The sequence below is a fragment of the Mercenaria mercenaria genome, chromosome 8 (genome assembly GCF_021730395.1).
Source record: "Mercenaria mercenaria strain notata chromosome 8, MADL_Memer_1, whole genome shotgun sequence".
Taxonomy (NCBI): Eukaryota; Metazoa; Mollusca; class Bivalvia; order Venerida; family Veneridae; genus Mercenaria; species Mercenaria mercenaria.
This window is the reverse complement of record NC_069368.1, coordinates 18,916,773-18,988,861: the sequence shown is the minus strand read 5'-3', so window position 1 is coordinate 18,988,861 and position 72,089 is coordinate 18,916,773. Positions and strand designations below refer to the sequence as shown.

Genomic DNA, 72,089 nt, shown 5'->3' with positions numbered 1-72,089 from the left:
GTTTTAATGATTCTACATGTTCCGTCAATTTTAGATAGCTGGAAAGACATACCATGAATTATGCAGACGACAGATTATAAGGTGCTGACGACAGACATAAGGTGCAGACGACAACCGGGCAATGCGCGCATTTGTTCTATATTTTATTTGTGATTTTTGTTCTTTTTGTTTTGTATTGTTATCTTTAATGCTAGAGTGTGGGGTACTTGGAAAATAAAGACACAGACGGATATGGAGATGCATACCGAAAATTGTGCGTTTCTCAATATCATGAACAGGTTTGTTTATTGCTACTTATATTATCCTTTTTTGTATCAAAGAGCTATAAAAATAATATATACTTTAATACATATGTATTTTTATACTGCTTTGTTTGTATGTATTTCTCTGCAGATCAGAATTGTGCTGATCGTGTGAAGATATTATCATGTTGTAGATTTCACAATGGTTTCATGGGCGGTGCAGTTACAGTGACTGATGCTGACAAGGGCGTGCACGGACGTCAAGTTGTAGATTTCACAATGGTTTAGTGGACGAAGCAGTTTGGTCCTTTGTCGGGCGCAATGAGGTATATAATTTGTCTGCACATTGAATCAGTTTCTTTCTTTGGCTAGCTTTACATTAGGCGTGCAGTTTGCAACCAAGTTATGCGCATTCATTTTCATTTTAATAATTTTTTTAAAAAGTTGGCATTTCCTTGTCATAATGTAGGCCTTCATTCTTTCAGTGTTTTCTTTTATTGATTTGAAATCTTCATTGTAAATCGTTAAATAATGACTACCAGTATTCTGTCAGCAACGTAGGCCTATATCTTTAAACATTTAGAAAGCACAACTCGATTTTACTCCTGGAGTAATTCAAGACCACAGAAATGTGCATACAGTCTCTGGCTTTGGTGAAAAGAAAACTCGAAGTACCGGACTATTCGATGAGAAACGAGATGCACGAACAACCCGACGAGAAACAATTTCCTTGACGATGCACGTAAGGATTTGCTTTTAATTTGTAACGCACTTGAATACAAGTTGGTAATTCAGTTTCTTTACACTATGGAGTTTCAGAGGTTTTCATAATTGATGTGATTTGAGTGTTGTAGCCTAAATAAGGCAAGTGTTTGCTAGACGTGGATCGAGTCCGTGATCATCGATGTAAGTTTGAGTTTTTGTCAAACGTGAGATTTTAGTACAAAATTTTATTTTCTGTCAGGAAAAAGTAAACAGAGATAAAAGTGTCTATTTATTTTTTAAAGAAAGTTGAAATACTCCATACGTGACTAATGAAAGTTAGTATTTGCGAGAAACCTTGGAAAAACAATATGGCTGTTTTTGATTGTATTAACAGGAAGAAATGTTAGTTGATTGAACTGCAGTTGCAGTAGGACTGCCTTGTTGGTACCATAAAGAAGCCGATAACCAGTATCTGATGTGCACTGGTACCCTATCGATGCCAGACATCAGAGGTGCGCTGGACTACTTATGTCAACATAGTTATCAACTGTTTTCTACAAGGTAGGGTATTAAATTACTTAAGAATTGCCATTTACGCGGCGCGAGTTCGAGCCAGAATTGTATTGCACATACTGTTTCTAACATAGCAGTGTGCTTGGAGAGCTAAATTCTACTGGTTTAGGAACTAAATTCCAATCATCCTGAGGTTATTGACTTATCTGAAACAATTTAAAGTGTGACGGGCACATCGGAAGCCACTGTTGATATAGGCTGACATCTTGTTCATAACTTTATTTTCCTGAACATATTAAAAGATTTCTCAAGTTTTGTAACATAACTGAGTTATTTAAATTTTACAAAATAATTTCGGTAACTAAAGGATAATATCCATAAGATATAAGATGATTTATAACTTGACAGTCAATTGCTAATTATATGTAGCAGACGACACCAGTTGATTCTAGCAGACGACACCAGTGCCGTAAGTTATGCCTGTAGTTACCTTCCAATAGAAGACCTTGATAAAATATTTGAATTTAATTTGCGTCATTGTGCTTTTATGACATACTGACCCAAAAGGGGATGCAAATCAATATGACATTTGTTTCGAAAGTTTAAAAAACAGCAACCTTAAACTGAAGAGAGTGCTCTGTCTTAGAGTACATCACCAAGGAACTCATGGAACGTCTGCTTCGCAAGAATAACTGACTTTAAAAAATAATTAAGTGTCATATACTGTAATTTCAAATATTAAAAATAAAAGTTATTAATGAAGGATATAAATTTTCAGCACAGTTCAGTGAGCAAAAGTGATATTAGCGGAATTCAAGCCTTGATGGACACATCATCTGTATTTGTCTTGTCGTGCTGACGATAGAGGGCTCTTCCACATCTCGTGCACAAAACAAAAAACCCTTCATAGCCATGATGGCAGACGGAAACTTCATTCAGGTAATTAAAAAAAAATCATTACATTCATAAAATGGAGCCCGCCCGCTTAGCTCTATGGGCGAGCATTTACTTGCAGAGTATAGGATTGTATTGCTACAGAATCCAGGAACACTGGTTAGGTTAGCTACCCTGCGTTTCATAACTTAAATACTGTTGAAAAACGGCGTTAAACCCAAAACAATCAAACAAATCATTACATTTTAGCTTACCTGAGCCAAAGGTTCATGATGAGCTTTTGTGACCGATCAATGTCCGTCGTCCGTCGGTCAACATTTTCTAAAAAAGTCTTCTTGAAAATCACTGGGCAGAATTACACCAAACTTCACAGGAATGATCCTTGAGTGGCCCCATTTCAAAATTGTTCAAAGAATTTAATTCCATGCAGAACTCTGCTTGCCATAGCAACCGAAAGGAAAGACTTTTAAAAATCTTCTTGTCGAAAACCACAGTTCATAGGGCTTTTATATTTGGTATGTAGCATCAGCTAGTGGTCCTTTACCAAAAGTGTTCAAATTATCCCCCTAGGCTCAAATATGGCCCCGCCCTGGGGTCACATGATTTATATAGACTTATATAGGGAAAACTTTGAAAATCGTCTTGTCCAAAACCACAGGTCATTGGGCTTGATATTTGGTGTGTAACATCATCGAGTGGTCCTCTACCAAGATTGTTCAAATTATTCCCTAGGGTCAAATATGGCCCTGCCGTTGGGATCACATGGTTTACATAGACTTATATAGGGGAAAAAAACTGAAAATCTTCTTGTCAAAAACCACAGGGCCTAGGGCTTTGATATTTGGTATGTGACAGCATCTAGTGGTCCTCTACCAAGATTATTCAAATTATGCCCCTGGGGTGAAAAGAGGCCCCGCCCCGGGGGTCCCAAGTTTTACATAGACTTGTGTTTGAAAAAACTTTAAAAATCTTCTTGTCTTAAACCACAAGTCCTAGGCCTTTGATATGTAGCATTGCCTGGTGGTCCTCTACCAAACTTTTGAAATTATTACCCTGGGGGTGAAAAGAGGCCCCGCACCGGGAGTCCTAAGTTTTACATAGATCTGTGTTTGAAAAAACTTTAAAAATCTTCTTGTCTTAAACCACAAGACCCAGGCCTTTGATATTTGGCGTGTAGCATTGCGTTATGGTCTTCTACCAAGACTTTTCAAACTATTACCCTAGAGTGAAAAGTAGCCCCACCCAGGGGGGGCCAAGTTTTACATAGACTTATATAAGATTTAAAAAAAAAATCTTGTCTGAAAGTTTTATACTTTGTATGTAGCATTACCTAGTGGTTCTCTAACAAGAATGTTCAAATTATGCCCCTGGAGTGAAAAGAGGCCCTATAGTATATAAGCTATAAGTAAAACTCTTTAACATTTTGCAGTAGACATTTTGTCCAGCACTTATAGACTAGTGATGGCATCCGCAGGCGCGTGCTCTTGTTCTTGTTTACTTTGGCTTTGAAACATTTTACACTTGTTTATCATCATACGTTTATTATAATACGTTTATCAGCATACGTTTATCATCATATGTTTATCATCATACGTTTATTATAATACGTTTATCAGCATACATTTATCATCATTCGTTTATTATAATACGTTTATCAGCATACATTTATCATCATATGTTTATCATTATACGTTTATCATAATACGTTTATCAGCATACGTTTATCGTCATATGTTTATCATTATACGTTAAGTAAGCAGACCAGGACACTCTCACTTGCGTTGTGTCAGAAATTTGGCCGTTTTTTTGTACTGAGAAAATTGAAAGGTCTTGGATTATGTCCACTATTTTAACGCTATAGGAGTTATACCTTTGAAACTTTGTACATTTGTTTCTTCTCACTTGCATTTTGTCAGAATTAAGGCACCTAATCATAGAAAAATGGAATTTCGTTGTTGAAGTTTATTTGTTTAGATCCACTTTTCTTGAATATTATATGAAAGCTGTAGCTTTGAAAATATGTTCATTCGTTAGCTCGACAATTTTAACAATAGGTAGAGCTATTTCATTCACCCATTCATCGCTTTTTAGCTGGACTTTTCGAAGAAAAGGTAGAGCTATTGCACTCGCGCCGGTGTCGGCGTCGGCGTCGGCGACGCCGTTGGTTAAAGTTTTTTATAAAGTCAAATATCTTTGTTACTATCAAAGCTATTGACTTGAAACTTAAAACAGTTATTTACTATCGAAGTCTACACCAGGAGAAACAATCCCCATAACTCTGATTTGAATTTTGATGGATGGAGTTATGCCCCTTTTTCACTTAGAAATTTTGGTTAAAGTTTTTAGCTCGACTATTCGAAGAATAGTCTAGCTATTCTACTCACCCTGGCGTCGGCGTCGGCGTCACACCTTGGTTAAGTTTTTGCATGCAAGTACATACAGCTATCATTTAAAGGCATATAGCTTTGAAACTTATTTATTCTTTTTCTAGGTCAATTACCAACCTCACTGGGTCAAGTTCCATAACTCTAACATGTATTTTGAGCAAATTATGCCCCCTTTTGGACTTAGAAAAATCTGGTTAAAGTTTTACATGCAAGTTACTATCTCCAAAACTAATGCAGATATTGAATTGAAACTTCACATGTGTCTTCGGGGTTATAAAACTAGTTGATAGCACCAAGTCCCATAACTCTGACCTTCATTTTGGGCAAATTATGCCCCCTTTTGTACTTAGAAAATTTTGGTTTAAGTTTTGCGTGCAAGTACATACAGCAATTACTAAAAGGCATATAGATTTGAAACTTATTTTTTCTTTTTCTAGATCAATTACCTACCTCACTGGGTCAAGTCCCATAACTCTGACATGTATTTTGGCCAAATTATGCCCCCTTTTGGACTTAGAAAATTCTGGTTAAAGTTTTGCATGCAAGTACATACAGCTATTACTAAAAGGCATATTGATTTGAAACTTATTTTTTCTTTTTCTAGATCAATTACCTACCTCACTGGGTCAAGTCCCATAACTCTGACATGTATTTTGAGCAAATTATGCCCCTTTTTTGACTTAGAAAATCCTGGTTAAAGTTTTGCGTGCAGGTTCATACAGCTTTTACTAAAAGGCATATTGATTTGAAACTTATTTTTTCTTTTTCTAGATCAATTACCTACCTCACTGGGTCAAGTCCCATAACTCTGACATGTATTTTGAGCAAATTATGCCCCCTTTTGGACTTAGAAAATCCTGGTTAAAGTTTTACATGCAAGTTACTATCTCCAAAACTAATGCAGATATGGAATTGAAACTTCACATGTGTCTTCGGGGTTATAAAACTAGTTGACAGAATCAAGTCCCATAACTCTGACATGTATTTTGGGCAAATTATGCCCCTTTTTGGACTTAGAAAATCCTGGTTCAAGTTTTGCGTGCAAGTACATACAGCTATTACCAAAAGGCATATAGCTTTGAAACTTATTTATTCTTTTTCTAGGTCAGTTACCAACCTCACTGGGTCAAGTTCCATAACTCTTAACATGTATTTTGAGCAAATTATGCCCCCTTTTGGACTTAGAAAATTCTGGTTAAAGTTTTACATGCAAGTTACTATCTCCAAAACTAATGCAGATATGGAATTTAAACTTAACATGTTTCTTCGGGGTTATTAAACTAGTTGATAGCATCAAGTCCCATAACTCTGATATGCATTTTGGTCAAATTATTTCGAACTTAATACTCTTTTGATATTTAACATTTTGGGTAATAATTTCCTGCTTCTGTGACAATATTTCGAATAGTCGAGCTTGGCTGTCTTACGGACAGCTCTTGTTTATAAAGTCAAATATCTTTGTAACTATCAAAGCTTTTGACTTGAAACTTAAAACAGTTATTTATTATCAAAGTCTACACCAGGAGAAACAATCCCCATAACTCTGATTTGAATTTTGATGGAGTTATGGCCCTTTTTCACTTAGAAGTTTTGATTAAAGTTTTTTATAAAGTCAAATATCTTTGTAACTATCTAAGCTTTTGACTTGAAACTTAAAATAGTTATTTACTATCAAAGTCTACACCAGGAGAAACAATCCCCATAACTCTGATTTGAATTTTGATGGAGTTATGCCCCTTTTTCACTTAGAAGTTTTGATTAAAGTTTTTTATAAAGTCAAATATCTTTGATACTATCAAAGCTAGTGACTTGAAACTTAAAATAGTTATTTCCTATCAAAGTCTACACCAGGAGAAACAATACCCTTAACTTTGATTTGAATTTGAAAGAGTGATGCCCCTTTTTAACTTAGAATTGTTTGTTAAAGTTTTTGATAAAGTCAAATATCTCTGTTATTGTCAAAACTATTGACTTGAAACTTAAATATTTATTTACCATCAAAGTCTACACCAGGAGAAACAATCCCTATAACTCTTATTTGACAGAGTTATGCCCCTTTTTAGCTCGACTTTTCGAAGAAAAAGTAGAGCTATTGTACTCGCCCCGGCGTGGGCGTGGGCGTCGCCGTTGGTTAAAGTTTTTGATAAAGTCAAATATCTCTGATACTATCAAAGCTATTGACTTGAAACTTAAAATAATTATTTACTATCAAAGTCTATACCAACAGAAACAATCCCCATAACTCTGATTTGAATTTTGACAGAATTATGCCCCTTTTTAACTTAGAATTTTTGGTTAAAGTTTTTGATAAAGTCAAATATCTCTGTTACTATCAAAGCTTTGACTTGAAACTTAAAATGCTTATTTACCATCAAAGTCTACACCAGGAGAAACAATCCCCATAACTCTGATTTGAATTTTGACAGAATTATGCCCCTTTTTAACTTAGAGTTTTTTGTTAAAATATTTGATAAAGTCAAATATCTCTGTTACTATTAAAGCTTTTGACTTGAAACTCAAAATAGTTATTTACTACCAAAATCTGCACCAAGAGACACACTTCCCATAACTCTGGTTGAATTTTGACAGAATTATGCCCCTTTTTAACTTAGAATTTTTTGTTAAAGTTTTTTATAAAGTCAAATATCTCTGTTACTATCAAAGCTTTTGACTTGAAACTTAAAATACTTGTTTACCATCAAAGTCTACACCAGAAGAAACAATCCCCATAACTCCGATTGAATTTTGACAGAATTATGTCCCTTTTTAACTTAGAATTTTTGGTTAAAATTTTTGATAAAGTCAAATATCTCAGTCACTATTAAAGCTTTTGACTTGAAACTCAAAATAGTTATTTACTATCAAAGTCTACACCAGGAGAAACAATTCCTATAACTCTGATTTGAATTTTGACAGAGAAATGTCCCTTTTTATCTTGGATTTTTTTTACTGGCAAAGCTCTAATTCAGAGACAAGCACTGAGAAAAGCCGAGCGCGCTGTCTTACGGACAGCTCTTGTTAACTTAGAATTTTCTGTTAAAGTTTTTGATAAAGTCAAATATCTCTGTTACTATCAAAACTATTGACTTGAAACTTAAAATAGTTATTTACTATCAAAGTCTACACCAGGAGAAACAAACCCCACAACTCTGATTTGAATTTTGACAGAGTTATGTCCCTGTTTAACTTAGATTTTTTGGTTTAAGTTTTATAAAGTTTTTACTGGCAAAGCTCTAATTCATAATCACGCACTGAGAAAAGTCGAGCGCGCTGTCCTACGGACAGCTCTTGTTGTAAGTCTTTTTACATATCGTTACCCTTGTAGTGTATTGTCCAGTAGACTGTTTTAATGTAATTTCGTCTACATTTTGTAAGAAGGTCGGCAAAGACACCTGCAGAAATTACACAAGTACGGTACATGGCTATTGACAAGTAGGTACATAGCTTTTTACAGAGCTATTGAAACGTACGTACAGAGCTATTGAAAAGTACGTACAGGGTTATTGAAACACACCTGTAGTCTACTTGAGTTGTTTACTTTTTGTCAGATTACGACTTTTTATTAGCTCGACTATTCGAAGAATAGGGGAGCTATCCTACTCGCCCCGGCGTCGACGTGAGCGTGAGCGTCACACAAATGTAAAAGTTTGCGTACCACCCCAAATATTTTCAAAGTCCATTGAGATATTGCTTTCATATTTTGCATACTTGTTTACCATCATGACCCCAGTCTGTAAAAAGGAGGAGTCAACTCTATCAAGCATTTTGACTGAATTATGGCCCCTTTTCGACTTAGAATAAATGTTAAAGTTTGCGTACCACCCCAAATATTTTCAAAGTCCATTAAGATATTGCTTTCATATTTTGCATACTTGTTAACCATCATGACCCCAGTCTGTAAAAAGGAGGAGTCAACTCTATCAAGCATTTTGACTGAATTATGGCCCCTTTTCGACTTAGAATAAATGTTAAAGTTTGCGTACCACCCCAAATATTTTCAAAGTCCATTGAGATATTGCTTTCATATTTTGCATACTTCTTTACAATCATGACCCCAGTCTGTAAAAAGGAGGAGGCAACTCTTTTAAGCATTTTGACTGAATTATGGCCCTTTTTGACTTAGAATATGCTTATTGTAATGTTAAAGTTTTACTCATTGCTTATATTATACTATCAATCACTGAGAATAGTCGAGCGCGCTGTCCAATGACAGCACCTGTTAATATTATGCTGCATTTTGTCAAATATTTCCATTCCCATTTATTTATTTATTTATTTTCGTCTGCAGAGGAATGGGAAAGATAATAAAGTATGAAAGATTTACTTTAATCTGATTTGACCTTACATTTTGAAGTATTTTTTGTCTTAATTATTTATCCTCATTTTCAGATTGACACACATATGAGAAATATCTGCAGAAGGAAGAACCAAGAATGATGAATCCACGACAGACCCGACACAGGCCTATAAGCATGACATCAAAACAGAAGTTAAAACAAAATAGACATAAGCTGACATGTTTATAATCATACCCCCTAGTACAAAGTATATGGGGTTATATTGGAGTCACGCATTCGTCTGTCCGGCTATCCGCCCATCGTACCTGCTGGGAAGATTTTCATAAAAAACTGGAATCAGTTATTATTAATCTCAAGACGATAAGCAGAGCTCACAACCCAGGTCACTAGGTCAGAAGTCAAGGTTACTGTCAGAGGTCAAAGGTAAAATGGCTTAACTTGATGTCCGCTCCATATTGTCTAAACGGCTTTGATGATAATTAGCTGAACTGTTCGAAGAATTAGCGGGGTAATTGTACTCGCCCTGGCGTCGGCGTCACTGACAACGTTGCCTGAAAGTTAAAATTTCATATTGGCGTCACTATATCTTCTTAACTACTGCCCTATTAACATCAAACTTTACAAAAGAGTTAACTTGGTTAGGAGCAGAAATTCTTTTATTTAAGGTCAGGCGTCCTAAAAGTCAATGTCATAGGTGTCAAATATTGTAATAGCGTAAGTTTTATGACGAGCTTCTCAATTTCGCTTTATCTTCTTCACTGTTATCCTCAAACCTTACATAAGAATTGATCTTACAAAGGGACAGAAATCTTTTGTTTAAGGTTCAGTTAGCTGAAACGTCAAGGTCACTCGGGTCAGATTTTTGTTACTGTGTTGGTTAAAGTTTTTTTGTACACTTTTTAGTTTGATTTATAAATCATAGTGTTTCTTGACACTGGTATCCATCATACCCCACACTTTTAAGACCTACCCACATATCCTGTACCCCAAACCCCACAAATACCTAAAATACATTCCTTAAATTTTATTTAAACGCAACCACACATATACCTAAATACATTCCTTACAATTCCAGAAACCCCAACCACACATCCAGACTTCTACAGCTCTCACCCCCTTTCCCCGCTTTTTTGTAGTTTTGTACATCTTTGACACTTGCTTGTATCTCACGTGGAACCAAGTATCCCTCGTATTCTGTACCCTATCCCCACTCTCTCCCCCAATAGCTAGTATCTTTGAATAGTCGAGCACAACCCAGATCACTAACTCCAAGGCCAATGTCACATATGAAGGCCAAAAGTCATACAACATTTTACTTTATTAAAGCGTCGTTTTGGGGTATTAATCGCCTTCAGTGTTCATAAACATATTTGTGGCCGTAATGTGTAACATTTGCTCAGTTGTATCATTTTTGACAAGGTTTTGTTAAATTCGAATCTTTTTAGTTTGATTTCTTATTGGTCATGGAAATATATATCTTTATTTTTGTTGGGTTAATTAAAAAATGTTTTCATGAACGCAAAATGCCCACTTGACTACGATAGATAAAAACATGGACAGTCAATATTTATAACTTAGCTTGAAGCCACATAGAATACTGATATGTCTCTTCATTTTAAAGCGTCTCAGAATTTTACTCCTTTATAATAATTATTTTTAAACTGGGCAGGGTTAGTTTTCAAAAAATAAAAATAAAAGTGTGCGTGGATTAGATCACAAAAGGCATTTTCTCAAATTATAAATTTTGGGACGGGAGATTAAATCTGATAAGATCGAATTATCGAATCATTATAAATGCAGCTGATGAAAAGTGTAACCTCTTGTGTTCACAACTGAAAAAAATAATTCGATTTTATATAAAATAAAACAAATTTTATTGTATGCATTCAAATATTTTGTGCTCTAAATTGTACATATTTTACCAGTGTAACGTCAGACGCAATGCACAATCTTATGGCAATATATATGTTGGAAGTTATAAAGTTTTACGGGATTGAATTTTTTACATTTTAATATAGTTTTTTTTCTTCGTTAAAAACTATTCGATTATAAGTAATTCATATTCTTTCGCGTTAAATTGATGTTGCGTGCAAGTGAAAATAGTATTTGGATTTCCCACTTTCTGAAACAGTGGGTTTATCAGGGTATAATATATCGTTATATTTCAGTAATTTTTGAAAGCTTGACATGAAATTCCATACGCTAGTAACTGCAAAATGTACAGATAAAATAATGGCTCTTGTATTCAAACACACATTCTATCGTCCTTTGTTGGTTTCTTTTAGATATAGCCTTTCAAAGTCATTTTGGCCTCATTTCTTGTACACTGAATTTTACACTGTTTGGCATAACTCTTCACCAAGCACTAACATTAATCATTGGGGCTGAAATGACTTTCAAAGCAACCTTGTCCTTAATAGGAACAATGTGTTAAAATTTAGACACTATGATATATGTAGGAATAATGGGAAAAAAGATGCGCTGAGCAAAAGTTAAGTATGTTTGTGGGAAAATTTTTAGGTTTTTAGTTCAAACATTTAAAGGATTACTAGAAAATAACGTTCGGTTATATCATGCTAAATTCATTGTTTCAAACGGAGAGAAATCCAAATATGATATTCACTTGGACAGAACTAAACTTGAACGCGAAAGAATATGAATTGTAAGGACGGAAAATACTTCTGCTTCAAAATGACGATGTATAATAATGTTTACAAAACACTAAAATACACACCAAACCATTAAAATGTAAAAATATACATCTCGTAAACCTGTTAAGTTTATTTCCAACATAAGCAATGTGTCGTCTGCGCGGCTGAATAAGATAGGAATAGAAAAGACAAAAACAAGATGAGATAACTTTGTCTTAACTCTAAGATAAAATAAGATAAATGTATCTTAACTCTAAGATAAGATAAGATAAGACAAGATAAGATAAATGTATTTTAATTCTAAGATAAGAAAAGAAAAGTTAAGAAAAGATAAATGTATCTTAACTCTAAGATAAGATAAGATGAGATAAATGTATCTTAATTCTAAAATAAGATAAAAAAATGATGAGATTATTTTTTTTAAGCTTATGAACCGAATAATTTAGTTTAAATTGTAAGAAAGCTTGGAATTAAAATGAACGTGTATTACTGCATTATCTTTTATTCGTGAACACCAGATTTAAGTTTACTCGGTGAAAGATATTTCGATCTTATAACGAAACAAACAAATTTCCCCTTTCTATAAATTTTTAAAAACAGTAGAAGGTAACAAGCATAAATATTATGGAATAAATACTGCTGAAACAATAAGGTGAATGACAGAATCATTTATTATTTTGAAATGACAGAGTCCCATTATCAGTATAACTGTTGTTGGCTATTTTTGTTTCATAGTCCAAAGAAGAATAGATTTTATTAAGGCTTTCGACAAGGTTAGCCATGAGAAAGTCTTTCTAAAAATGCACGAATACAGAGTCGGAGGTAACACACTAAGATGGGTCAAAGGCTTCTTAGATAATAGGATTCAATCAGTAGTCCCAAATGGCACTACCTTTTATGCCATTCCAGTATCATCAGGTGTCCCACAGGGGTCTGTACTTGTACCCTTGTTCTTCCTAGCTTACATAAATGACCTCCCACAAAACTTCAGTTCCAAAGCCCGTCTGTGTGCAGATGACACGGCAAGATATTAAACTCTGACATCTGCATACCAATCTGTCACTCTCTAAAATGACCTCAAACTTCTAGAAAAGTGGGAGTTTGAGTGAGATATGGAGTTAAACCCCTCCAAGCGTCAAGTGATCCACGCCACTAGAAGGAAACATCCTATCCCTACCCAGTATTACCTACATGGAGTACAACTTGAATCGGCCAGCTCAGCTAAATACCTATGCGTGGATATCTCAAATGATCTATCATGGGACAATCGCATAAACAGGCCAACCAAAAAAAGCTAACCAAAGAAACATTACGGTCAAATCCCAACCCATTAAGACCATTGCTTACCAGACTTTAGTCCAACTCCAGCTCGAATATGCCTCCGAGGTATGGTCGCCCCACACCCAAAATCAAATTGAACAAGCTGTCCAAAGGAGAGTCGCCCGTTGGATCAAGACCGACTACGGCCGTACATTCAGTGTAACATGCTACACTCCCTAAACCTTCGTCGACTGGATTTAAGCGTATAGATTCTAGGTTATCACTCTTCTATAAGATTCATCATGATCTGGTTGCAATCCCAATCGTAAATTACCTGACCCAATGACCCGCTGTGTCAGCTTTTGCCATTCCCTAAGTTCTGGGTTAATTACTGGAACCACTGACTGTTACAAGTTTTCTTATTTTCCGGGAACAGTGTACCATTGGAACTAACTTTTCCCCAGTGTCGCCCACCTCCCTACCCTAAAGCAGTTCAGTGCTGCAGTTTACAGTCTACAACATGTATCGCCCTAGTTATCCTGCAAACTCTAGTTTTAACCTTTTTATATCACCAAATTTTTATTTTTAGTTTCTTCCACGCTAAATTTTTTTAACCATATATTCTTTCTCTTTTTGATTTTGACGCGCAAAACGTCTACGTTCCCGCAAGGGGTTTGACTTCAACGGCAGATAGATAGATAGAAGAATACCTTTTCGTATTTGAAAATATACTATTTTGAAATGATAGTCATAATCTTATTTTCTGTTAGAAATTATTTTGTTTATAATTCCAAAATGAAGGCATTTTTATTAAAAATAACTGTCTCCCTCATGTCTTACAGAACTTTTAATTATATAAAAAAATTATAGCTATGTATATATTTCCTTATTAACCATTTCTGTTTAAATATATTCGTAAGCTTACCCTTTTCCAAAAAGTTTTACTATTTGAGGTGAGAGCATAGTTCAATTCAATGAATGTATTGAATTTCTAAAAAAGGAATTAAAACTTTAACACTGCAATTATACTTTAAAATGTGATTTTTGACTATTTGTGCTATTATTGCTGTTTGAAATATGAATAAAAAACATCATACAATTGTGTTGATTATGTTTTACAATGTCGACTTTAAATATGACTTTCCATCCTTTATACCATTTGCAAAATGCAAGTATGTTCAGTTGGTCATGCTTTCTAATAATTTACAAAATACAGGAAAAGAGTATCATTTACCGACTTACTGTAAAATACTGGGGAGTTTAACCATGCCGATTTATACTTTCTCATCCAATGTTAATTCACCTTGACACCATTGCAAAATGCATTGAGGTTAGTCTGAAACGTACTTTCTCATCCAGTCACTTTCACTTACTCTCTTGGCACCATTGACAAAATAAAGGGCTGATTTTCATAGCCATCTTCTATAGAGTGAACATTTACTTCCCCTATCTGACGCCATTTGTAAAATGACAACTAGTACTAGAACTTTGTCATCCAAAGCTATTCCCGCTTCCTCGACATAAGGGAATATAAGCTTGTGATTCAAAGATACCCTTCCATCCTTGATGTCACCTACAAATTAATGGCAAGGTTACCAAAACTGACTGCATTTTCAATCCAGTTATCTGTCCTTCCTTGTCAGCATTAGCAAAATACAGGACACTAACCTAACCGAACACATTCTCTCCAATCCAATTATTTCCCTACATGACGCCATTTGCAGAACAAATGGGAGGTTACCATAACGAGGCATTTTCCCCATCCAGTTCCTTCTCCTATACTCTTCCTTTGACACAAGGTGCAAAATAAAGTTGAGTGAGATTACTATTTTTATTTCTATATTTTCAAAATTCTTTGACGCCACCCTAACCGACCCGTTTTCTCCCATCCAAAGTTACTTCCCCTACCTCCACCCACACCATTTGCAAAATTAAGGGGAGGCCACTCTAACATACCCGATTTTTTCCCATCCAAAGTTACCTCCACTACCTTCCGCGACGCCATTGCCAAAATTAAGGGGAGGCCACTCTAACCGACCCGTTTCTCCCCATCTAAAGTTATCTCCACTATCCCGACGCCATTTGCAAAATTAAGGGGAGGCCACTCTAACCGACCCGTTTTTTCCCATCCAAAGTTACTTCCCCTACCTCCACCCACGCCATTTGCAAAATTAAGGGGAGGCCACTAACCGACCCGTTTTTTCCCATCCAAAGTTTCCTCCCCTACCACCCCGACGCCATTTGCAAAATTAAGAGGAGGCCACTCTAACCGACCCGTTTTTTCCCATCCAGTTACCTCCCCTATCCCGACGCCATTTGCAAAATAAAGGGGAGGCCACTCTAACCGACCCGAATTTTTCCCATCCAAAGTTACCTCCCCTACCTCCACCCACACCATTTGCAAAATTAATGGGAAGCCACTCTAACCGACCCGTTTTTTTCCCATCCAAAGTTTCCTCCCCTACCACCCCCGACGCCATTTGCAAAATTAAGGGGAGGCCACTCTAACCGACACTTTTTTCCATTCAAAGTTACTTCCCCTATCTTCCCCGACGCCATTTGCAAAATTAAGGGGAGGCCACTCTAACATACCCGATTTTTTCCCATCCAAAGTTACCTCCCCTACCTCCACCCACGCCATTTGCAAAATTAAGGGGAAGCCACTCTAACCGACCCGATTTTTCCCCATCCAAAGTTACCTCCCATATCTTTCCCGACGCAATTTGCAAAATTAAGGGGAGGCCACTCTTACATATCCGATTTTTTCCCATCCAAAGTTACCTCCCCTATCTTTCTCGACGTCATTTGCAAAATTAAGGGGAAGCCACTCTTACCGACCCGTTTTTTCCCATCCAAAGTTACCTCCCCTACCTCCCCTGACGCCATTTGCAAAATTAAGGGGAGACCACTCTAACCGACCCGTTTTTTCCCCATCAAAAGTTACCTCCCCTATCTTACTGACACCATTTGCAAAATTAAGGGGTGGCCACTTGAACCGACCCGATTTTTCTCCATCCAAAGTTACCTCCCCTACCTCAACCCACGCCATTTGCAAAATTAAGGGGAGGCCACTCGAACCGACCCGAATTTTCCCCATCCAAAGTTACCTCCCCTACTTCAACCCACGCCATTTGCAAAATTAAGGGGAGGACACTCTAACCGACACGTTTTTTTCCCATCCAAAGTTACCTCCCCTATCTTTCCCGACGCCATTTGCAAAATTAAGTGGAGGCCACTCTAACATACCCGATTTTTTTCCCATCCAAAGTTACCTCCCCTATCTTTCTCGACGCCATTTGCAAAATTAAGGGGAGGCTACTCTTACCGACCCGTTTTTTCCCATCCAAAGTTATCTTCCCTACCTCCCCCAACGCCATTTGCAAAATTAAGGGGAGGCCACTCTAACCGACCCGTTTTTTCCCCATCCACAGTTACCTCCCCTATCTTTCCCGACGCCATTTGCAATATTAAGGGGAGGCCACTCTAACCGACCCGATTTTTTCCCATCCAAAGTTATCTCCCCTACCTCAACCCACGCCATTTTCAAAATTATGGGGAGGCCAGTCTAACCGACTCGTTTTTTTCCCATCCAAAGTTACCTCCCCTATCTTCCCCGACGCCATTTGCAAAATTAAAGGGAGGCCACTCTAACATACCCGATTTTTTCCCATCCAAAGTTACCAAAATTAAGGGGAGGCCACTCTAACCGACTCGCTTTTTTCCCATCCAAACTTACCTCCCCTATCTTCCCCGACGCCATTTGCAAAATAAAAGGGAGGCCACTCTAACATACCCGATTTTTTCCCATCCAAAGTTACCTCCCCTATCTTTCTCGACGCCATTTGCAAAATTAAGGGGAGGCCACTCTTACCGACCCGTTTTTTCCCATCCAAAGTTACCTCCCCTACCTCAACCTACGCCATTTGCAAATTAAGGGGAAGCCACTCCTACCGACCCGTTTTTTCCCATCCAAAGTTACCTCCCCTATCTTTCCCGACGCCATTTGCAAAATTAAGGGGAGGCCACTCTAACATACCCGATTTTTTTCCCATCCAAAGTTACCTCCCCTATCTTTCTCGACGCCATTTGCAAAATTAAGGGGAGGCTACTCTTACCGACCCGTTCTTTCCCATCCAATGTTACCTCCCCTACCTCCCCCGACGCCATTTGCAAAATTAAGGGGAGGCCACTCTAACCGACCCGTTTTTTTCCCATCCACAGTTACCTCCCCTATCTTTCCCGACGCCATTTGCAAAATTAAGGGGAGGCCACTCTAACCGACCCGATTTTTTCCCATCCAAAGTTATCTCCCCTACCTCAACCCACGCCATTTGCAAAATTAAGGGGAGGCCACTCTAACCGACTCATTTTTTTCCCATCCAAAGTTACCTCCCCTATCTTCCCCGACGCCATTTGCAAAATTAAAGGGAGGCCACTTTAACATACCCGATTTTTTCCCATCCAAAGTTACCTCCCCCATCTTTCTCGACGCCATTTGCAAAATTAAGGGGAGGCCACTCTTACCGACCCGTTTTTTCCCATCCAAAGTTACCTCCCCTGACGCCATTTGCAAAATTAAGGGGAGGCCACTCTAACCGACCCATTTTTTCCCAAAACAAAGTTACTTCCCCTATCTTTCCCGACGCCATTTGCAAAATTAAGGGGAGGCCACTCTAACCGATCCGTTTTTTCCTATCCAAAGTTACCTCCCCTATCTTTCCCGACGCCATTTGCAAAATTAAGGGGAGGCCACTCTAACCGACCCGATCTTTTCCCATCCAAAGTTTCCTCCCCTACTACCCCCGACGCCATTTGCAAAATTAAGAGGCCACTCTAATCGACCCGATTTTTTCCCATCCAAAGTTACCGCCCCTATCTTTCTCGACGCTATTTGCAAATTAAGGGGAGGCCACTCTTACCGACCCATTTTTTTCCCATCCAAAGTTACCTCCCCTACCTTCCCCGACGCCATTTGCAAAATTAAGGGGAGACCATTATCAGCAGGTGACAGTTAAATTTTTGGCTTATGTTTATTGCTTATAGTATTGAGAATAGATCTAGACCGTAAATTTCTTGGAATAAGTTTTATTCTTTGCGAAAAATGTCTACCTACGCGTAACTGCTAAACGGCTGTTTTCATGGGGGCATTTTTAGAGGGTGATGTTTCTCAGAACAGATTATTTTTCTTATATACAACATAACATGTCAATATTTATCTATTTTTGATAAGAATACATGTTATACTAAATGACCATATATGGTTTTCATATCATTGAAATGCTCTAAAGTGCTGAAAATGAGGTCTGAATGTTTTGTTATTAATATGAAATAAATAAGGAATTGAATTGGTAGAATGTGACCTATAGATCTATTCTCAATACTATAAGCAATAAACATAAGCCGAAAATTTAACTGTCACCTGCTCATGTCACTCATTATACCAGATTTCATCCATAGCATGGAATTACATTTTGGACTACTTCACAATGTAACACTGAGTAGTCACTTCCGGTTTGGTGTAATCCGTCCTTTACTAATTCTCGCAACTATGTCTATTGGATTTCAAGTTCACGATGCGAGAATTAAGAAAGACATGCGACAATTAAGACGATAATTATCGCCCTCTTAACCTCGCGAGGATTGTTAATTGTCGCATGTACATATGTTTTTGGACAGGGCGACAACGCGATAATTATCGCGTTGTCGCGTGTTGGCGAGGCGACAATTCAAGTGGCACGAACAGGATTCCGTATAGAAGGGATTTTTATTTTCTTTGAAAATATTTGATTTTTTTTTATTTACAATTATTTGTATAGACTTCTTTTTGGATTGGTATCATGGATTACAAACGGAGGACTACCGTGATTGTGTGTCTCTTGACTTTCGTTGAAATCTGGAATTTGATATCGTGTACTGATATAAGCTTCACCAAATACCATCATGAGTCCAATTTAGACGGATACAGGCGTGTACCTAAAGAAACTTCCTTTGAAATTGACAACGTGTTTGCTGTTGTACAATGTGCCAAGCTATGTCACCGTACAGACATGTGTGCGAGCTTTTTCTACCAATCGGATTCCTACAAGTGCATTGGATGTCGTTTTAATTCTGGAGTAATAACGACCTGCCACCAAACATACCCGACCTAAGTCAAGCAGCCACGAAGGTTGTTATTACATTATACCCATTACTCACCATTATTAAGAAAATCTGATGTAAGTCAAATAATACAATAGAAAGTTATATAAGTTTCGACAAAAAATGATTATGTAAAATATAATGGAGTGTGATGACATGACATTTGTCACTACAATTCTAGTTATTAATAGTAATGTGTCCGGTTTCTTTATTAATTGCAGAAAACAATGTTTGGCCAGTCTGTGCCACCGACTGCAAAGGTATTCGCGAGAATTATAACCGTATAAGATAGGCTTATGGAAGTCAAAGAAAATAAGACAAGTTTTCTGTGATATGGAAACAGCAGGTGGTGGCTGGACGGTAAGATTATTTATATGTCTACAAATTGACTGGGCTAGACAATGAATCTACTGTACTAACTTAAAGATTCGATCCTTTGTCCAGTTTTTAACAGCGCATATACATAGAATTGACAAAAAAAATCTTGAACGAAAGTATCATGCACCTGCTTATAAAAATATCTCATCCGATGCAAAAGTATCTATTGGTTCTGCCTTTGCAATCAGGGTAGATCATGATCCGTTGCAGTCTGATCATGATCTGCACTGTTCGCTATTTATGCAGTATCTTTTTGGTCCTGTCCAAATTCAAAGATAGATTATTTCATTATGAAATGTATTAGAAAACGTCTATAATTTGATTATTCTTTTATCTTTCTATATTATTATTGTATGTCATTGTCAATATGAAGTAAGGCAAAGCCTCGACCGGGAGTCGATATATCTTCAACTCAACCCCAATAAAATTTGACAAGAGCTGCCTACTGACATCGCGCTCGATTATTAGAAGCCCGTCGAGATAACACTTGTTTACATACGCTTCACAAAAGTTGAAAAGGGGCATAACTTTATACTGTAAGTAACTGTCTCAGAATGTTTATTCCATGCAACCGTAGATTTATGAAGAGTATAAAAGCATAAAGTACAATACATCCTGAAAAAGCTGCTGTCAAAAAGGAACATAGTTTTACTGGAATACATGCCAGAGTTATGAACCCTGCCATGTGTGGTCATCTTATGACACCAAAGACTTTAGTATGTGTAGCGTTTAAAAACATTTGGTCGAGTAGTCTCCTAGAAACATTTTATATGGAAAATTTTACACAATGTTTAATAGGGGCATAACTTTGACAAAATATAAGTTAGAGTTACGAAACCTTTTAAGGTCTTTCTCGAATTAAGAGGCACTAACTTGCGTGTTTCTATCCTTGGATCAGGTAAGTCGTAAACATTGTTACGAATTTAACTGAAACTGGTGGTGACACTATTAAATGCTGCCTTAAAATTTTCTAAAACAAGGAGTTGTTTTAGATTAATACAAAGTGACCAGAAAAAACGTAATTGGTTAAACTGTCAAAAATGCTCTCATGTATGAATAAGATTTTACAGTCCAAGGGAAGTAATCTGTGTTGCATGGTGATATTTTGAACCAAGAGCTGTCTGTTTAAAGTTTACAAAATTGACACAGGAATGTTGCAAAGAGGGAATGAAATAAGGGCTTGATTATTGTTAACCTTTACTCTGCTGTCTTTCTAAAATAGACTAGTCCATCATTCAATTTGGGAGCACAACTTATTATTCCAAGGAGTGTTAACTGAAAATTTACTGACTGAATAGCGAACTGTGCAGACTACGATCAGACTGCACGGATGTGCAAGCTGAGCTTGGTCTGCACTGGTCGGAAAGGCATAATCGCTTCCCGCCAGCAGGCTAATGGTTAAGGTGTTGTAACTATTTGTGTGTCCTTTTTGTCTAAACAGTTACTAGTCAATTCGAAGAAACAGTTATGTCTTTTGATGAAGATAAGGATTTTAACTACATTAGGAGCAGTGAGTTGTAAGTAAAAGCCAGTATTAGTAAGGCAGCATCCCATCCACTGACTCCGTCACCGGGAGTGGACGGGTTAAGTCACCCTAATAAAAGCCAATATTAATCGTCTATTCCTTAGTACACATTTTTTACTTATTAAGTACAATCATTACAGTCATATCTGTGCTAGAAATCAAGGATTTCCTTGTTCTTAGCCCTTATCCTGCTAAATTTCCACGATGAACTTGTCCTTCTTTCGATTTGGACAGTACCATTAACTGTTAACAGGAGTGCTTACAAAAAAGACACTGACTGAATAGCCAACCAGGCAGATCATGACCAGACTGCAGGCTGATCATGATCTACACTGATCGCAAAGGCAGCATCAGTCAGTCGTGTCCAGAATGATAAGGGTTAAGGCAATTTGATTCATTTCCAAATCACTATGTTCAGTTTATTTTAACCTGTGAGTAAAGACGCCTTGCATATAATGGCACATTTTGCCATTCTCATCCCATGATCTTTTTCATTTCACACATTCAACTGATAAGTGTTTTTGCAATCCGTATGTTGCTGTTCTGATGTTTAACATTTTTCCTGCTAAATTTCTATAATGAACTCGTCCATCTTTCAATTTGGACAGTACCATTAACTGTTAAAAGGGGTGTATACCAAAATGATACTGACTGGATGGCGAATGGTCGCAAAAGGCAGAATCACTTGCCACTTAACCAGCTTTTTAATATATCGTGTTACAGAGATGAATTTTATTTTTCTCACAACTAAAATATTTCTGATTAAAGAGAACACAAAAAATTATTTGTGGTTGGCATATCTTTATGTAGTGTCAGGCACTATAAACACACATTTTTTATGTTAGGCTTTTATACTAGTAAAAGAGGAATAAAGGTGCTCATTTATGACAATAGTTATGTTATAATATCAGAACAGTTTTTGTATAACTATTGTCGTGTTCAAAAGTTCAAAGGAAATTCTATTTCTCTGTCATTTACCACACTGTAAAATATTCAATTTAATTATATTAGCGCTTAAATTTTCATTTGCTGTTTTCATTTGCCTATGTAACAATATTATTGAAGAAGCTTTCCTGTGTACGGGCTCTCCGTAAGGATTTTAATTTACCCAACATACAAAACTTTTTCACCTTTATAGAAATACAATACGGCAACAAATGGAGGTTTTTAATGAGGTCGTAGAAATTTCGCAGTGTGCCGTAACCATGGAAACGGCTACAGAAGCTAGTAATCGCAGAAACTCAAAAACTTTCTTTTGCCATATTTCAAAAGGTGTAGTATTAGAAAATTGATTTTCTTTTCATATTTTCATTAACTTATGAATACCTATTGTTTTCAGTGATTATAGGGGATTTATCCACGGCGCAAAGCGCCGGGGATGAAAATCCCCAAGACGGTAACGTCCGTATAGTTATTCGTTTTTGTTGTCTGCATATACTGAGGCAATTTTTTCGATATTTTCCGGTTCCGGTTTATGTGCACGCCACAGACTGGTTGTCTGCATGAACATCCGAGCACCTCGAATCAGTCACAGAAATGGTAAAATAAACCAATGCGAGCGCAGAAAATCAATAACATACCCTCCGCTGTCTGCTGTTAGAGACACGCCCATACACGCTGGCATACTTTCCTATCCAACAGTGCGGTAACTAGCGTGCGGGTATTTAATACCTGCACACTTTTAGTTACAGCACCCTGCACTCAGTGTATACGATTTACATGCACCAAATTTGTTAAGAAAAAACACTGAGCTATGATACAATATTTATTTGTATCATAGCTCAGTGTTTTTTCTTAACAAAGTGGGGGGGGGGGGGGGGGTCCCAGTTAGGTGTCTGCGCAAAATGTTTTTTGATTTTATTTATTCTTTGTGGTAATATACCTACATGTATTAAGTTTCATTAACAAGTGTTACTGTTACCAGTTTTGACTTACTTTTATAGATATTTACATTTAAAGTGGGTGGGGTAATCTGACATGTGACCAGCCAGGAACACAATTTCTGTTATTTTTTTAAAAATGGTTCTAACTTTTTACCTGAAACTTTCATGATAAAATAACTATGCAAAGGACATTCACACAACATGTTGCATTTTAAATTGTACTGAATACTTTTTTCAGCACAGAGCCACAAAGTGGTCTAATCAAATTTACTGATTTTCAATGAACGAACTTCACCAAAAAGCTAAAACATTTTTTATTAGTTGAGATATTAAGGTGTTATTTTCAGCAGATATTGTAAACTAAATAAACATAAAAATGACAGTATATCAGTATATTCTGATTAATATTGGAAGAGTGGTACACTCTCAAACTGGGTAAAAGTGGGTGGGGTAAATAAATATTCGAAGCAACACTACAAAAATTGTGCAGTTGTTACGAAATGGCCTCAGATTGTCTATTACTATCTTAATTTTATCAAATACAGCATTGATTGATAAATTAACAAAAAATTTCCCACTGTTGTGTGAATGTCCATAGCATAGTTATTTTATCATGAAAGTTTCAGGTAAAAAGTTAGAACCATTTTTTAAAAAATAACAGAAATTGTGTTCCTGGCTGGTCACATGTCAGATTACCCCACCCACTTTAAATGTAAATATCTATAAAAGTAAGTCAAAACTGGTAACAGTAACACTTGTTAATGAAACTAAATACATGTAGGTAAATTACCACAAAGTATAAATAAAATCAAAAAACATTTTGCGCAGACACCTAACTGGGACCCCCCCTTTGGTGCAGGTAATTCGTATACTCTGAGTACAGAGTGCAGTAACTAAAAGTGTGCAGGTATTTAATACCCGCACGCTAGTTACCGCACTGTTGGATAGGAAAGTATGCCAGCCTGTCTGGAACAGTAGACAGCGAGGTGTATTTTATTGATTTTCTGCTCTAGCATTGGTTTATTTTACCTGGGCTTTACACATTTGTAAAGCAAGGATTTTAAGTACTCACTGAACTGCTGTATATGGCAGTGTGGAACGCCTACAACTACCATATATGGATGGCTATGATACAAAACAGAAAGAACATTAAAACCCTCGGGTAATTTACCCTCAAGTTTCAATGCTCTTTCTATTATTTATTTATCAATGAACAAAAGCAGTGAAACATGAAAAGAATTGCACGTTTATTGCACTATGATATTAAAAACAACTGTCTATTTTAATCATTTTCTATAAAATGTTATCAAAAACGTGATCATGTTATGATGGGATTGACAGTTTATACAAAAATGTACATACAAACACGAAGTGGCCTTGGCTTGTCTAAATATAGATGGAAATGTCATGGAATGTTTAGTCAACATACTACATGTGTAAACATATAAAATATTAGTTTTCTATTGGTGAAAGGCAGTAGTTTTCTATTAGTGAAAGGCAGTACTTATCTATTGGTGAAAGGCAGTGTAGTAAAACAAATAAATGCCATAGACTGACAGCTAAAAATAATCATTGAAAAGGAATGTTTTAGTTACATAAAGGTCACTAAAATCATTGAAATGTCAAAAACAAAAGCTGTTTAAAAAACACATATACCCTAACAACGGCCTGTAATTTTCAGTCTGAAGAACCTTTGACATAATACTCCCATCTAAAACAATCCCACTGGAGTTTCCCTACTGATCACAAATAAATAAATAACTACATGCCTAAGCGTTCTAAAACTAACTGAACATTTAAGTTCAAAGTCACTGTGACCTTAAAACTCCAAAACAACAAGTTTCATCTACTGACCAAAGATAACAAAGTTTTATTATCCAGACCACTGTGACTTTGACCTTTGACTTAGCGGCTCTTAAAACAACAGGACTCGTCTACAGACAGCAGACAATTTGGCAGTCATAGACCAAAGCATTCTTAAACCATTAATCTGGAGCTGTTTTCAGTCTTGAGGTTATAGTGACTCAGTATAGCAGGGATCATAAGACGATGCAATCATCCTAATTTTTGACTAGTGCAACCTCTGGTAATGTCCAGTTATTGATGGGGAACAGTTTTCAGTGTCAATGCCATTGTGACCTTTCCCTTCAACTTAATTACCCCAAAAACTATAGGGATCATCTTCTGGCAATGACTGGTGATCATCCTAGTATTAAGTTTGATCACTGTAGGCCCAAGCATTCTTCAATTACTGTCTAGAAACAAAACCACAATGAGCAAGAAAATATTAATACTTCGTAGGATCAGTTCATTTAACAGTAAAAACATACATAATAAAGTAGGGCTGGGACGATTTCAAAATTCTGAAAACCAGTTAATCATTTTTATGAAATCGAATCGGACCGGTTAATCGGCCGCCATATTTGAGATGCTGTTTTCTTTCCTGACGACCCTATCAAGGTACATCCAGCAGCTGACTTCATTAGGAACTTACTAACTTTATCGTTTAGATGCAGTGTGATAATAAGTCATATTTTGGTGTATTTTATTTTAGATTTATCACGACATGCAAATCCAAGACTACTGATTATGTTCAAGTTTATGTGTTTTTGCGAAAATTTACTGTGAACTATGTGCTGATCAAAGAAATGTATAAAGATAAAGTTACGATTCGTGATGTTTACAGTTTGACAGCAATTAGCGGTTTTGCAAAATTGAAACCGGTTTCACCTAGTAATCGAATCTGATCCGATTAACCGAGTAATCGTCCCAGTCCTATGATAATGTCATGAAAGGAGTCATACTTAACAAACAAGATGGCAATCCAAATAAGCTTTTTTTTAAATGTCATTATTTCCTCTCTAGTTATTGAACATCAATCAATCATCTGTCACAATACTTTCTGCTCTCATTTAAATCACACAATACTAGTTTTTTTTGCTTCCACTTACTTGTTTATTCACTTTAACTGCATTTTAAATCATACATGCAGCTACGGCAACTTGGATATCCTTCAACTTTAATGGTGAATGAAAACCTCTATATTCCTACTGGCATTGCTTCATACAAAAAAAGGAGCACTGACCTGCCGAAAGTAAAATGGCTTCCTCATGAAAGAATTAAGACTCCTGGGACAAGCCTTCAACACCTGCAGCAAGCCATTATGTTGAGCTCAATTAATTCTGAAATTTTCACAATGATCTTTTCCTTTGTGCCACAAATTACAACTGTACTCTCATTTGCAGATCTATGTTCAATCTGAATGAATGGGAGTTTTATCAGCCTCACCCAAACAGTGTTCACCTGGTAACATTTCTCTTCTGGTGGCTTTTACTGTCACATTTCTATCAAAACCAAATGAATTCCTACTTTTCAGCCTGAGATGTCACACAATTCCAGCACACTTCATCAGTGTTTGTAAGACATGATTTCTTTTCATCATCTGTACATTTTCATTCTGAAATTAACAAAAAGGTAAAGGTTTATTTCTTTTTACCACAAATATTTTTGAAATAATGGTATGCCTGATTTATATACTAAAATTGCTACAAGAAACCCTAGGATTTTGCTATCAATGACTTACTTAAAATAAAACTAGTATCTATTGCAACTGGTCTGAACTAAAACATTAAAATATCATTATCATCTTGTCCATAGTTTATAAAATATACTTGAGGTTAATTGTGAAACAAGTTTCAAACTTAAATAAATCACTCTCAACAACTCATTCCTTTTGGTATCAATAGCCTTGAGTGTATATGAAAAGAGAAATCAGTTTCCCTTCTAATTCTGAGCACCAAACATGGGACTTGTTCTGTTACTGTTGTTCATGTATTTGATATGAGGTGCAATGAAGCAAACATTACATAATAGACCCGCATAAAGACTTTTAACGATCAAAATACCAAAATTCATTTACTTTTGATGTACAAAAATAACATATGCGATAACTGAACAATAACAAGGGCTGTCACAGGAGACAGCACGCTTGACTACTAGTATTTCAATACTGGATAGTGAAACTGTGCACATCTAAGGAAGCTGGAGCTGTCACTGGAGTGTTTGATGACTCCATTGTGATGAAGATATTGGACAATAGCTTGTGCCTGTGTCAAAAGTATTAAGTAATAAGAGAGATAAAGATAAATGTATCAAAATATTACGAGTGATAACGCTGACCAACTATTTTAAGTTTGAATAAAAACCTCTGTGTAATAACAGAGATATAGTGAAAAAGCATCAACATTAAACTGAAATTCTCAGTTAAAGAGGGGCGTAATTCAGGAAAATTGGTGCCAGAGTTATGGACCTTGTGTCATATGATGTGGGTGATGATGTGGATCAACTACTTTTGGTTTGAATCAAATCCGTTTAGTAACAAGCAAATTCGATGAACTGGTATCCCCCGCCGAAAGGGTTTTGTGGTGAGCAATGGCAATAAAATATATCCGGCAAAAAGTTAAGGATGTTAATAAGAAGCAAATAATTTCATTAGTCAAAATCAATTTAACAGAAAACAAATGTTTAATTTAATAAATGTATGATACTTTGATCCTGACTAAAGAATTTATTTTGAATGGGATATGCTTACTGAAATAAGCTTACCTTTTAAAATTAAATGCAGTTAATTGAAATGCGAGGTGGGGGAATAGTACAACTTGCATGTTGATAAATATTCATAGAAGGTTTGAAAAAAATCTAAAATAATTATATTTATTTTTTTTAGCGGGGGAGGGGGGTTAGGGGGAGGGGGTGTGACCAAGGCAAGTGGGTGACCAAGTGTGGGTGAACAACTTCACATGTTAATAATAAATGTTCAGGGAAAAGAAATGAAAGAAATTTAATGAAATTCTGCCAAATGGTAAGTTTGTTATGTACAAATATGTGGATTTTTAGACAATTAAAGGGCAATAACTCTGAAGTTACTAAAGAAATCCGTATGAAACCACAACCACATTATAGTGCTCTAAATTCTGTTTAAGTTTCATAGTTCTAGGTCAAATATATCAGAAGTTATGACGCAGACATAGCCATATTTATAGTACCCTATATAGTTAACACTAGAAACTTCTAAGGGCCATAACTCTGGTGTTGCTTGGGCAATCTGACTGAAACTTGATGGGCCCCATAACCTCATAGTGGTGAACATGTATATGACGTTTGTTTGAAAAAAAATCTAAAATATATTTATTTTTTTTTGGTGGGGGGGGGAGGGAGGGGGACGGGGTGTGATCAAGGTAAGGGGGTGACCAGGTGTGGGTACACAACTTCACATGTTTACAATAAATGTTCATGGAAAAGAATGAAAGAAATTTAATGAAATTCTACCAAATGGTAAGTTTGTTATGTACAAATATGTGGATTTTTATACAATTAAAGGGCAATAACTCTTAATTTACAAAATAAATCTGAACGAAATTGTGTGTACACAACCACATTATGGTTATCTAAAGTCTGTTTAAGTTTAATAGTTCTAAGTCAAATATATCAAAAGTTATGATGCAGAAATAGCCATATTTATAGAACCCTATATAGTTAACACTAGAAACTTTTAAGGGCCATAACTCTGGTGTTACTAGGGCAATCTGACTGAAACTTGGCAGGCCGCAAAAACTTAAAGTGGTGAACACGTACATGAAGTTTTATATAAATATTCCAAACCATTTCCTAGATATGGCTCCGGATGGACGGACGGAAAGACGGACAGATGGACAACACCAAAACTATATCCCTCCGACTTTCATCGGGGGATAATATGTGAGATAGAGTGAAACTGCACCAAAACTTGAAATCCTAAGTTAAAAGGGGGGATAATTCATGAAATATTGGTGCAACAGTTATAGCCCTTGTGTCATATGATGTGAGTGATGCTGTTGAACAACTATTTTAAGTCTGAATCAAATCCTCTCTGTAATAACAGAGATGTGGTGAAAATGCATCAAATTAAAGCTTAAATTCTAAGTAAAAGGGGGCATAATTCATGAAAAAAGATGACAGAGTTTTGGTCCTTGTGTCATATGATGTGGGTGATAATGTGAAACAACTACTTTCAGTTTGAATCAAATCCATTCAGTAACTAGAGATGCTTTTGAGAAAAGCGCATGTCTCCCACAACTGCCCCTTAGATGATGAAAAATGTTAGTTTCTCTAGATGTTTTAGACGAGTGGATCCAATTAGATGGTCTGGATGAGTGGATCCAATCAGTAATTCAAGGGCCATAAATGAACAGTGCCTGGGCGGATTTGGCTAGTTATCGAACTTGGGTAAGGTCTTATGGCAAAACACATTTTGTTCAAGTTTGGTGAAGATAGGATGAGAAATGTTCGACTTAGAGAGCGGACAAGAGTAAACAGACGGATTTTTTCGGTAATTCAAGGGCCGTAACTCTAAAATGCCTGGACCGATTTGGCTAGTTATCGAACTTGGCCGAGGTCTCATGGTCAAACACATTTTGTTCAAGTTTGGTGAAGATCGGATGAGAAATGTTCGACTTAGAGTGCGGACAAGAGTAAACAGACGGATTTTTTCGGTAATTCAAGGGCCGTAACTCTAAAATGCCTGGACCGATTTGGCTAGTTATCGAACTTGGCCGAGGTCTCATGGTCAAACACATTTTGTTCAAGTTTGGTGAAGATCGGATGAGAAATGTTCGACTTAGAGTGCGGACAAGAGTAAAAAGGCCGATTTTTCGATAATTCAAGGGCCGTAACTCCAAAATGCCTGGACCGATTTGGCTAGTTATCGAACTTGGCTGAGGTCTCATGGTCAAACACATTTTGTTCAAGTTTGGTGAAGATCAGATGAGAAATGTTCGATTAAGAGTGTGGACATGGGTAAAAAGGCCAATTTTTCGATAATTCAAGGGCCGTAACTCCAAAATGCCTGGACTGATTTGGCTAGCTATCTAACTTGGCCGAGCTCTCATGGTCAAACACGTTTTGTTTAAGTTTGGTGAAGATTGGATGAGAAATATTCGAATTAGAGTGGGGACAAGAGTAAAAAGACCGATTTTTGGTAATTCAAGGGCCATAACTCTAAGACGCCTGGACCGATTTGGCTAGTTATCGAACTTGGCCAAGGTCTTCTGGTCAAGCACATTTTGTTCAAGTTTGGTGAAAATCGGATGAGAAATGTTCGACTTAGAGTGCGGACAAGCTTTGTGACAGACACACACACAGACAGACAGACTGGAGTAAATCAATATGTCTCCCACACCACTGTGTGGTGGGAGACATAATAACTGAGATAGAGTGAAATAGCATCAAAATTTTAACCTGAAATTCTAAGTAAAAAGAGGGGTAATTCATGAAATATTGATGTGAGAGCTATGGCCTTTGTGCCATATGATGTGGATGATGATGAGGAATAACTACTTTAAGTTTGGAACAAATCCATCAAGTAATTACAGAGATAGAGAAAGCTAATCAAAACTTTAACCAAGGTGCGGACACGGAAGGACGCCAACGCCAGGTCGAGTAGGACAGCTCTCCATACTTTGTATAAATGAGCTGAAAACTGTAGTAGCCAAGGTTTTTGAAGGGCTCATCAATTTTGACCAAAACAAGACAAAATATTGCTGGTTAAAAAAGAAGACAACTAATTTATCTTTCTGCGGATATAATTGATCTTTGTTTGTTACAGTTTCCTAGTTACTAGACTGTTCATATCTGCAGGCCATGGCAAACCTACATGTATCCGTTTACTGGTCAAATGATTTACAGTAAAATGATGAAGTTTAATATAACCCAATGATTATGTTTTCAATACAATGACAATATGCATAAATCCAACAAATGTCACTGAATGAATGTTATTAATAAGTTTACTTACATAATTATATGAAATGCAGGAATTGTTATATGAAATAAAGTCTGTGCAGACACACAGTTCCAAGGGAATCCCTAACTTTAGATTAAAACTTAAATACAAAGAGGACTTTAATACAAGATTACAGCTTACACATGAATTCTGAGATATTCATCCTATATTTGTATGGAGGCAGACATGTAATTGAAAATAAATTAATGTTTAAACCAAACTGTGATAATAATGTTCAACCTTCCAAACAATAACAAGTCCATCAACTCCACATGAAACTATGCTTTCTTCGTCACAATCAAGCAAAACCTGTTAAAATGACAAATTTATAGTAATAGATAAACATATATTTCTAACAATGGTCCCCTTTCCAAACAAGTGTGGCAGACTGTCACAAAATATGCCCGTCATCGAATTTGGCCTAATTCAAGGGCCATAATCCATGAGTGCCTGGGGCGATGTGGCTGGTTATCGAACTTGGCCGAAATATTATGCCCACAAGCATTGTCAGCAAGTTTGGTAAAAATCAGATAAAAACTGTTTGACTTAGATGGCGAACATGGCTAAATTTGCAAATTTTGAGTAATTCAAGGGTCATAACCCAAGATTGCCTGTGGCAATTTTGCTGGTTTTCGAACTTGGCTGAGATATTATGCCCACAAACATTGTCACCAAGTTTGGTGAAGATCGGATGAAAACTGTTTGACTTAGAGAGCGGACATGCTTTTGGACGCCACCCGCCTGCCCCCGCCACCACGGGTGTTCACATAATACACCCCACTCTTTCAGAGACGGGTGTTTAAAAATGGAAAAGCAAATTTTAGCACATACAATGTTATTCTAAGGTTACTTGCCATTGGAAGGCCATGACATTATTCTGTTCATGGACACTTCTCATTTTCTTTAAGTGACCTAAAATGTACTTTAATGCCTGAACTGATGTAATTAAAGAATTACATTTTGTATATGGTCTGCATTTGGCTATAAAGCAAAGACTTGCGATGAAAGCATATTGCAAAAGCATGCCTTTAATATTGTTAACACTTACCTACAAGCCCAACATGGACAACTACTGACCATGTTATTCATGTAATTTGAACTAGTTTACTTTCAAAACAAGAGGGTCATGATGACCCTGGATCGCTCACCAGATTAATATGTTTCAAATGTCAAACTGATGATTTTTAGAAATTTTTTGGAAAATTTTCCGATGTACAATCAAGTAACCACTGAGGCGGGGCCAATTTTACCCCGGGGGTCATGATTTGAACAAAGTTTGTAGAAGTCGACTAGGCAATGTTACATATCGAATATCTAAGATCTAGGCCTTCTGGATTATTTTAAGCAAATTTATGAAGATTTCCCTATGTACAATAAAGTAACCCCTGGGGCTGGGTCAATTTGACCCTGAGGGGGTCAATATTTGAACAAATTTTGTAGAGGTCCACTAAGCAATGCTACATGTTGAATATCTAAGCTCTAGGCCTTCTGGTTTATTTTTAGAAAATATTGAAGATTTTTCTATGTACAATCAAGTAACCCCATGGGGCGGGGCCAATTTGACCCCGGGGTCATGATTTGAAGAAATTTTGTAGAGGTCTACTAGGCAATAATACATGTCAAATATCTAAGTCCTAGGCCTTCTGGTTTATTTTTAGAAATTTTTTGAAGATTTTCCTATGTACAATCAAGTGACCCCTGGGGCGGGGTCAATTTTGACCCTGGGGTCATGATTTGAACAAATGTTGTAGAGGTCCACTATGCAATGCTACATGTGAAATATCTAAGCTCTAGGCCTTCTGGTTTATTTTAAGAAAATTTTTGAAGATTTTCATATGTAAAATCAAGCGACCCCTAGGGCGGGGTCAATTTTGACCCCGGGGGTCATGATTTGAACAACTTTAGTAGAGGTCCACTAGGCAATGCTACATGTCAAATATCTAAGCTCTAGAGCTTCTGCTTTTTGAGAAGAAGATTTTTTAAGGTTTTCCTATGTAAAAACAAGTGACCCCTGGGACGGGGTCAATTTTGACCCCGGGGGTCTGATTTGAATAAATTTTGTAGAGGTCCACTAGGCAATGCTACACGTGAAATATCTAAGACCTAGGCCTTCTGCTTTATTTTTAGAAATTTTTTGAAGATTTTCCTATGTAAAATCAAGTGACCCCTGGGGCGGGGTCAATTTTGACCCTGGGGTCATGATTTGAACAACTTAAGTAGAGGTCCATTAGGCAATGCTACATGTCAAATATCTAAGGTCTAGAGCTTCTGGTTTTCAAGAAGAAGATTTTTTAAGATTTTTCTATGTAAAATCAAGTCACCCCTGGGGCGGGGTCAATTTTGACCCCGGGGTCATAATTTGAAAAAACTTGGTAGAGGTCCACTAGGCAATGCTTCACACCAAATATCTAAGCTCTAGGGCTTCTGGTTTTTGAGAAGAAGATTTTTAAAGTTTTTCCTTTCGGTTGCCATGGCAACCAGAGTTCTGCATGGAATTCAATTCTTTGAACAATTTTTAGAGAAGACCATCCAAGGAACATCCCTGTGAAGTTTCATCAAAATTGGCCTGTTGGTTTAGGAGGAGATGTTGTTTAAAGGAAAGTGTGGACGGACGGACGGACGACGGACGGACGCCGGACGGTGAGCGATCACAATAGCTCACCCTGAGCACTTTGTGCTCTGGTGAGCTAAAAACACTGTATGCATTTTTGGGGGTTTAACGTCACACCAACACAATGAAAGGTCATATCAGGTTACAATCCTGCTTTTCACAGTGGAGGATGTCACAAGGTGCCCATCCAAGCATTATTTCAGGCATGGGCAGACACTTTAGTAGAACCACCGACCTACAATCCAGATGGATAGCTGTCTCAAATTCAAGACTTTTACACCCGAAGTGAGGTTCAAGCCCAGGGTGGTGGCCCCTATACTGTATGCGAAAGACTCTCCTACTAATCCAATCGAACTGATTCACTAACATTAAAACTGTATGCAAACCTGAACGGATCCAGAATGAGCTAAACATTCTCCTACTAATGACATCTTTAAGTTGTGACTGTCAGCTGTGTACCACTTTTCTAGCATGCTGTAATGACAAATGTGTATTTCCTCTAATATTTCTAAACTTCATACAGAGACATACTGTGAAATCATTAATATTCGTGGGGGACTAATTTTCGTGGATTTCGTGGTTGAGTCAATCCACGAAATTTAATCCCAATGAACAAGTACAATTCCCATTCATTTTATATTCAAAAGTTGAAATCCACGAATTTATATCCCCACAAAAATACCGTTTTGACCAAAACCACGAAATTTCATGCCCACGAAATTAAATGATTTTACAGTACTGGAAATGTTCTAGAATATTTCTGAACATGAGGGTCAAATTTCCAGTACTTTCACCAATACTGTGCATTATTTTTTTTATAATTAAGGAGATTTAGTATTTTGAACTACCAGTCAAAATAAGACCTATGAATTACTTTAGATCTGCTCCCTAGATATATGTATTGCATCCCATAGTATCAGTCAAAAAATAAATGGTATGTCCAACAAAATGATAAGCGTATAGGAGAGATCGTGTTTGTAAACAAATCCATTATATTTTCTATTTTTAGAACTGATAAGATAAAGACCGGGTGGCAGACGCCGAGCGTCCATGTTTTTTTTGTAAACAGTGATGTTTTTCTAACGGCTTAAACTTTCTTAAAACACAAATAATATCAATAATTTTTTGATCAATGGAAAAAGTATAAAACAAGCAATTTATTGATTACTTTTGATTATAATTTCGAAATTAAATGGATTAATTATGAACGCTTAACTTACAGTGTTTTTTTTCAAAAAGTTTCGAGGATCGCTACGCCGCTATTAAAATCTTATGTCATTTAAAACGGTTACTCATTTTAAAAAGATATTTAAATGGGAAAATATGAAAATCGTAAGCATTTCAAAACTTTTTGAATTTTTAAAATCCATAAATGAGCGAAAAAGTTATTAAAAATTAAAAATTCAGATCCCATACACAAACGATGTAAAAACATTTGTTTTACCCACCACCAGATAAACAGGTATTTATGCGTGACGTCATGGCGATCTCTCCTATACATATATGGGTGAAAAATCAAAGCTTATGCGAGGTGAAGAAATGTCTTTGTCTGCAAGGTCTTTAATTTAATACAGATTACAACATAACGCAGATGTCTAAAGTCTATCATGTACTCAGTGACCTTTAGTCAGGTGGTCTCTGTTCACAGATGGTCTTTAGAACAGGTTTAGATGTAATCTGTGTTAACCTTAACCCTGCTATATTTCTAAAATGGACTGGTCCATCATTCAATTTGGGCAGTACCATTTATTTTTCAAAGGGGTGTTTACTGAAAATTAACTCAATGAATAGTGAACAATGCAGACCATGATCAGCCTGCACAAACATGCAGGCTGATCATGGTCTGCACTGGACGCAAAGGTAAAATCACTTGCCACCAGCAGGCTAACGGGGCTAATGGTTAAAGTGTTTAGCAATTGCAGAATTACTAGTTTTAACCATTTTAGAAAACTCTGCTAATTTTTATCTTTCAGTACATAAACCAGGATGATAATCTGAATGAAGCACACTAATTTGTTTCTTTACATCTAGCCAATGATGTGTCTGGCACTGGAAGAATTTCTTTTTCTGATACAATTTTATATTCAAGCTTCAGAATTGAAATAAAACAGTGGTGGTCTAGTTGGATAAGGTGTCAGCTGCTCAATCCAGGGGTCGTGGGTTCGAGCCCCACTGGGGTCACGACCATGACTTCTCATATACCGGTAACACCAGAACTGGTTTTTCCAGGAAGCAGACTCAAGAGTGGTTCCAATAAGTTTGAAGCTTTCATCACAATCGAGCTAAAACAAGCAAATTCGATGAATTGGAATCCCCCGCCGAAAGGGTCAGAGTTGAGGAACGGCAAAAAAATATATCCAGCAAAAAGTTAAGAATGTTACCAAGAAGCAAATAATTTCATTAGTCAAAATCAAATTAAAAGAAAATGAATGGTTTGTTTGGGTGGGGCTGGGGGGGGGGGGGGGGGGGGGTGAGGACACAACAGTTTACATGTTGATTATAAATATTGATAGAAAATGAAAAATGAAAAAAAAAAAAAAAAAAAAAAAAAAATGGTTGGGGGTGGGGGGGACCAAGGTAAGGTGGTGACCAGGTGTAGGTACACAACATCACATGTTTATAATAAATGTTCATGGAAAAGAATGAAAGAAGTTTAATGAAATTCTTCCAATTGGTTGGTTTGTTATGTACAGATCTGTGGATTTTTAAACAATTAAAGGGCAATAACTATATGGAAAATTGACCAATCGAAAAAAACCTTGAAGGGCATCGTCGCAGTATCTTGGTTCATGTCTGTTTCAAGTTTGATGAAATTCTACCTGCTAGTTACTGAGAAATGGCTGCAGACGGACATTTTTCATTAAATCAAGGGCAATAACTCTGACGGAAATTGACCTATCAAAAAAAAAACTTGACGGGCATCAGCACAGTATCTTGGTTCATGTCAACTTCAAATTTGATGAAATTCTACCTGTTAGTTACTGAGAAATAGCTGCAGACGGACATTTTTTATTAAATCAAGGGCAATAACTCTGAGGGAAATTGACCAATCAAAAAAAAAACTTGACGGGCATCATCGCAGTATGTTGGTTCATGTTTATTTCAAGTTTCATGAAATTCTACCAAGTAGTTACTGAGAAATGGCTGCGGACGGACGGACGGACGGACGGACAGACTGACGGACGGACGGACGGACGGACTGACGGACGGACAACGCCATTTCAATACCCCCCTCCCGATTTCATCGGCGGGGGATAACAAGTTAGTATGAACTAAATAAAACACAAAATTAGTACCACTAACCCATCGGATAAACTTCCGGATTTAGAATTTCCTTGTATACTGTCTCTGATCACATCTATAAAACTCCACAGTCGTATAGACCCATCCACAGCAGCTGTTGCCAAATACAAGCTGAAATAGTTAAGGTGAATCTGAGTAGATAGGACAAATAGGAATTCAACTGAAGAGTTGTAACAAAGAATTAAGTACAGAACAGTCAGTAGCAGCATTAAAGAGAGAGGGTGATCCTCAGAAGGGCAAAACTAAACATTACTAGAAAATCTGTTGATTGAAACCAAGAAAAGAGGAATTAACTGCTAACATGAACAAGAGGGCCATGAAGGCCCTGTATTGCTCACCTGACCTATTGACCTGAAGATCATCAAGATTAACATTCTGACCAAGTTTCATAAAGATATGGTCATAAATGTGGCCTCTAAAGTGTCAACTAGCTTTTCCTTTGAATTGACCTGGTGACCTAGTTTTTGACCCCAAATGACCCAGATTCGAACTAGACCTAAAGATCATGAAGATTAATATTCTGACTAAGTTTCATAAAGATACAGTCATAAATTTGACCTCTAGAGTGTTAACAAGCTTTTCCTTTGATTTGACATAGTGACCTAGTTTTTGACCATACCTGACCCAGATTTGAACTTGACCTATAGATCATCAAGATTAACACTCTGAAAAAGTTTCATTAAGATATGGTCATAAATGTGTCCTCTACAGTGTTAACTAGCTTTTCCTTTGATTTGACCTGGTGACCTAGTTTTTGATCTTACATGACCCAGATTCAAACTGGACCTTAAGATCATCATGATTAACATTCTGACCAAGTTTCATGAAGATATAGTCTTAAATGTGGCCTCTACAGTGTTAACAAGCTTTTCCTATGATTTGATCTGGTGACCTAGATTTTGACCCCGGATGACCCAATATCGAACTCATCTAAGATTTAATTGAGGGTAACATTCTGACCAAGTTTCATTAAAACTGGGCCAAAATTGTGACCTCTAGAGTGTTAACAAGCTTTTTCTTTGATTTGACCTGGTGACCTAGTTTTTGACCCCAGATGACCCAATATCGATCTCGTCCATGATTTTATAGAGGGTAACATTCTGACCAAGTTTCATTAAGATTGGGGCAAAATTGTGACTTCTAGAGTGTTAAAAAGCTTTTCCTTTGATTTGACCTGGTGACCTAGTTTTTGACCGCAAATGACCCAATATCAATCTCATCCAAGATTTTGTTTAGGGTAATTTTCTGATCAAGTCTCATTAAGATTGGGGCAAAATTGTGACCTCTAGAGTGTTAACAAGCTTTTCCTTTGATTTGACCTGGTGACCTAGTTTTTGACCCCAGATGACCCAGTATCGAACTCGTCCAAGATTTTATTGAGGGTAACATTCTGACCAAGTTTCATTAAGATAAGGCCAAAATTGTGACCTCTAGAGTGTTAACAGTCAAATTGTTGACAACGACGGACGACTGACGATGGACGACTGACGACGGACACAGGGCGATCACAAAAGCTCACCTTGAGCACTTTGTGCTCAGGTGAGCTAAAAACCCAGGCATCACTATCACCATCAAATAGTTGATAAAACTTACCCATCACAGGTGAAAGTGAGATCATTAATCTTGGAAAGGTGGGCATGTTCTTTTCTTAGTAAAGTCTGACCAGTTTCTGTGTCGTATAAGGTAAACCCTGAACCCACAGAAGCCACTATGTATCTCTGGAATGTGAAATTTTCTTTTTTATGTAATCATCAAATATTCAAAGCCTTCACATTATATATTAATAGATTTACCAGTGTTCAGAGGTCAGATGCACAGGACTTTAACCATGAAGGGAATAGCTGTAGCAGTTAAATATACTAGCATGAAAGATGAGGAAGGTCATGTTTATTATCGTTCTAACATTTATGCTCAATGAAATATTATGATAAAAACTATGCTGAACTTCATTCATTTGTGTAATGATTCAGACATCATACATGCTGAACTTCATTCATTTGTGTAATGATTCAGACATCATACAGGCTGACTTCATTCATCTGTGTAATGATTCAGACATTGTACATTCTGAACTTCATTCATTTGTGTAATGATTCAAACATCATACATGCTGAACTTCATTCATTTGTGTAATGATTCAGACATCATACATGCTGAACTTCATTCATTTGTGTAATGATTCAGACATCATACAGGCTGACCTTCATTTATCTGTGTAATGATTCAGACATTGTACATTCTGAACTTCATTCATTTGTGTAATGATTCAAACATCGTACATTCTGCACTTCATTCATTTGTGTAATGATTCAGACATTGTGCATTCTAAACTTCATTCATTTGTGTAATAATTCAGACGTCATACAGTCATTTGACATTATAACAGACATCATAATATTTTTCCACCAGTCTTCAATCATTGTTTATTGAAGAATATACAATGCCTGACTTCCTTCTTTGTTTTACTGACAGAAAATGATTTTTTGCAAAAAAAGTACAGTCTCCATAAATAAGAAGAGCTGTCCGTCAGACAGCACACTCAACTTTTCTCAGTGCTTGACTCTGAATTAGAGCTTTGCCAGTAAAAACTTTATAAAACTTTAACCAAAAAAATCTAAGTTAAAAATGGGCATAACTCTGTAAAAAATTAAAATCAGAGTTATGGGGATTCTTTAATAACTATTTTAAGTTTCAAGTCAAAAGCTTTGATAGAAACTGAGATATTTGAATCTATCAAAAACTTTAACAAAACAATTCTACATTAGCTAGAATGTGTCTGTAGGACACAGGGTGTGCCCCCCACTGGTATATTTGTCACAAATAAGGGGAAATAATTTAAATGTTTGCAGTCTTAATGGGGTATAGCCTCAACAAACATTTTATGAAAAGGATTCATTATTCTAGGTCATATACTTTTTGAGCTATGAGCATCACAAATAAAAAATCTACTATTTTGGCTATTTCAAGGGCTGTAACTCTGTAATAAGCGCTAAGATTCTCAAGAAAAATGCCAAGTGCCCAAGGTCACATCATAATAAAGACTCAAACAAGGTTTCATGAATTAACATCAAATACTTTTTGAGCTATGCACATAATTAGGTGAAAATGTTCATTTTTTGACTATTTCAGGGGCTATAACTCTGAAAATAGGGGGCGGAGGCAGACAGAAAAAAAGGAGGTTCGCAAGTTCATATCATAATAAAGACTCAATCAAGGTTTAATCAATTTATATGTAATACTTTTTGAGCTAGGTGTGTCACAAGGTGAAAATGTGCATTTTTTACTATTTCAGGGGCCATAACTCTGAAAATAGGGGGCGGACCCAGATGAAAAATAGGAGGTGCGCAAGTTCATATCATTATAAAGACTCATGCAAGGTTTAATCAATTTGCATGCAATACTTTTTGAGTTAGGCGCGTCACAAGGGGAAAAGGTGCATTTTTGACTATTTCAGGGGCCATAACTCTGAAAACAGGGGGCGGACCCAGATGAAAAATAGGAGGTGCACAAGTTCATATCATTATAAAGACTGATGCAAGGTTTAATAAATTTATATTAAATACTTTTGAGCTAGGTGCGTCACAAGGTGAAAATGTGCATTTTTGACTATTTCAGGGGCCATAACTCTGAAAATAGGGGGCGGACCCAGATAAAAAAATAGGAGGTGCGCAAGTTCATATCATGATAAAGACTCAAGCAAGGTTTAATAAATTTATATTAAATACTTTTTGAGCTAGGCACGTCACAAGGTGAAAATGTGCATTTTTGACTATTTCAGGGGCCATAACTCTGAAAATAGGGAGGGGACCCAGATGAAAAATAGGAGGTGCGCAAGTTCATATCATGATTAAGACTCATGCAAGGTTTCATGAATCTGTATCAAATACTTTTTGAGCTACGCGTGTCACAAGGTGAAAATGTGCATTTTTGACTATTTCAGGGGCCATTACTCAGGAAATAGGGGGCGGAGCCAGACGAAAAATAGGACTTGCGCAAGTTCATATCATGATAAAGACTCATGCAAGGTTTCATCAATTTATATCAAATACTTTTTGAGCTAGGCGCATCACGAACTTCGGACGGACGCCCACCACTTAAGGAACAAAAGAATTAAGTGGTTACAGAATGAATACAAAGGATTTCTATTGTCCTAGGCCACACCGCCTACCACCTAAGGTACCAATAGTGTGCTCGGATGGACGCACGCACGGACAAGAGCAAATCTATATGCCCCCACCACTCATGGGGGGGTGGGGGGGCACAAAATGGGGCATAACTCTGTCAAAATTCAAACCAGAGTTATGGGGATTGTTTCTCCTGGTGCAGACTTTGATAGTTAATAACTATTTTAAGTTTCAAGTCAATAGCACTGATAGTCAAAGAGGTATTTGACTTTATCAAAAACTTTAACAAACAGCGATGGCGATGCAGGGGCCAGTGCAACAGCTCTTCGAAAAGCCGAGCTAAAAAGCATAAAAGTGTGCAATTTCTAAAAAATATTTAATATTTTTTTTTTTTTTAAATAATGCTATCAAAGCTTACATTTGCTAAACAGAGCATAGTTTCTACACTGTATGGGAATGTCTTTTCTGGTCCTTGATACTCTTCATTCACAGAGTTAAAATAACGATATGACAGCAAGCTGTCTGTTTTCCATAACTTTACAGTTCCATCAAGTGATGCACTTGCAAAGATGTCATCTGTAACAAAAATTGTAAGAATCCAAGATTTTAAAATTTTACAATTACTAAAGGGAGCTTATCAGATTTTTTTTCATTGAAGTGTTTTATAAGGGAACTACTTTTTCAACCAAATTAGTTTTTGTGTCTGGTTGCAGAAATTCACAAATTTGATTTTTGAGGAGCATTCTTTGTTTTTGTTTTACTGGGTTTAACATCACATTGACATAATTATAGGTCATATGGTGACTTTCTAGCTTTGATGGTGGAGCAAGACCCAAGGTGCCATACCGTGCATTATTTCATCACAAGCTTCTACCTGAGTAGAACCACCAGCCATCCGTAAGCCAGATGGATGGCTACCTCACATGAACAATTCAACATCCTGAGTGAGGCTTGAATCCACATCGGTGAGGAAGTGAATCGATCACATTTAATCACTGTTTGGTTTGCAAATGTAGGCAAAACTGTGTGTACATACATAAAATCCTTAAAGAGACATTGAAGGATTTTGTCTACATATGCAGAAAATGTGCACCAATGATAAAAGAGATGTATGTGTTTGCATACCCACTCAAAGACCTCTAAACATTTCTATTATAACAAAGAAACAAGACACATTCTACACTGACCTGCTATGCTGATAAGACACATGAATGGCTGTATGATAACAGAGAAATAAGATATAGTTTTGTTTGTATGTAACCTTAATTGTAGTCGCCACCAGTAACTAACCCATATAGGCAACTCAACCATGTAATTCAACAGAGAAACAAGAGCCATGTTAGACATGGCCAATCCCCCCGCTGGGCATATTATAACTGAAGGCTAAAGTTCCTGGCAAGTTAGTGTCTGAAAGTAGTAATTTTGGGGAAAGCTTTGAAGAACCATTTAGTTGTGGTCCGCATCAGGGGTTTTAAAGATGTGGAAGAAAGAATAAGTCAGTGGTGAGGTAGTTTACTGCTAAATTTTATTAATTTTCATGAACAGTATAGCTATGATGTTTTTCTATATGGCTACTGTAAAAAGAAGGAATGGAAAGCTAACAGGGAACACGAGTGCCAGAATGTCACAATATATGCCCGTCACAGCAAATTTCTTTACTCTTGCAGCTGTATTTGCAAATGGAATTTTAATTTTGTGGTTGTTTAGTAATCATTGTAAGTCTTTTGTTTTTCTTAGTCCACAAAAAACTCCTTACCAGGTAGAGATATCTTAAAATACACGTAAAATTGGAAAGTAACATCCATGTTGTACCACAGAAAAGTGGTCTTGTTTTTTCCCTATGGTCAACTATAAAAATGTTACAATATAAGTTATTTATAGTAACAACTAAGGGAAGTTAATCTTGAAAAAAAAAAAAAAAAAAAAAAAATTGCAAGTCCACAAAAGAATCTTTACCAGGTAGAGATTGGTCAAAAAACACCTCAAAATTGGAAGTAGCATGCATGTTTTACTACAGAAAAGTGGTCTCGATTTTTCCCTACGACTAGTAATGAAAAAGTTACAATAAAAGCTATTTAAAGTAACAACAAAGGGAGGTAATTCTAAAGAAGGGAACTGCGCATGACACTTCGTCTCATGATGGTGTATAATTGTGCCAAGTTACATCAAAATCCCTCCATGCATGAAGAAGAAATGCTTCGGACAATGTCATTCTTGTATCTGACCTTTGGCCTCTAAGTGTGACCTTGACCTTAGACCTAGGGACCTGGATCTTGCGCATGACATTCTGTCTCGTGGTGGTGAACATTTGTGCCAAGTTATATCAAAATCCCTCTATGCATGAAGAAGAAATGCTCCGGACAATTTTTTTAAGAAAATATGATAAAGGGGAATAACTCAAAAAATAGGCAAGGCAGAGTTATTGTTCTTGCACACTGCACTTCCTCCCAATGTGTTCTATCAGTGTATGATGTTTGAAGAAAATCCCTCCAGTACTTTTGGAGTTATGCTCCAGACAAAATTTTTTAAGAAAATAAGATAAAGGGGAGTAACTCAAAAAATAGGCAAGGTAGAGTTATTGTTCTTGCACACTGCACTTCCTCCCAATGTGTTCTATCAGTGTATGAAGTCTGAAGAAAATCCCTCCAGTACTTTTGGAGTTATGCTCCGGACAAAATTTTTTAAGAAAATAAGATAAAGGGGAATAACTCAAAAAATAGGCAAGGTAGAGTTATTGTTCTTGCACACTGCACTTCCTCCCAATGTGTTCTATCAGTGTATGAAGTTTGAAGAAAATCCCTCCAGTACTTTTGGAGTTATGCTCCGGACAAAGATCGTTGCGGACGCAAGCACGCACGCACGGACGGAGAGCATTTCTAATATCCCCTTTGCCTTTGGCCGGGGGATAAACAAGACACAGTCTACACTAAGAAGACACAGTCTACACCGACCTGCTTTGCTGATAAGACATCTGACTGGTTCTACATCAACAGAGAAAGAAGACACAGTCTACACTGACCTGCTTTACTGATCAGACATCTGACTGGTTCTACTTCAACAGAGGAACAAGACACAGTTTACACTGACCTGCTATATTGATCAGACATCTGACTGGTTCTACATCAACAGAGGAACAAGACACAGTCTACACTGACCTGCTATACTGATCAGACATCTGACTGGTTCTACTTCAACAGAGGAACAAGACACAGTTTACACTGACCTGCTATATTGATCAGACATCTGACTGGTTCTACATCAACAGAGGAACAAGACACAGTCTACACTGACCTGCTATATTGATCAGACATCTGACACTGGTTCTACATCAACAGAGGAACAAGACACAGTCTACACTGACCTGCTATATTGATCAGACATCTGACACTGGTTCTACATCAACAGAGGAACAAGACACAGTCTACACTGACCTGTTATATTGATTAGACATCTGACTGGTTCTACATCAACAGAGAAACAAGACACAGTCTACACTGACCTGCTATATTGATCAGACATCTGACTGGTTCTACATCAACAGAGGAACAGGATGCAGTCTACACTGACCTGCTATATTGATAAGACATCTGATTGGTTCTACATCAACAGAGGAACAAGACACAGTCTACACTGACCTGCTATGATAAGACATCTGACTGGTTCTACATCAACAGAGAAAGAAGTCACAGTCTACACTGACCTGCTATATTGATAAGACATCTGACTGGTTCCCTGTGAGGTGGAAGCTTCTTCACGAGAGAAATATTAGCATCCTCTCCTTTCACCTGCTGTATTGTATATACAGCTGAAAGTATAGTAACTTACATATGTATTTTCATCTTTTTTCAACCTTTGACTGATGCTGGTGACTTCTCTTGTTTCTAAAGTGTTGCTATAGTTTTTGTAGTTTATGCTAAATGTGTGTTCCCATTTTTAGAATTATTTTGCCCTTTAAACTTTGCAAATAATGGCAAATATCACTGTCAATATTACAGTAACACATGTACCAGGCTTTAAAGGTGTTTTTTTCTTCGTCTTCTCCGTTTCTGTACCAGTTTAATATAACACAAAATATGGCACTATTTAATGTTTCATTAGGACAAAACATAGTGAATTTTAAAGACAAAATAAATGAATTATACTTTTGATGGGTATTTATTCCTGGATTGCTGCAACCATGAAAATTAGTCCTCTAAAAAATTAAATTGATAATGGTGTTCAAAAGTCAGAAAAAGAATCATGAAAGGAAATATGAAAGAAGTTTCATACAGCTACAGATATATATCTTTAGTGATTTTACAGCATCTTTGAGCTGAAATGAAACCTACCTAAATATTTATCCATGGAAGCGACAATTCTTTCATTTCTTATTGTAATCATCTTACTAATGTCACCTGGAAAATAGTAACAATGTACATATTGTATGTTTTTCATCTAGGGCCAATCAGTGAAATAACTTCTTGTGGAATACATGTGCCGTTGGCATAATAAGAAACAACATAAATTTCATCAGTGCTAGAAAACTCCAAATAACACACTGAGATGTACGATGACTCTTGTGCTGTAAACAAAGTCTAACAAACTACATATGATGAACATTACGCATTATTAATTTTCTTAACTTTCAATGTACGGTTTTGTCTGTTCTGTGTTCAACATCATTTTCCAACTACACAGTATTTCAGTTATGTAATGGTGTGCAGTTAACCTAGCCATCCCCCTTGATTCTGTTCCAGTACTTATGTTCTCTGTAAGTAACTGCCAATTTCCACCCAAAAAAATCAGAGGTGGAGGACAGTGATTTCAGACACAATGTCTTTAGCAAATTGGCAAAGAGTACATAAGAGGGTACACTGACAATGTATGGTACTTAGACCCTAGAATGGCCACCAGTTTTGTCAAGAAAGGTAGCTCTTACAAAAATTTGAAACCGTCAAAGAAAAATGCTTACTTTCAGTTTCCTCAGGTAGGTAGGATGCTAGGAGTTGACCTTTCTTTGACCAGAGACATACAACTTCTCCTCCAGAACAGAAACTTCCATTGACACCAAATAACAGCAAACACTGAAATATTTTTTCTCTCTATTTTATATTTTTGTCTTCTTGAGTTTAAAGCTTCACAATTCAGGAGGGACTGAACATTTTCAATATTCTCAATATTTGATATTCACAGATGTATTTTTTTTTTTATTTGCAAATGGAGTGAGCATTTTCAATAAGTATTTTTAATATTCACAGATCAAGTTAAATTTTTCATTATTCCCAATGTTCACAAATGGGGTGAAAATTTTCACTATTATCAATTTTCAATATTCACAGATTGAGTGAAAATTTCAATATTCTTAATTTCAATTTTTCAATAAATGGAGTGAAAATTTTCACTCTTCTTTCTCAGTATTTTCAATATTCACAAATGGAGTGAAAATCTTCAACATTCTCAATATTCAATATTTAAAATATATAGTTATTTTTTCAATGTTCTGATGGTGTTAAAATCTTCACACATTCTTAATATTCACAGATGGAGTGACTGTTCAATATTCGAAATGTTTACTATTCACAGATGTAATGAAAATTTTCACAATCTGACATCACTGTGTAGTTCACCGACATACATGTCAAAAAAAGATGCGAAGAGAAACTGGTTAGATAACAAAAGAATACTGATGCAAAAAGTTTCATTCATAATTTAATGGCTATTGAGATGTAGTAGTGGTCACATTAAATTCCTATCATCTGCCATAGGAAAAAACTTATTTCAGAAAATATCCAACCTTTACTGAGGACTCATGTTGAGTGAGAACATTCAGACAATCACCGGTATCCACATCCCATATCTGAAAATATTTATATTTATTTCATATTTTTCAGTAATTCAATAAAATATTATGGTAGATTACCTTTGTACTTTCAAAGTTTAAGACAGAGAGATTATCAAAATGACACCTTCACTATTAAGGAATCACACTTGAATGAGAAAGAGCACAACTTGTAAATACAACAATATAAGCACAATGGCTCAAGTTTTGGGATCTCTTGAAACATGAGAATTTTGCTCATCCCTTGACCTTGAGTAATCTGTGTTTTATTTTTATTTTTTATTTTGTTGAGTTTAAGGTCACACAGACACAATCATAGATTATAAGGTAACTTTCCAGCTATTCATGGTGGAGGAAGACCCTAGGTGCCCCTCCGGCCATTATTTCATCATCAGTGGTGATGGTGGTGGTGGGGATTAAAGGGTGGGGGTGGGGGTGGGGGTCCAAAATAGTCCTTCTATATGAAAAATACTACAAGTTTCCTATATAAGCCCAATCCTTGTGTTTCTCTGCAGGTATGTCACTGACCATTACAAACATCCGGGTCATGTTCACAACCAATTGAAATCATATCACTGTTGCCATTGCACCTAAACTTTGACTTATATAACAACTTTACCCTGTCATTAATCTAGGTAAACAAAATTAGTCTTGTTCAAAGTTGCGCGATTAAAGAAAATTACCCTGATTTGTTTATCTGAAGATCCCGTGACCAATTGTTTTGGATTGTCTCCCTTTGAGCAAAGGTTTAACATACATGTAATAGGTCTGGTGTGTCCACTCAAGGTGACCAGCTTGTATCCAAACTGTATATCCCAAACAACAGCTAGGTTATCATCTGCTGCAGACACACATCTTAAATATATAAAACATTAGATACACTCAATTTATTGGCACAGCATGACACAATTGCTTCTATTCATTGGATCAAAGCTTATTCAAAGCTTTCTAACATTCCATTTGGCTATCAAAATTTTTAGTGAGATTTCTGTAGACCTGCATATTTTTATGAGACTTCAGATCTTTCATCTAGCTGATTCAGAATCTTACTGCACCTTTCTGAATCTTACTGCACCTTTACCAATCTTACTGCACCTTTTGTATGCAACTGCATCGTTTAGAATCTTACTGCACCATTTTTTAACCTCATTGCACCTTTCATAATTTTACTGCACCTTTCGCAATCTTACTGTAATGTTTAGAATCTTATGTACTGCACCGTTTAGAATATTACTGCACCTTGTTAAAACCTTACTGCACCTTTCATAATCTAACATCACCTTTTTAGAATCTTATTACACCTTTTATAATTTTAATGTACCTTTTTTTTAGAATAAATCTACAATTTTTAGAAAGTTACTGCACCTTTTAGGATCTATCCTGAGTAAAAGTCGTACAATATCATTGTGCTGCTCTAGAAACAGAAGTTCTGTAAATGGGTTGTAAGGCTGAAATTCTGATATCTCATCCACTACTTCGACTTTCTGAAATGGAATTATTTTGCATAAGTTATCAGTGAATATTTGCATAAGTTATCAGTGAATATTTACATATGTTATCAGTGAATATTTACATAAGTTATCAGTGAATATTTACATATGTTATCAATGAATATTAACATAAGTTATCAGTGAATATTAGCATAAGTTATCAGTGAATACTTGCATAAGTTATCAGTGAATATTTGCATAAGTTATCAGTGAATATTTACATAAGTTATTGGTGAATATTTACATAAGTTATTGGTGAATATTAGCAAAAGCAATGGCACAGGTTATAAATATTGAAAAATTAAAATAAAGATACATGTATTACGTCTTATCAACTATATCTAGTTCCGGAAGTGATGTAATAAAGAATAACTATAAATATTACAGAATAATGATAATGATATAACCTTGACTTGCATTTATTTTTTGTCATCATTATCATGTTGATATCATAAAATACTGAATCTTTCTTTGATTCTTTGTGTTTCAGGGTTTCTCCAGCATTCAGTATTTCTATTTGTTACTTACCTTTTAAGTGTCTTTATCATATGATTATTTCGTCCAAGATGACTTGATCATGAACTCAAACAAGAGGACCATGATGGTCCTGAATCGCTCACCTCTTCCCACATGACCCAGTTTTGAGTATGACGTCGTTTTTTTCTATTATTTGACATAGTGACCTACTTTCTGAGCTCATGTGACCCAGTTTTGAACTTGACCTAGATATCATCAAGATAAAAATTCTGACCAATTTTCATGAAGATCTATTGAAAAATATGGTCTCTAGAGAGGTCACAACGTTTTTCTATTATTTGACCTACTGACCTAGTTTTCGAAGGTACGTGACCCTGTTTTGAATTTTACCTATATATCATCAAGGTGAACATTCTCACTAATTTTCATGAAGATCTCATGAAAAATATGGCCTCTAGAGAGGTCACAAGGTTTTTCAATTTTTATACCTACTGGCCTAGTTTTTGACCGCACATGACCCAGTTTCAAAACTGACCTAGATATCATCAAGGTGAACATTCAGATCAATTTTCATGAAGATCCATTGAAAAATATGGCCTCTAGAGAGGTCAAAAGATTTTTCCGCAGTTGACCCAGTTTCAAACTTGACCTAGATATCATCAAGGTGAACATTCAAGGGTATGGCCTCTAGAGAGGTCACAAGGTTTTTCTATTTTTAGACCTACTGACCTAGTTTTTGACCGCACATGACTCTGATTCGGTCTTGACCTAGATATCATCAAGATAAGCATTCAGACCAACTTTCATACAGATCCCATGAAAAATATGGCCTTTAGAGAGGTCACAAGGTTTTTCTATTATTTGACCTACTGACCTAGTTTTTGAGGGCACGTGGCCCACTTTCGAACTTGACCTAGATATCATCAAGATGAACATTCTGACCAACTTTCATACAGATCCCATGAAAAGTATGGCCTCTAGAGAGGTCACAATGTTTTTCTATTATTTGACCTACTGACCTAGGTTTTAAAGGCACGTGACCCACTTTCGAACTTGACCTAGATATCATCAAGGTGAACATTCTGACCAATTTTCATGAAGATCTCATGAAATATATGGCCTCTAGAGAGGTCACAAGGTTTTCCTATTTTTAGACCTACTGACCTAGTTTTTGACCGCACGTGACCCAGTTTCGAACCTGACCTAGATATCATCAAGATGAACATTCAGACCAACTTTCATACAGATCCAGTGAAAAATATGGCCTTTAGAGAGGTCACAAGGTTTTTCTATTATTTGACCTACTGACCTAGTTTTTGACCCCACATGACCCATTTTCGAACTTGACCTAGATATCATCAAGATGAACATTCAGACCAACTTTCATACAGATCCCATGAAAAATATGGTCTTTAGAGAGGTCACAAGGTTTCTCTATTATTTGACCTACTGACCTAGTTTTTGAAGGCACGTGACCCAGTTTCGAACTTGACCTAGATATCATCAAGGTGAACGTTCTAACCAATTTTCATGAAGATCTTTTGAAATATATGGCCTCTAGAGAGGTCACAAGGTTTTTCTATTTTTAGACCTACTGACCTAGCTTTTGATGGCACGTGACCCAGTTTCGAACTTGACCTAGATATTATCAAGGTGAACATTCTGACCAATTTTCATGAAGTTCTTATGAAATATATGGTCTCTAGAGAGGTCACAAGGTTTTTCTATTTTTAGACCTACTGACCTAGTTTTTGACCGCACATGACCCAGTTTCGAACTTGACCTAGATATCATCAAGATGAACATTCTGACCAACTTTCATAAAGATCCCATGAAAAATGTGACCTCTAGAGTGGTCACAAGCAAAAGTTTACGGACTGACGCACGCACGCACGGACGACGGACGCTGCGCGATCACAAAAGCTCACCTTGTCACTTTGTGACAGGTGAGCTAAAAATCAAGATTGTTGTTTTTGAAAAGACCATACATCTCCTAAAGCTAAACATTTAAGTCAGGTTTCTTTTATGAACAAAACATGGTAGTAAATGTTCACTTATTACATAGAAACATACTAAAAATTATGAATGGTGCTACATGTATATAGATTTTATGTATAAAAATCAAAAGGCTATAACTCTAAAATTATTCAAATGTAAAATCAATAATGTGCAAAAAGGCTTGCTACTGATCATGTCTATGAAGTTTCATTCAAATACCACCAACAGCACAGGAGAAGTAATCAGGACAAATTTTATTAAAAAATGACATATAAGGGGCAATAACTCTAACTCCACATCCAAACAGGAAGTTTCAGTTATATGCATTACTTGACTTTATATGAACCACTCCTGTGAAGTTTCATTGGAATCTTAAAAGAAGTTTTGGAGAGTAAGGGTGGACAAGAATCACTACATAGAATTCATGTATAAAAATGAAGGAGCCATAACTCTGCAGTTGAAAATCATCTAACCATACAACCAGTAATATAAGGATAACAGCTTGGTACTGAACATTTCTTTGGAGAAGAAGTAGAAGAAACTTTATTTAAAATGACCTTTAGCCAGCCATTAATCTGCAAAAAATAACCTCGATAATAACAAACATAACAAACTTCATACCAATGGCTCCTGTGAATGTTCAATAAAATTGAGCCAGTGGTTATTGAGTAGTGCGAACAAAAATCTCTAAACAGACTTTTTTGTATAATAACCAAAGGACCTCAACTCAGTTAAAATACATTCAACCTTAATAAACCACATGCTACTAGCACAACAAACCTTAGTATTGATCATTCTAAGAAGTTCCAATTAAATCCCACTAAGTGAATGGGAGAAGTATTCCTGATAAATTCTATAAAAACAATTATTAATCAGAGGCAAAAAGTAATCCAAGTTGGATGTGCTGATGACATGCACAACTAAGCTTTATACAAATCACTGCTGTGAAGTTTCATTGAAATCCATGGTTAAGCTAAATGCGGACAGAAGTAAGGGTGTAACGATATATCGAAATTTGCTGTATTACGATGCATAAGTCTGGTGATACACGTATCGTATCATAGGCCTGTTTCACGATACAGTGAAAAGTAGAAACATTGAATGAAAACTTTCATACAATCAATGTTAAAGATAGTAGCTAAACAAATGTATCATTTCTAACAGTTTCTTTCACTTTTAAGCAAAATTTCAAATACTTTCCAAGTGTAGGAACATGGTTTTTTTTCATTTTGTCAATGAATGCTTACTTATGATAAAGTACTCAATTTGTATCACGATATGTACCGTTTCATCTATAACCCGATATGTATTTTATTTTGAGACTAGCATATCGTTACACCCCTAGACAGAAGGCAAAGACAGTATGTCTCCGATTAAATACACAGACATATTAATTAAAACAATTAGCAGATAAAAGTTTCTTTTACATACTGATTTACTCCCGCCTCTCTCAGTTCCACTCCATAGTCTCTTAAATACAGACATTTCCAAGCCTCAGATGAATCAAAATAATCTGAAATTTCAAATTACAAGCAAGGACTTAAATAAACTGCATATTGAGAACTACAAGTTTCTGTACAAAATTTAAGTAGGTGGAGTAAATTAAAATTGTGGAGTGTTCTGGCAGTGTAAAAGACATAACAAAGACCTGTATAATGACAATGAGCTCAACTATCAGCTTTTGCTTTTCCCCACTCTCAGAGTTGGGAGGCCTGACCTCTATTGACCCCCATTACTCCTACGCCTATGAAAATGATGTGGCCACCAACATCGATGAAAGGGTGACAACAAAAGCTCTTACATTTAATAATACTTGAAAAAATTCAAACAGTTGATCTAACTCCTGGCTACTCCTATCACGCCTATTGCGGTGTGTCTTTCGGCAAGGCACTTTATCACAATTGCCTCAGCTGACCTAGCTGTAAATGGGTACCAGCAAATTGCTGAGGTAAAGGTTTAATTGGTTTTAACTGTGCTCTTAAAATAGGGTCACTCAAAAGCTCTATAGAGCAGCTTATGTTCATTGTTTCACAAAGCGATGTTAAATTTTACCTTCACCTTTAAAAATGGTCTTGTTGACACCCTTTCTTGGCACTCAGTATATAAATGGGGTCATCCCAGCTGGAAAAATAAAAACTGGTACATATCTTTTCCTAGATGCCTTGCTTGTCAAACAAACATTTTGCAACTCACTATATGTTGTTCTTTAGTTGTTAATTTTAATTATGTGTACTTTTTTACCTTAAAGTTAGAGTCATTAAAATGATTTATGTCTCATTTCAACTGTGAATAGTCAGTACTCACAATATACATAACTAGTACCAACGACTGAAAGTAGAATAGCTTACTTATCTATTTCATTAAAACAATTTCAATGGAGTTAAAAAACACTGTTCTACAAAATTAACCTTTACCCTGCTAAATTTCTAAAATGGACTATTTTGTCATTCAATTTGGGCAATGCTATTTATTATTCAAAGGGGTGTCCACTGAAAAATTACTGACTGAATAGCATGATAGGCTGTCGGTCTGCACTGATCGCAAAGGATTGTCCCTGCATGTTAGTTTACAAAGTCTGTACATGTAGAATGGCAACTTAAATAAACTAGATGCCACCGGGCAACATGTCAAGCCCGCCAGCTGTCAAAAGGACTAGGAGTTGCACATGACACCCTGTCTCATTGAGACAAAGATTCATGCCAAATAAAAATCCTTACCAGTAGAGATAGGTCAAAATACACCTCAAAATTGGATGTAACATGTATATTGTACTACAGAAAAGTGGTCTTGATTTTTCCGTACGACCAGTAATAAAAAAGTTACAATATAAGCTATTTATAGTAACAACAAAGAGAAGTAATTCTAAGTTCTTGCACATGACACTCCGTCTCATGATGGTGAACAATTGTGCCAAGTTACATCAAAATCCCTCCATGCATGAAAAAGAAATGCTCTGGACAGTCATTCTTGTATCTGACCTTTGACCTCTAAGTGTGACCTTGACCTTAGACCCAGAGTCCTGGTTTTTGCGCAGGACACTCCGTCACATGGTTGTGAACATTTGTGCCAAGTTATATCAAAATCCTTCCATGCATGAAGAAGAAATGCTCCGGACAAAGCCATTATTGAATTTAACCTTTGACCTCCAGGTGTGACCTTGATCTTTAAGATAGGAACCTGCGGTTTGCGCATGACACTCCGTCGCACTGAGGTTAACATTCATGCCAAATATAAACCAGATTGCTCCATGCATGTCAAAGTTATGGTCCGGACAAACAAATCCGGACAGACACACGCACATACACCAAACAGCCATTTGGACAATTTTGTATTCGCTTCCGCAAGCAGGCTCCACAAAAATCGAATCTGAAATCCGAGCTGTTTGTTACCAAGGATGACAAAATGTCTGACAAAATAAATACACCCAACCAACGTGTCTCCTCAATTACGTATCCGATTCCGAATTTCAACATACCCGTTTACACGGTAACTTATGGAATTGGCAGTAACTAATTAACAAATTTGAGTGATGACATGTTTTTGTAAAAAAAAAATCATATCTTAGTGTATAAAATAACACATAAAAAAAAAATAAAAAAATAAATGTCCTTACACTGACAACAAATTATTCCTAAAAACAAAAGGACCAAAACAAAAAGATAATCAAACCCGGAAGTGATTTCTAACCGGTGTCGAAGTAAATGTCGTTGGAAATATTTTGAGACAAATTTGAATACATGTTTAAGAACAATAAGTATATTTCTTCATGACAGGTAAATATATATGACTTTAACGACAAAATGCTTTTGGCATGCGATGTCATTCCATAATTACTGCTAAATATAAGATTTTCACGAAATGTACCAGTGTACTTGTGTAAAGATAAAAAATGATGGGGCTAATTAATCCTACGTTAGAGTGAACAGTCGAATATTATTATCTAATATTCACGGTATTATCTAATATTCACGGACAAAAAGTGATATTGACCGAGGTAAAATGTTCTGTCACCAGATAATGAATTTATGTTGACATTATAAAGCATGAAATTACCCTAGTCCAACTAATTTGATGGATCCCATGAAATATTGAGATAATTTTTTCATAATTGGGCAATATCCCCACTCGCGTCAAACACTCGAAAGACCAAAATAGTTGAAACAATTTCCGATGAAGTTTTCATCGCTGCCGACGCTTTACATGCTTTAGGTTTAGATGCCGATTATTTCACGATTTGGCCATAAATTCAAATAAAACTTGGCAGTGGCTAGGTAGCCGGTTCCGGCTACCTAGACCAAAGGTCTACGTAGCCGGTTCCGGCTACCTAGACTAAAGGTCTAGGTAGCCGGTTCTATTATATATGTACATATCATATATGAACACAGAAGTCAAGGTAGCCGGCTTTAATAAACTTTGTTATAAAGGATCATTATATAAGTTAAATAAATTTACAATTTTGTGACTTTTGTGTGAAAAATATGTGATTTACCTGTTTATTTCGCCGTATTTACGCACTCATATGATATCGGCCGATATTATGTTATGTTATCATTAAATGATCAAAGTGTCGTTATCGTCGTCGGCGTGTTTAAAGGGCATGTTTATTAATTGAGTACATTCTAACATAACAAAATTTCCGCCAATATGATATAAGTGCGTAAATACGGCAAATTAACAGGTATTTAACACAACTAATAAACAATAAATCACAAGAAATGTATTTTATTTAACTAATATAATGATCCTTATAATCCTTTATAGATACAATTTATTAAAGCCGGCTACCTTTACTTACATGTTTCATATACGATATGTATATAGAGACGGCTACCTAGACCTTTAATCTAGGTAGCCGGAACCGGCTACGTAGACTAAAGGTCTAGGTAGCCGGAACCGGCTACCTAGCCACTGCCATAAAACTTACATGTATCAAAAGGGGATTCAATTCCTCATTGATTTATGTAAAAATTATCAAATAATATCCAAAATTACAAACTTCCTGGTGATTTAAACACATGTATGTACTGTACACAATTAATGTTTAGTGTATACACGCCAATATATGCGCAAGCGATAAAACCAATAACTGTACCTGACTGTTTACTGTGATTCATCCTCCATTATTTTGGTCCTTCAAAGTATTGACATTAGATTTCCAGTCACAAATATAAAACAATCTGAACGTTGATCTTTTTATGCCCCCCTTCAAAGAAGAAGGGGTATATTGTTTTGCAGATGTCAGTCGGTCTGTAGGTCGGTTGGTCGGTCTGTATGTAGACCAATCCGTTTACGGATGATAACTCGAAAACGCTTGGGCCTAGGATCATGAAAGTTGATAAGGAGGTTGGTCATCACTAGCAGATGACCCCTATTGATTTTGAGATCAGTATGTCAAAGATCAAGGTCACAGTGACCCAGAACAGTTAAACGTTTTCCGGGCGCTTGGGCCTAGAATCATGAAAATTGATAGGGAGGTTGGTTATCACCGACAGATGACCCCTATTGATTTTGAGATAAGTAGGTCAAAGTTCAAGGTCACATTGGCCAGGAACAGTTAAACGGTTTCCGGACGATAACTCATGAACGCTTGGGCCAAGGATCATGAAAGTTGATAGAGAGGTTAATTATGGCCAGTAGATGACCCCTATTGATTTTGAAATCAGTAGGTCAAAGGTCAAGGTTACAGTGCCTCGCAACAGTTAAACCGTTTCCAGATGATAACTTAAGAACGCCTGGGCCTAGGATCACGAAACTTGATAGGGAGATTGGTCATGACCCCTACAGATTTTGAGGTCAGTAGGCCAAAGGTCAAGGTGACATTGATCCAGAACAATTAAACCCTTTCCGGACGATAACTTGAGAACGCTTGGGTCTAGGATCACGAAACTTAATAGGGAGGCTTATCATGACCAGCAGATGACCAGTTGATTTTGAGGTATTAGGTCAAAGGTCAAGGTCTCATTGAACCAGAACAGTAGAACTTTTGTTTACAGTGAGCAAATAATTTCTGTTCCTTGTGCAATTACTGAATGCATCAAGGGGGGCATTTCGTGTTCTACAAGCTCTTGTTTTAATGTTTATTTTCGAGATTTGTTTCTGCAATTTAATCTCATCTACAGTCCGTTGTGTATTGAAACCGGTGTTGTGGTAGTTATCCCCTCACATCTGTTCATAGATTTTAAGTATATTATTTAAAATTCAATTGTGTGTTAATTATTTAGCAGTGTAACGATACAATATACATCAGGATACAGATGCAGATGCAATGATACGTACATATCGCAATACAAATTGAGTAACATAATTAAGTCAGCATTTTTATGAAAAAATGAAAAAATAAATGATGTTCCTACACTTGAAAAGTACTTGAAATTTTGCATTAAAGTTAAAACTATTATAAATGATACATTTGTTTTGTTACTATCTTTAAGACTGATTGTCAATGATTCTACTTTTTACTGTTTTTACTGTATCATGAAATAGGTCTGATACGATACGCATATTGCCAGACTAATGTATCGTGATATTGTGAATTTCGATATATCATTACACCCTTAGTTATATTCAACTCATTTGAGATTTCTACATGAATATTAGTGTTTAATTTATTGGAGCAGGTTAATCTGACCAATACTTTATGACTTTTTAGCTCACCTGTCACAAAGTGACAAGGTGAGCTTTTGTGATCGCGCGGTGTCCGTCGTCCGTCGTCCGTCCGTGCGTCCGTGCGTCCGTCCGTAAACTTTTGCTTGAGGTCACATTTTTCATGGGATCTTTATGAAAGTTGGTCAGAATGTTCATCTTGATGATATCTAGGTCAAGTTCGAAACTAAGTCACGTGCCATCAAAAACTAGGTCAGTAGGTCTAAAAATAGAAAAACCTTGTGACCTCTCTAGAGGCCATATATTTCAAAAGATCTTCATGAAAATTAGTCAGAATGTTCACCTTGATGATATCTAGGTCAAGTTCGAAACTGGGTCACGTGCCATCAAAAAATAGGTCAGTAGGTCTAAAAATAGAAAAACCTTGTGACCTCTCTAGAGGCCATATATTTCATATGATCTTCATGAAAATTGGTCAGAACGTTCACCTTGATGATATCTAGGTCAAGTTCGAAAGTGGGTCACATGCCATCAAAAACTAGGTCAGTAGGTCAAATAATAGAAAAACCTTGTGACCTCTCTAAAGGCCATATTTTTCATGGGATCTGTATGAAAGTTGGTCTGAACGTTCATCTTGATGATATCTAGGTCAAGTTCGAAACTGGGTCACGTGCGGTCAAAAACTAGGTCAGTAGGTCTAAAAATAGAAAAACCTTGTGACCTCTCTAGAGGCCATATATTTCATGAGATCTTCATGAAAATAAGTCAGAATGTTCACCTTGATGATATCTAGGTCAGGTTTGAAAGTGGGTCACGTGCCTTCAAAAACTAGGTCAGTAGGTCAAATAATAGAAAAACCTTGTGACCTCTCTAGAGGCCATATTTTTCATGGGATCTGTATGAAAGTTGGTCTGAATGATCATCTTGATGATATCTAGATCAAGTTCGAAAGTGGGTCACGTGCCTTCAAAAACTAGGTCAGTAGGTCAAATAATAGAAAAACCTTGTGACCTCTCTAGAGGCCATACTTGTGAATGGATCTCCATAAAAATTGGTCAGAATGTTCACCTTGATGATATCTAGGTCAGGATCGAAACTGGGTCACGTGCCTTAAAAAACTAGGTCAGTAGGTCAAATAATAAAAAAATCTTTTGACCTCTCTTGAGGCCATACTTTTCATGGGATCTGTATGAAAGTTGGTCTGAATGTTTGTATTGATGATATCTAGGTCAAGTTCGAAACTGGGACAACTGCGGTCAAAAACTAGGTCAGTAGGTCTAAAATTATTAAAATCTTTTGACCTCTCTAGAGGCCATATTTTTCAATGGATCTTCATGAAAATTGATCTGAATGTTCACCTTGATGATATCTAGGTCAGGTTCGAAACTGGGTCACGTGCGGTCAAAAACTAGGCCAGTAGGTATAAAAATAGAAAAACCTTGTGACCTCTCTAGAGGCCATATTTTTCATGAGATCTTCATGAAAATTAGTGAGAATGTTCACCTTGATGATATCTAGGTAAAGTTCAAAACAGGGTCACGTACCTTCGAAAACTAGGTCAATAGGTCAAATAATAGAAAAACCTTGTGACCTCTCTAGAGACCATATTTTTCAATGGATTTTCATGAAAATTGGTCAGAATTTTTATCTTGATAATATCTAGGTCAGGTTCAAAACTGGGTCACATGAGCTCAAAAACTAGGTCACTATGTCAAATAATAGAAAAAACGACGTCATACTCAAAACTGTGTCATGTGGGAAGAGGTGAGCGATTCAGGACCATCATGGTCCTCTTGTTTAAATATTGTAATGTCTTCGTTTTCCTAACAGTAAAATGCTGATACTGGTTAAGCTAAGAGGAATAGGATTGTAAAATTAGGCATACCAATTAGCCCTTACCCTGCTAAGTTTCTGTAATGAACTTGTCCATCTTTCAGTTTGGACAGTACCATTAACTGTTCAAAGGGGTGCTTACCAAAAAGGTACTGACTGAATGGCAAACAGTGCAGACCATGATCAGACTGCACGGATGTGCAGGCTGATCTTGGTCTGCACTGGTCGCAAAGGCAGAATCACTTACCACCAGCAGGCTAAGGGTTAGCCGAACGAATAAGGCTACCTATTAACATGGTTCTTATGCTTTGTTTTATTTAAAGCATCCAGCACCATCTACTTTATATGTGATTGAAAGCTTTTCATAATTATCTTGTAAATGGCAATGTTTCATAAAAGAAAATTTTCAATCATATTAATTGCCCTACTTTTTACAGCCAAAAAAAATAGGACGTTTTGATGCAGTGTGATAACTACTGACTGTTGTTGCCCTGTCAGAGATGACAGAGATGAGGTGTAAGAGGGATGATAACTACAAAAATCCAATCGTAAAATAAACAATTTTGATTAAGCCAATCAATGTAAGGCTACCAGACATTATGAAACACTCCTACAACCAAGAAGTCTAAATAATAGGACGTTTAGAACCTGCATGATAATTTTAACTGTCAAAATTGACAGATGAGGCATTAGAGGGTTGGCAACTACAACATGTACTAAAAATCAGATCATAAAATAAGCCATCCCAATTTATAAGCTAAATGAGTAAAACTAGAGGGATGGTAACTATAAAATTGCAGTCCATACCAATAAGCCAAGCAAGTAAGGCAGTATATAATAATACACGACAGTCACAAAAATGCCCATAATATTATAAGCCTTGCACAGAAGCTTGACTTATGTTGGTTCTTTGATATTAACACATTGACTTTGTTCAAAATAAGGAATCAGTGTACTTCCAGTATTATCAGACTGTTATCTTCATATCAAAATTCATTAGTTTTTATAAATGATGAATGATTATTCATGGATGGTGTTATATATGGATGATGAGGATAATGATGGTAAATGATGATTGAAGGTGATTATGATGATGAATAATTGAACAGTGCTGATAAAAGAATGTATACTGAGGAATGATGATAAATATAAGGTTAGATGATGATGAATGTTAATGTTGATGTTAAATGGTATTGAAAATTGTAAATGATATAGATATTGCTGATAAATGATGATGATAATGGTGATGCATAATGATGAATAATGATGATTAATATCAATTGTTAATGACAATGGTGATAAAGATGAATGATGATGATGTTGGTGACAAAAAATGATGATGCCATGAGTGATGATGATGATGATGATTATAATAAATAATATGATTTTAAATGATGAATATTTTGTAATGAATGATAATTGTAGATGAATGAAAATAATGATGCTGATGAGTGATAAATAATGTTGTTAATGATAATGTTGCTGACGTATGATGTGTAGTAATGATTAAATATGATGAATGATGATAATAATGACATTTGGGTGATGAATTATGATGGTGAATAATATGCATAATTATGAGAGTTATTTGTGGAAAAAAATAGGATACTTGTACTTGGAAATTCACATAAATGAAGCTCTTTAAAATGTGTGTGTGGGGGGGGGGGGGAATCATGGAATATAACATAATTGTATTTTGCTTTGTCAGTCCTGGTCTGAACAAGTAGAATACTATTCATTTATGCTTCCTTTATAATTATGAAATATATCTAATTTCAGACTGTCTCTGGAATATGACAAGAATATAATAGAACCATGATGAAAGGATTTTACGACTGAAATAAAATAAAAATGTTCATTAAGATTGAAGATGTGAGCAAACAACTGTCTACGTCCCAACAAGCAGGAAGGTAGATAGAACACAATACCTGCATGAAAACATACTTTTACACTGTTAGACATGAATCAAAATGGTAACCAAAATGCATATACTTTTGACTTCTTTATTCTGTTTGAGGAAAATAACGGCCAAGATACAAGGTACGCTGACAAGATTGTAGAATATTTGGAAAGTGAACATAATTTAAAGGGATATATGGAGACTCGGAATGGCACACCAGGACAGAGTGTTTTCAAAAATTTTGAGTATGCCTTGAAGAATTCAAGATTTGTTCTTCTGTTAATTTCTATGGAGTCTATAAAGGATGGATGGTGGGATAAACAGATGGAAACAACATTGTATCACCACATTAACAGTGTTCGCCAGGATAGAGTTGTACCAATTTACCTTCCAGATCTGAATATTGATGACTTGCCAATGGCTCTTAGTATATTCACTGGAGTGCATTATGCCGATGACCCAAAAAGTCAGTTTTGGAGAAAACTTTCACGAGTTTTTGAGTGATCAATGATGAGTATGTTCAACTAATTGTTCAAAATTTGAAACTGAGAGCAAATTTCTTTGGTTGTGACAGCTCATTGGACAAAACATTTGGATGATAACATGTCAGAGTATTATATGCCTCTATGCTTAATGATATTTTGTTCCTTTTCTGTTTAGAATAAGTTTTACAGCGAAGAATCCCACTGGTAGATGTTCGAACCTTTAGCCAGCTGGCGGCAAGTTATTCTGCCTTTGCGACCAGTACAGACCAAGATCAATCATGGTCTGCACTGTTCGCTATTCAGTCAGAAAATTTTCAGTGCACATCCTTTTGAATAATAAATGGTATTGGCCAAATTGAATGATGGACCATTCCATTTTAGAAATTTAGCAGGCTAAGTGTTAAAGTTGTTTGTCTGGTGATGTACGTTACAATATCCCATTTTATCGTTTGTCACGCTTTTACTCCAGCTAAACTGTCTCCATTATAAATATCTATATTTTGAAGTCATTATTCACTTCTTCAGCTATAGCGCTATTGGTTACGGAGACGGGAAAATGTCTTTATTGCCGCGGCGGTCCAGGGTTCGATTCCCGACGCGGTCATCTTTTTTTCTTGATTTGGAATTTTTAAGATATTTTAGAAACAAAAATTCATATTCTAATGTTCATAATATGACCAAACTTCAATTTGAAAGAAAGATTATTTTTTTAGCCAAATCTGGAAGTCAGTGCCTTTAACAGTATTATTTTAGATGTGGTAGTTTATTTTTATATGTGATATAAAGTACAACTAAATTCCTTATGTCTAATATATATTTTTAGCTCCCCGAAGTGGAAGCATATAGTCACCTCTTCATCTTTTCTCTGTCCATCCTGCAATTCTTGTCCGTAGTATTTCTGAACAACCAGTTTGGAACTTAGCGAAATTCATAGGAAGCTTCACTGTCAAGAGGACATGAGCACTTTATCTCCATGTTACGTTCGGATGAATTTTCAATGAGTTACTGCGCTTTGATTATTCTACATTAGTATATTAAAGTACCATTTCTTGTCTGCAGTATTCCTCAACAACCACTTGCTGGAATTTAGTTAACTTTCACAGGAAGCTTCACTATCAAGAGGAGATGCACATATCTTCTTGTTTCGGTCCTTTGATTTTCACTGAGTTATTTTCCTTTGATTATTTAAGTAAGAAATAATGTACAGAAAAACCAAGTTTTAAAATTATAATTATTAATACACGGAAAGAGGTTATTCGTCTGCGAAATAATTTCACAAAGGTGTAGCCCGAGTGAATTATTCTGGTGCCTTATAACCGATTTTGAGTGTACTGATTTAGGTAGAACACGATTTTGCTATACATTATTTCGATTCTAATATGCCCTTAATCTAAAACAGTAGATAAAATATAGTAGTGCTCTTTCTTGGTCGCAACAAAAACATTGAAGTCATTGCATGTTAATGTGACGTCATTTTAGCATAAGTGGGTTTTAACAGAATTAGAATATAGAATACTATAGTACCATTTCTTGTTTGTAGTATTCCTCAGCAGCCGCTTTCTGGAATTCATGGAAACTTTGTACGAAGCTTCATTTACTAGATGAGTTGGGCATATTTTCTTCATATTCTGGTTGGATGATTTTTAGCTTGACTATACGAAGTATGGGGAGATGTCCGACTTGACCCGGCATTGGCGTCCTTTACCTTCTGCACCTTGGTTAAAGTTTTGATGCACTTTTTCTTTATCTCTGTAATTACTTGACAGATTTGTTTCAAACTTAAAATAGTTATTCCTCATCATCACCCACATCATATGACACAAGGGGCATAATTCTTGCACCAATATTTCACTTAGAATTTTAGGTTAAAGTTTTGGTGCACTTTCACACAATCTCAGTTATTACTAAATGGATTTGATTCTAGCTTAAAATAGGTGTTCCACATCATCTACCACATCATATGACACAAGGTCCATAACTCTAACTCTGGCACCAATTTTTCATGAATTATGCCCCTTTTTACTTAGAATTTTAGGTTAATTTTGATGTATTTTCACTATATCTGTGTTTTTACAAAAGGGATTTGATTCAAACTTAAAATAATTGTTCAGCATCATCACCTACATCATTTGACACAAGGGCAATAACTTTGAAACCTATATTTAATGAGTTATCCACCTTTTTTACTTAAAATTTCAGGTTAAAGTTTTGATGCACTTACACTCTATCTTTATTATTACCAAACAGATTTGATTCAAACTTTAAACATCATCACCCACATCAAATGACAAAAGGACAATAACTCTCACACCAATACTTTATGAATTATCCCCCTTTTTACTTAACATTTCAGGTTAAAGTTTTGATGCACTTTCACTGCATCTCTGTTATTTCCAAACAGATTTGATTCATACTTAAAATCTTTGTACAATATCACCACCCACATCATATGACACAAGGGCCGTAACTCTTGCACCAATATTTCATGACTTATGCCCCCTTTTTACTTAGCATTTCAGTTTTATTGTCGTGCACTTTCACTATGTCTTTGTTATAATCAGATGGACATGTTCATTAGGCATAAAAAACTTATTTGTTTCCAGTAACATGCTCAAAATAATTAGGGTAGGTAGATGAGTAAAATTTTTTTTTTGTGGAATATTTTTTATTAAGTGGGACTTTTCGGAAATCATTTTTGCGTCAGTAAGTTGATTTCTAACATCACTGACCATGTTTAAAGCATAAAAAGTGCAGTTTTGTAACCTTTCGTTAAAAAGTTGAAAAAAGATTTCTCCAAGGCCATAAAAACATTTAGGGTCGGGTCAGAAATTTAGGGTAGGTCGGGATACCGGGAACAAACAATTTTTTTACGCCTCATAGAAATTTAGCAGGGTAAGGGTTAAGTAATAAGTTATTACTTAACACTTACCCTGCTAAATTTCTATAATGAACTTGTCCATCTTTCAATTTGGACAGTGCCATTAACTGTTAAGGGGATGCTTATCAAAAAGATACTGACTGAATGGCCTACAGTGCAGATCATGATCAGACTGCATGGATCTACACTGGTCACAAAGGCAGAATCAATCGTGTCCAGCATGAAAAGGATTAATGAATTTGATTAGATTTTAAATAAGTTCTTCCACATCATCCTCATCATATGGCACAAGGTCATTAACTGGTGGAAATATTTCATAAATTATATCCCTTTTTTGCTTAGAATTTTAGTTTAATTTTGATGCTTTTCCGCCATATCTCTATTGTTACTAAATGGATTTCATTAAACGGAAAATGATTGTTCCACATCTTCATCCACATAATACAACACAAGGTCCATTATGCTGGCACCAATATGTTATGAGGTATGCCCCCTTTTTACTAAAAGAATTGGAAGTGATTATTCTTACGGTCCCGTAGGAATAGCCTCGCAGGCTATTCTTACGACTCTCCCATAAGAATAGTGAAAAGCTTGCAGGTGGTTATTCCTATGGCAGTTTTGTACTACAATACATTGTACTGAAGTCATTCAACTGATATATTTTCAACTTGGTCATTGTGTTACAAATAAAATGTCAGGTCTGAATTGATGCAAACATATCAAGCTGATGTGTGACAAACGTCAAGTATAAAACTAAATTAAAGGGCAATAAACATCTTTAGAGTGGTAAGAGACTGTTTGTACTGTTGTGAAAAACTTGCATGTATGTACACGAAACATAGATCAATAATACTCTAACTGGTTTAGTTGAAAACACTTGGTCAATATTTTTTAGTGTTTCAATATTAATAACGTATGTATTTACATCTACAGTACAACTGTACAACCAACAATCGTTTTCTGATTTATTTAGAAGATAAATTTCTGTTAAATAAGTATTTTACACTTAAGATAAATTTGTTGTATTAAAATTGTCTGTTTATGTAACAAATGGAAGTAATAAAATGTGTTATACCATGGAGGTAATATAGAGATTTTACCTCCATGGTTATACTAGGGGAAATAACTTCCCTTTTTTGTTTTTTGTCTTCTCTGGTTTCCATACCTCATGTTTTTATTTCGATGTAAATGAGATGTGAAACCAAAATTTGTAGTCCTGTTTGGCGCCATATAACCTATACTGTGTTGGTGCGCCGTAAAACCCAAATAAATAAATAAATTGTCTTCTCTGGATTTCTTACAGAAAAGCAAAGAAATTGGGTGAAATTTTATCAGTCGAATAAATTCAGTACGATGTGTAACACAAAACTGCCGTAGGAATAACCACCTGCGGGCTTTTCATAATTCGTACGGGAGAGCCGTAGGAATAGCCAGCGGCGGGCTTTTCACTATTCTTATGGGAGAGCCATAAGAATAGCCTGGGAGGCTATTCCTACGGGACCGTAAGAATAGCCACTTCCAATAGAATTTCAGGTTCAAGTTGTAATACACTTTTGCTCTGTCTCAGTTATTACTTAAAAATAGTTGTTCCACATTATTAGTCAAATGATATGACACATGGTGTATTACTTTTGCAGAAGTTTTCCATGAAATATGTCCCTTTTATACTTATTTAATGTTTTGATACACTTTATTTCTATTATTACTAAATCCATTTGACACAGACTTAAGCTATCTCCCAATATCCACATTTGAGTGATTAAACACTCCAGTGACAGCTCCGGCTTCCTTAGATGTGCATAATTTCACTATCCAGCACTGAAATACTCAAGCGCGCTGTCTCCTGTGACAGCTCTTGTTGAAGCTAGTACTTGAGTTAACTGTCATCAAAAAAAACTGATCTCATACGCCTTATTGCATATCAGTGCATTACGTCACTTTTTCCATTCATCATCCAAGGTCGACAGATCTCCACAATTTTCGGCCTTGTTTGAATACTTGTACTAGTTTGTTAATTGTCAATGCAGCATATTTATTGCTAATTTTATGTATGTTTTAATTGAAATTTTGTGCCTGTCATAATAATATTGAATCATGATTATCTCTTGTTTGAGCATTTTTTCCCAAAATTGATATTGCTCATTGTAACTAAGTGATCTTTTATTTTATTTAGTATTGCTTTTCCTTTTACGTATTGAATTTATGGAAAGAACCTTCACAGTTCATTCCATACATTTTAGATTTATGAGTTATCCTATTTAAAATTATGTTGAAAAATGTTACTGTAAAGAAAGAAAGTATATATGTTCTGATTTAAAGTGTTTTGCTTTTGTTTTCATCTCTTGTCATCCCTTGTCTGTACATCTGTCCATCATAGCTGTCTATACATCCAAATTTGTGTTGAGCATATCACCCAGAGTCATCAAACTTCCAGGTTTGTCATTCAGCATGCGAAGTTGTGCACCTGGTGTTTAAATTTGGATTATGCAGAGTTATGGCTCTTGATTTACTGGTAGTCAAAATAATGCATTAAAGGCATAAAAGTTCCCCCCATGTATTTCAAAAGGTACTTTACATAGAATTGTAAAAAAAGAGGATTGCTATATAGCGTGTGAAGTTTTGCACCTGGTGTTCTGTTTGGAATTACACTCGGCCAGAACAGAGTTATGGTCCTTGACACGTAAAGTGCTTAAAAGTTTGTGTTGCATATATTTTTAAAATAATTCAGCTAGTGTCATGAAACCATATACAGTGGCAGCAAGTGGGGGCACCAGTTTTCTAGGAGCACACATCTAGCTTTCCCTATTAAACAAAAATGACTGAAAGAGTGAATTTAATATGAAACAAAATCGCTGTTACTATGTCATAGTGTCAGACATCATTGTTGCTCACTGAGAATGAATAAGACACAAAAAGTCAAATGAGCTGCACCATGGGAAAACCAGCATAGTGCATTTGCGACCAGCATGGATCCAGACCAGCCTGCGCATCCGCCCAGTCTGGTCAGGATCCATGCTGTTCGCTAACGGTTTCTCTAATTGCAACATGCTTTGAAATCAAACAGCATGGATTTCACAATGTCTGAGTTACGGCCTACACAAAGTCTAAAATGACTTTTGACCCTTAAAATGACATAGACCTTTGAGATAGGGACTTGGAATTTGCACACGACACTCAGTGACACTGAAGCAAACATTCCTGCCCCAAAAATCCTGCTGCATGCATAAAATGTTACGGCTCGGACAAACCAAAAAATGATCTTTGACCCCAAAATGTGACCTTGATCCTTTTACTAGTAAAAGGGGCGACCTTGAGTATGCGTGTGCTATTCCGTCTTTGAGGCAAACATTTCTGCCAAACAAAATTAAGCATGTCAAAAGTTGATTCAAACAGGCTCTAAAATAACTTTTGACCTAAGTGCGACCCTGACCTAGATGCAGAGGCTTGAAATTTGTGTGCGACACTCCCCGTTTGTGGCAAATTTTTCTGACATATAAAAAGAATATTGCTCCACTCGTATTGTTACAACCCGGATAAGATTTACATGATTTTTGACCTTTAAGTGCGTCTTTGACCTTTCAGATACGGACTTATTGTTTGTGCCAACAATCCGTTATTTCTGCCAAAAATGAACAAGACTGCGTCATGCTTGTCAAAGTTGTTGTGTCGACAAAAAGCAAACCACAAATGGCCTGACTAGGAAAACAAAATACATGTAGCTTCTTTTTATTGCCACACTAAACGCTACAAGATACTGGGCGTAAAAACGGGATAGGGGGCGGAGGAAGAGAGAGTTATGCACCCTTGTCAATTAGCAAAAGACCCCTTTATAGAAAGATATTATGTTTAGATGGTACCAGTGTATAGTTATGCACTTGGCTATATATTCTACAATTAGACTGCCCTGAAAAGAATTTATTTAAATCCACTAATTTACAGGTGATCCTCATATTCTTTGCCAAGTGTTTAAATGTATATGGGAAGGTAGTACGCCGTGTTAATTGTCAAATGCTCAATGAAAATTCTTAGTGCATATGCTATTCACCAAATACTTAATGTCAAATATTGACTAACATACTTTAATTGTCAAATGATTAATTCCATTAAATTGTTAACTGCTTAATTTGAAACCTTACTATTTTCAAGGGAGACAATTTTGCCAGTAAGCCAGCAGATTGGCTTAGATTTCTGATGCCAAATCCTTCCTCAAATAAAGAGCTGAATATATCAGTGGATAAATGAATCATTCAGTCATTGACTTTCGTTTGATAACGTTGTCTACCAAATTCCTTTAAGCCATGTTGATTTTTAAACAAGAAATACATGTATATTTGAAAAAGATATTCGGCGTTGTTGGGGATTTAATGTATTGAAAATGTTGGACAAAGAAGTATAATAAAGTCATTCTTTCATACTTTCTTGTAATGTCCTCTTTAACCATGTGAAGTTATAACTGTTTCGTGTGACACTCCATCACTCCAAATGCATTACTTCCTGAAAAATTATGACTCTCTACAAAAGTACGAATATTCCTGTGCAATTTTGAATTAAAACTGCATTTCTGACACTTTTCAGCAGGACGGCATTTTGTGATTCAAAGTCATTTCAAACACTTGCATTAATTACTACCAGTTTAATCAAGCAATGGATACATAACAGAGGTTACGTAGATAGCTGAGCTCGCCGCGACCGTCAACTACACTATACATAAACAGTAATACAAATTTTGAATTTCAAGATTCGTGTACTAAAAAAACAATCATCATTCAGGTAAAACTTCAAATTTACGTATATAGATATCCTTTCTACATCTTTTGTGCTTTTCCGATAAACGTCATTAGAGACGGCATCTACTGTATCTATGTTATAATCTGTTGAAGTATAACGAAACTTTATAATATTATTAATTTCAGCCAGTTAAAAGTTTGCATGAATTCATTTCTGTCCAGTCCCGCTGTTTTTATTGGTCGAAGAATTATGAATCTATAACTTCTATTGGTTCCTTTGTCAAAAGTTGGCTAAGACAGCTACGCCGAAAAAAGTGGCCGCCGGGGGCAGGAGATTAGTTTTCAGAAGTTCACATCGAAGCTCTAGGGTAGAGCAGAGACCGAACCCACTTGAACGGTACAAGTAAGTACACAAATCGTAGCCTCCCTGTTGAAGAGATGAACTCTGCAAACCCCACGGCGAGGTAGGGTTTACTGGTTTCTTGCTTTTCATCACAGCGCTCAATGTTCAGGTAAAAAAGTTTTACATATTTCCAGGTTGGTCGGTTACTTTACTGGTGGGAGTAAGTATCATTTATACAACAGCCTACCCTTTCCTAGAGCTTCGATGTGAACTTACCACAGCTACATGGAGAGTTTTTTCCAAAGAAATGTCCCTGGATGATCCTTATGCTAAATTCCTCCAAGTCATAATGATTAGCTTAAAATGTGGTCGCTAGGGTGCGGGGCTAGTTTTCTCTGCATGGCCATATGGAAATACTTTAAAAATCTCCTCTGAAACCACTTCCGATTCCAAAATAATTTCACTGAAATGTACCTGGAGTTAATCTGGTTCACTTTCTTTAATGGTACCCATCACAATGGCTTCCCATTACGTACTTTTTAGAAGTTCGCAGGGGACCAGTCTAACCTGGAGTGACCCTCTAACAAAGTCGTTCAAGTCGTGTTGAATTGTTTGTAAAGCGTTGTGATTTTGTTATATTATACAAAACATAAATATACGTAATATTTAGTGCGTCAACTTTCTTTGAGATTAAATGGCGGTTCAAACTGCGTATGACATTAACTTCGAAAGTATTGAAAGTGTAATACTATCAGACGAGAACTTCAAACAAGAAGAAGAAGAAAAAAGAGAACAAATTACAAAACGTGCAAGTTTGCATTGCAAGATTTCGAAACGTTAGTTAGTTACATTTAGAACTGAATGGTGCAGTTATGACACTCCTGTTCTTATTACACACTCAATTAAAATGCATATGCCAATGCTGGATGTTTATCTTCTATGAAATTTGAAGGAGCTTAGTGATGTGATATGAAACTCAGACTTTGCAAAGACAAGTTCGTTGGCGTGACAAATACCTACTATCATTGTATTTTGTACAATTTGTAAATTCACCATAGTTGAGAAAAATGATCTAAATTAAATGTCCCGCTAGTTGCACAATTCATTTGTGAATTGTTTATGATTTTCAGACCAAAGTATATTGTTTTCAATGGGTTTCGTTTATTTAAGAAATAATTTATAGCAAAAGAGTGTTTTAACATTATTTATGCACGATGGGCAGTTATACGTCGGGCGTAATAAATTATTTGTATGACGTACTACTGCCCGAGTGTATAAATAGTGTTAAAACACTGTTTTGCTATACATTATTTCGATTCTAATTTGCTGTTAATCTGAAACAGTAGATAAAATATAGAAGCGCTCTTTCTTGGTCGCAACAAAAACTTTGACCTCACTGCACGTTAACATGACGTCATTCTAGCGTGAGTGTTTTAACAGAGACAAGCATATTAGAATTTGGATTAAACGTTCAACAGACGTCTAACTGCAACGGAATGGTGGCAATGACTTTTGCAATAAAGGTTTATATTACGTACTAGTTTTTACTCCCCATGAAGTTACAATGGCAACGGAAACGTCAATAGTTTTCCATCCAAGATTACGTCATAATTTCACGAGTCGTGTGTGGAGAACAAATTCATAACATTTATATATATAGATACATTTGTTATAAAAGCATCGCGAAATACGTACTCGTTCTGTAGCGGAATAATATTGCGCATTATTTTCGCTGCAAAATTCGTGCACATTTCTAATAATCTATGAATATACAAAACTCTAGAAATAAATATCCATCTCAGTCAAGCAGAATAGTTTATTCATTGACTTTTGCAGAAATCAGCTTATTTTGAATATACTTTAGTCTTTTATTCCAATTATGAAAATAAACGGCCAATTACAGCCTTTCCCCAGATGAAAATAAGCCAACTTTGAAAGACAATCAGGGTAATATCCTTCTGTTCTACATTTAAAACGCAACAAGGTTCCACTTTAATGACTAAGAGCTATTATATGAGCCGCGCCATGAGAAAACCAACATAGTGGCTTTGCGACCAGCATGGATCCAGACCAGCCTGCGCATCAGCGCAGTCTGGTCAGGATCCATGCTGTTCGCTTTCAAAGCCTATTGCCATTAGAGAAACTGTTAGCGAACAGCATGGGTCATGACCAGACTGCGCGGATGCGCAGGCTGGTCTGGATCCATGCTGGTCGCAAAGCCACTATGTTGGTTTTCTCATGGCACGACTCATATATGAAACACTTCTTTTGTCTTCTACACTTTTGCTGAAGCTAATAGCAGTTTGTTACGAAGGGAGAGAAAATAATGAACAAATTATCGTGATTTACTTTGACAGTAATATAATCTCAAATATGTTGAACAAATTAAAGATTTTTTTTCCAGATTCTGTGCAGGTTAGCTCAATTCTGAGAAACATTAAGGCATACTATGGAAAAGATGTTACAGAAATGTCAAATTCTCAACATCAAATCAAGGCAATGGCTTTGTAATGATATCTGCAATTTCCATTCGATTTCGTATATAAAGTATGTGAATTTCAGAATTTCTTGCTACCAAAAGCCACAAAGCGCAAAGAAAATACGCACAAGCAGGACAAAACGGATCTTTTACATTTATTCTACAAACAACCTCTTCAGAAAATTTTCATTAAAATGTAATTACTTAGTCTGTATTTGACATAGAAACCAAACTAAGCTAACAAAAAACTATCAAGTAATTATAACCGACACGTCAGGATTACACCGCCCTTTACTAAGAAAGAGTAAATAAAAACAATTGTACTGA

General features: G+C 36.2%; 1 protein-coding gene and 2 long non-coding RNA genes across 6 annotated transcripts in view; 2 read left to right on the top strand and 1 right to left on the bottom strand.

The window, feature by feature from the left end:
* The window catches only part of LOC128559161 (uncharacterized), a 4,453-nt gene extending 3,480 nt beyond the window's left edge, over positions 1–973 (top strand). The window contains exons 3-5 of the long non-coding RNA XR_008372220.1: positions 1–278; positions 437–568; positions 826–973. The exon at positions 1–278 is cut by the window's left edge and continues 606 nt beyond it. This is a non-coding gene — a long non-coding RNA (uncharacterized LOC128559161). The remainder of the gene's footprint in view (positions 279–436; positions 569–825) is intronic.
* Positions 974–24,108: 23,135 nt separating this feature from the next.
* Positions 24,109–55,457, bottom strand: LOC123522935 (WD repeat-containing protein 41-like). Of its 4 annotated transcripts, none has more exons than XM_053549484.1 (15): positions 55,439–55,457; positions 52,573–52,635; positions 51,946–52,027; positions 47,915–48,033; positions 47,233–47,404; positions 46,505–46,567; positions 45,683–45,794; positions 45,060–45,125; positions 44,432–44,536; positions 41,150–41,307; positions 38,201–38,325; positions 36,608–36,718; positions 33,691–33,778; positions 30,934–31,002; positions 24,109–26,331 (listed from the first exon to the last, which is right to left on the bottom strand). In XM_053549484.1, exons 3-15 carry the CDS (start codon positions 51,997–51,999, stop codon positions 26,260–26,262), a joined length of 1,314 nt encoding a protein of 437 aa, XP_053405459.1. In that variant the 5' UTR covers positions 52,000–52,027; positions 52,573–52,635; positions 55,439–55,457; the 3' UTR covers positions 24,109–26,259. The 4 variants fall into 4 exon arrangements, with proteins under 4 accessions (XP_053405459.1, XP_045156405.2, XP_045156406.2 ...); XM_045300470.2 differs by lacking the exon at positions 55,439–55,457 and adding an exon at positions 54,128–54,204; XM_045300471.2 differs by lacking the exons at positions 30,934–31,002; positions 55,439–55,457 and adding an exon at positions 54,128–54,204.
* On the top strand, positions 54,190–66,534 carry LOC123522936 (uncharacterized). The gene is made up of 2 exons (XR_006681018.2): positions 54,190–54,287; positions 60,730–66,534. It is a non-coding gene; the product is annotated as an uncharacterized LOC123522936 (long non-coding RNA).
* The last annotated feature ends 5,555 nt before the right edge of the window (positions 66,535–72,089 follow it).

Coding starts and splice junctions, on each gene's coding strand:
- LOC123522935 (XM_053549484.1), bottom strand. CDS start 51,999: ATGTCTGTATTTAAGAGACTATGGAGTGGAACTGAGAGAGGCGGGAGT. Junction 46,568..47,232: donor CTTCAGATAAACAAATCAGG/GTAATTTTCTTT, acceptor AAATATTTTCAG/ATATGGGATGTGGATACCGG. Junction 44,537..45,059: donor TTCCATGGATAAATATTTAG/GTAGGTTTCATT, acceptor CTATACTTTCAG/CTGTATATACAATACAGCAG.